This window comes from Ixodes scapularis, unplaced genomic scaffold (genome assembly GCF_016920785.2).
Source record: "Ixodes scapularis isolate PalLabHiFi unplaced genomic scaffold, ASM1692078v2 PGA_scaffold3__209_contigs__length_174095766, whole genome shotgun sequence".
NCBI lineage: Eukaryota > Metazoa > Arthropoda > Arachnida > Ixodida > Ixodidae > Ixodes > Ixodes scapularis.
Genome location: NW_024609868.1, coordinates 35,324,925 through 35,382,299, shown reverse-complemented (window position 1 = coordinate 35,382,299; position 57,375 = coordinate 35,324,925). Strand labels below are relative to the sequence as shown.

Sequence of the window (57,375 nt, the reverse complement as noted above, 5' to 3'; positions counted from 1 at the left end):
CTGCCTTGCGGCACGTGGTTCTTAGCCGCTCAAACTTCTCTTTTCGGAGTACACAGAGGCTTGACTTAGGGCGAGCACGAAAAAAATACTGACGAGAACAAAGATTTTCTAAAGAATGTGAGAATTCTCTATAGCTTTCAGTAAAGAAAAGAAAACTTGTTTTCTAAACACTCGAGTGCAAATTTTTCTTTTAAAAAAAGTTGAAAGAAGACACATCACTGAATTTTTAAATTACGTCACACTCGGAAAGCTTTCATGGAGGATTGACGCATGAGCCGGCAGAAACCTACACTGCTCAATAATAAAGAAGAAAAAAAAAAAAAAACCGCTTTTTTTAAATGCGCATTAGCAGCCTTTTTTCCTTTCCCACAAAGAGGAAATTTGAAACGCTCTGCGAGGAACGGAACTTCTTTCTTTTTTTCTTTGTATTTTTTTTTTTTTTTTAAATACGATTCTTGAGTATAGCGTGGAAATGACCGGTAACACCAACCTAAGCGATAAATGCCTTTTGAATAGTGAGCCAAAAAGTAGCGATGTCGTGATGGCACTATGTCGCGCAATAGACCCTTTCCGAAATGGAGTCTGGCCACTTTGATCGCTATCATCATCCGTGGAAAGGCATCTGTGCCATACCAATGGCGGCCTTCTAGCGACTCATAAAGGAAGACATTGAAGATGCTTCTAAGCGGATGATGCGAGGCCTGTACATTCAGGGGGTCAGTACGACGCGACGTAGGAATGAAACACTAGAGCTACGTAAGCATTTATTTCTAATAACTCAGATTCAGTCAATGTGCGGGCGGCACACAGTAGGCTTAAAAGCATTTTGGTGTATACAATTTTCCCGAGGCACCTGAGTGATTTGGAGCTTTGCTCTGAATCCAAGTTCTTGGTCACCATCGAACTGAAAGTGATCGAGAAAGAACTCACGTTGAACAATTCCTCGCGTGCCGTTGACTTGCAAAAGTGACGGTGCCGATACAATTACATTTCTGCCATTGATATGGCAAAACCTAAACTGCTTTACGAACCACCACCGTTCGGACTTAAGTTTGTCTATGATCGAGTTCTTGTGATTTTTTATACGAGAGAACGCACTGGTACGCTGTCAACATCTTTGTAGTGACTCTGAAACTGCCTTTTCATAGAGCGAAGGTTTCGCGGTATTTGAGAGATCAAATGTATCCGTGCTATCAATGAGAAATTGTATAGTTTAAAAATTATAACATTGCCAAAAGTATTTCCAGAAAAAGGAAATATACAGAAATGACGTGTTCCATGGCCATCCAATAGTGGCGCCTCTGGGTTCTCTCGTCGTCAGAAAATTTAAGAGGTTTTAAGCCTTCAGGCGGCGTCACATGACCCCTCGAGGCTTGTCCCCTCTGGGGCGCATACCAGGAGCCCTAGAACTTGTGTAAACGTGTCAGGCAGCGTCACGTAACTCCTTGAGACTTGTCCCCATCTTGAGCGGATACCAGGAGGCTGGAGCCCTAGGACTTGTGTACACGCGTCGCATGAAGCGAGGTCACGTGACCCCTTGAATTATGTCTTCCTCCGGAGCAGATATCAGGAACCCCTGGCCCTTGACTACCTGCTGGTGCTCCTGGTGTTCGTCATCCCCTGGCAGCTCTTGCTCGACGGCAAGCTACTCGACTTCCGCAAGGTAGCAAAGCAACTGCCCTGGGGGGCCCTGATCGTCGTATTCTCCAGCCACATCATGGGCATCATCGCCAAGGTGCGGCCGGTCCCGCTCAAAACGAAAAGGGGATGAAATGCAGATCGTACGCTGTAAAACGAGTCGGAAAAATCGGCGCTTGCACATATATAAAGTTCAAACTTTCACCGAATGTGCATTTCGGTGGTCAGTTTTACCTTGCGAAATTTTAAGGTGTAGTTTTCTTGCTGCAAGAAAATGAAACCAACAAACTTGCCGAAATCAACCTTGGACGTGGTCGTAGACGGCCGAGTTAGCGATGAATATACTTCTGGCGCCATCTCCCGACAGGCTCCGCGAGCGGCGACGCGCATGCGTTGACGCGCATGCAGCGTGTTGCAAAGTGCGTTTGCCGCTCGGGGAGGGTCGGGATCTACTAAAGCCGACGTAATGCGTGGGTTGTCCACTTTTCAGGAGTGCGGGCTCGCTGTGTGGATCTCCAACCGAATCGGTAGCGGCCACCTGAACAGCGTGCCGCTCTCTCAGGTGATTCTGGCCGTCTGCTCGGCCCTGATGACGGAGCTGATGACTGACGTGGCCACGGCATCCATCCTCTTGCCGGTCGCGCTTGATGTGGTGAGCTGCCGGTCATGGCCTGCGCGAGACGTCATTACATCTAGAGCCACTGAAGAGCGATGCATCGAATCTGCCGAAACTCGCATTCGGCAAAGTTCGGCCTATGCCATACTTTTGAAGGAAGGTTCGGTAATGTTTCGGCAAAATACTCGGCAAACGTCTGCGCACGCGCGAGAAAGCGACGGGGCTATGGGTTCCAAATGTACGCCGTGTGGTCGTGCCGTTACCATCGTACAGTGCCGGCGGTTGCGGCGAGGTGCGGAGTATAGGCGATATGGTAACTCTGCGTTTGTCGGCCTTTGTGAGTGTGGTTCTCTTCATTATTTTCTGCGTCAAGAACAACAAATCGACCAGAAATTGTTGCAGTCCATTGCGCAAGTGACAAATGATGCGGTACATTCTGGATGACGGGATTTTCATTTGATCTTTCCAGTGACGCAACGATATCGTTGCAACATTGACTTACAAGTACTTTAAAGCACTCCTTGCCGATAGAGAGTCAATCGTGCGACTTTAATTGCCCTTAAAATTAAAATATGCCAGGAACTATTTTTTGTCGCGGACGGCGCTGGTGCTGTGGTGGTCACGAGGCCTCCGGGTCCTCGACCATGGAGTGCTGTCACGTGCCTTGCTTTGCCGCCCTCATTGGGTCGCGGGGGTCGCAGCCTCCACAGTTCGCCAATTTATCGTGAAACGGAACATACACGTTTGCAAGTGCGGTCTCAGGACGCCACCATCTTGCCCAATGGGGTGTCCTTGATTGCGGCCATAACCCGATTATGACGCCTTAGCAAAGCTTCGTAATCGGATTAGGACGCGTCCATGCGCACCCCAGCGAGCATACTTGAGTAGTAATTCAATTACAGTAATTTAATTACTGTAATTTAATTACTTTTTTGGTAATCTGTAATTGTAATTATTTACTTCCGGCTAAAAGGAATTGCAATTTAATTGCTTTCTAGCGTCAGTAATTGCAAAAATTTCAGGAACAATTACAATTACCGACGGAACCTCTCGGAAAGCCTCAGTGCTCGCACAAGCGGGGTGGCTCTCGGTGAAACACTCGCACCTAGACACGCACTCACATACACGCACAACAAAAGTAGTGTCGCGTCGTTTGTTTTTTTCTTGCTGACACTGCGGGCTGAGAGAGAATCCTTTTTGGGGCCTACCTCAACGGCGCCATGTAGCGCCGTCTACGGTGCGAACAGAAAACAATATCGTACTCATGCCAAAATATTGAAAAGAAAAAAAAAAAAAAAAAAATTGAGATTCAGCTTTCAGCCGAGGTTGGGAATTTTAATTGTGTATGAAGTTATTTGTCTTTTTTTTTTTTTGTCAGTTTTCGCGTCCCTCTTTCGATATTATTTGCATAAGCATTTTGGAGACTGACCACACCTGTGAATATTGACACCAATGATTCGGTTTCTATATATTTCTGAGCCATTAAAATTTCAACTCCGTGTATATAATTTACAATACCATGATGTTTGCATGTGAATGGGATCGTATTAGTGCGTGTGTATTTTAGTTTTATATTAACCTTAATAAAATATTCATATACGACTAGTTGCCACATTTTTTCTTTGTTTGTCAACCCAATGTTTTCTTTAGTGATTTGGTGTCTTCCAGCATTTGAACTAATTTCTTATTTATTAAAAATATAAGAACGTAGTACTTCATTGCCCCAAACTCTCAATTTCTATCATGAATTTAAAAAGCTTAATAAAAGGAAAGTACAATACGTGACATTTATGCAGCGATGCTTAAGCCTCCTCAAACATTGGGGCAGGGCATGAACAAAGTTATATGGCCCAAGTCGGGTCGCTCTCAAAAATAAGTAATTGTAAAGTAATTGCATTACTTTTTAAAAGTAATTTGTAACTGTATTCAATTACTTTTCACGTAGTAGTAATTGTAATTGTGGTGAAACTACTTTTGAAGCCAAGTAATTGTAGTTGTAATTAAATTACATTTTGGAAGTCATTTATCCATGTATGGTATAAACAGAACAGAGCCTCGGTTCGTGGTGTGCGTGTTAATAATAAAAAAAAAAAAACGGGGAATTTGGCCAGCTAAATTTAGCGGGTAAAATTTTCCGCTAAATTTAGCGGGGAAATTTACCGCTAAATTTAGCGGGGAAATTTATCGCTAAATTTAGCGGGGAATTTTTGCTGATAAATTTAGCGGGGAAATGTTTTTGCTAAATTTTGCGGAAACTATTTTTTCGCCAAATTTAGCGGGGAAAATTTCCAGCTATATATATCGGGGAATTTTTTCCGCTAAGTTTAGCGGGAAACATTTTTTGAGAAGTTTAGCGGGGAAATGTTTCTGCTAAATTTAGCGGGAAAATTTACCCATAATGCACCGCGCGGTGACGTCACGAGTGACGTCACTGGTGACCCTCGTAACGTCACACGTGATGTCACGTGTGACGTCATAATGGGAAACGTCCCATAATGCAACGCACGGTTACGCCGACGGCGACACCGCTCAAGCCGGAAAAGGGCGCCTAAAAGCTGCGCTCTAAAAAAAAAAAAAAATCAACGGTAAAATAACTCAGCTGGTTCATACTTCATATAAAACGTATAGTACTTCCCAAATTTAACTCTGCAACTCGGTTGCTCAAATTTTGATCTACTAGTTTTCAAAAATAATCCGCCACCGCAACGAAGAAAGTAAATTTTAGGGCTGTACGTGTCAAACCAAGGAAGGGCATCTGTAGAAGAGTGTGAAGTTGCGCTAGTTGGTGAAGCATAGCGAAAGGTAAACAGCGCAAGGAAGTCGAGGGACAATTGTCGCCGTTTTTATATCGAAGGACATCTGGCACTCTACAGCGGAAGACTATAGACATTTTCCACTGGGGCGCCGCCATCTTGAATTGTCGTCACTTCCAGTATGGGCGATGACAAAATATTAAAACGTTTCAAAACGTAACTAGCAAAAAAATAGAAGGGAGCCAAAACGAAAATGTGTGACGGTTAGGCTTATGTCCTAAATGCCTTCTATTGGCATGGCGACGGCAAAACAATGTTTTCGCCCATACTGGAAGTGACGACATTTCAAGATGGCGGCGCCCTTGTGGAAAAGGTCTATATGGTGGCCCCAGCGTCTGCTTTACGCATTTATTTTTGTGTATTCTGAGCTCTAACGATAAGGAAGAACGAATTGTGCCGCAACCAGGATATACGAAGCGTTCAAGCCGGCACGAGCGTACATCCGAGCACCGCACAATTCCCGCGTTGCAAGGTCTCCTGGGATTTTCCGGAAAGGTCTATTTGGAGCGTCTCGGGACCTTTCGGCGTGCAACCGAAATCTCGCGACGCCTGCTCCGCGATATACCCACGTCCAGCTGTTAAAGGGGTCATGAAACGCTTTTCCAACTTTTTCCTGTTTAGCTTTCCTCCTCAACTCATAAATCGCGAGCAAGAGGGGGAGTCCCCTCTTGCTCGCACTCTCGTTTGTGTAATCCGGACACATCCATTCTCCCCCTAGAAGATTAGCCCGTCGCTCAAAATTCAGACAAAAGTTGCTTTCCCCACCCCGTTCATTCCGAAGCTGACAGTGCTGTTGAAGCTACGTGCTCGTTGGGTCAGCCACACTTGCCACGTGAGCGTGGCAAATGTGGCTGCAGAGAATGAAGTCAGGTGATGAAAGGGAGGCGGCTGATTGGTCCGGCAAGCGCGTAGCTTCCACCACAATCTCAGCTTAGGGGTTCCGGTTGCGTGTGACGTCAGTTTGGACCCGATGACGCGCTTTTGGGACCGCGGATGTATCACAGTGAAAAGGCAGAGAGGTTGCGAAGGGGAGGAGGTACGAAATAGTCCGCTCTGTTTTCAAATTTTCGCACTGAAAGTCAGGCTTTTGACTTCCTACCTTTTTTCTTTTGGTCCACTGAACGATGTGCTATTAGTAAAATCCCAATCTAAAATTATTTATCCCAACCCAAAAATCGTTTCATGGGCCCTTTAAGTTTGGGGAACACATGCAAAAGAAGTTGCCAGAGACAGAAAGCAGGTCAAACGCTGTTGTAAAGAGTCTTGCACGTTGGGTACAGCGACCAGAGGGCTTCCAGAAAAGCAGTCTCCCCCCATGTGCGCGCAGGCCATCAGCATCCAGTGCCACCCACTGCTTCTGGTGCTACCGATGTCCGTGGCAGCGTCCACGTCGCTCATCTTCCCTACGGGCAGCCTGGCGCTGGCGCTGCTCCATAGCGTCACGGGCTTGGCGCCCCTAGAAATGGTAACGTTGGACATCATCTTGGTAACGTATAGCGCTACGATTTACTACGGAAGAGCCGAAAAAAATAAAAGCAGATAGCATCAACATTAAAAAAAAAAAAATATATATATATGAATTATTTTTTTTTCCGTGTTTCATTTATTATTCGCGAACTCTGACTGACTCAATACCCGACAGATGGCGGCAGCGGCCCCGGCGGCTTCCGGCAGCTGAGCAATCCCCCGGTCACGCCAAGAGCAGATATGCAGCTGAAATTAATAGACAAACAATCGTGTTTTTTTTTGTGTGTGTCCATTTAGACTGTTTAATTGAAAAAAAAAAAAAAAACGCAACCATTATAGCACCGAAAAAGCGCGTGCCGTTTATGAATCGAAAAGGTTGTCTGCTTTTGGCCTGACCGGGCGGCTACTGAGCAGCCGTAAAAGCCCTTCCAAACAGGTTATTTCAAAAATCGTGAGGCGGCACGACTCCGACATAAGTCGCGCGGCGGTCGGTCAAATTTCTCTCCGTCAAATTTCGCCCGTGTCCTCCACAGTGACGCTGGACGCGGGTAGGTTTTCGAACGCAAAGGCACAAAAACCTTACCCTGGAGTAAGATCGAGTATATTTGGAACACGGTCCAGGGTACGAGGGCCCGGCAGAACAGATGGACAGCATTCGCAGGTGGCATGTGACGTCGAGTCTGACGAGCACCGAGGTCTCCGAAATGCGAAGGAAGCGAGCGAGCAGGAAAATCGTCATGTTTGTTTGGTAGTGTTCAAACAGACATCGGACTGCCGGACGTTTCAAATTCCATCATTTTGGACGGAGTAATATCGCCTCACGATTTCTGAAGTGTCCTGTTTGGGTAGGCCTTAAAGGGATACTTCAACGAAATTTGAAATATTCCCGTCGTGTTCAAAAATAGGTTGAATATGATCCACAATACCCGTAAATGACAATCGCACGTTTGTATTTTGATCGTGGTGGCTGTATTTTTCGTTATAAACGGCTCACTCTGGCAAGCGCTCGGAGAAGGCCCAGCTTAAAGCACGTGACATCCAACGCAATCGTGACGTAGGTCGTCTCAAGACGAGCAAAGCCACGGCGAGGCTGACGTCGAGAGGATGGCCTTGTCGTTCCAGCCACCGAAGCGGCTGCTTTTGTACGAATTTTGAGTGACGGGTTAATCTTCTATAATCTTCTAGCGACTTCTGCGACAAACAAAAGGAATTCTCGGGAAGAAGGGAGTTCCTCCTTCCCCCCTTCTCTCGTCGTGGCCGGAGACGAGACAACCTCCGTCACTAGCTGTCAAGGTTCCTAGACGAGCATTACAAACGAGGCGTTAGCGACATCCACCAGGTGCTCTTTGTTAATCGTTTAATTCGTTTTAAAATTCCTTTTCGAGACTTTTTTAACAAGATATTGGTATGTTCCATGTGATACTGCTCTTTTGAACACATATAAACCACAAAATGAGCGCCGAAATTTCGTTGTAGTATCCCTTTAAAGGGGCACTGACACCCCAAAGGTCGTATTTTTTTTAGAGCGCAGCTCTTAGGGGCCCGTTTCCAGCCTGAGTGGCGTCGGCGTCGCCGTCGGCGTAACCGGGGGGGGGGTCACGTGACCCCCCCCCCGAGGTCACCTGACCCCTCCCAGGTCACGTGACCCCCCGAGGTCACCTGACCCCCAAGGTCACGTGACCCCCTCCCCCGAGATCACGTGACCCCGCCGGGGTCACGTGACTACCCGCAGGTGACGTGACCCCCCTCAGTACCCTTCCCTACTCCTCCTCAAGAGCTGCGCTCCATTTCGGCGTTACAGGGATTCATAAGAGCGCAGCTCTTAGGCGCCCGTTCCCGGCTTGAGCGGCGTCGGCGTCGCCGTCGGCGTCGGCGTAACCGCAACCCTCGTAACCCTCGTGAGGGTTACGAGGGTTACGAGGGTTAATCTCATGAGGGTTACCCTCACGAGGATCACGAGGGCCACGAGGGTTACTTACCCTCGTAACCCTCACGAGGGTTACGAGGGTTAGTTACTTTCAAAAGGGTTACCTTCACGAGGGTTGCCCTCACGAGGGTTACTTACCTTCGTAACCCTCACGAGGGTTACGAGGGTTAGTTACCCTCAAAAGGGTTACCTTCACGAGGGTTACCCTCACGAGGGTTATGAGAGTTACCCTCACAAGGGTCACGAGAGTTACCCTCACGAGGGTCACGAGAGTTACCCTCACGAGGGTCACGAGAGTTACCCTCACGAGGGTCACGAGAGTTGCCCCCACAAGGGTAACTAGGGCTACCCTCACGAGGGTCACGATGGTTACCCAGGTCACGTGACCCCCCCGGCGTCACGTGACCTGGGGATACCCCCCGAGGTCACGTGACCCCGTTGACGTCACCGGCATCCGCATCGTCATCATCACTGATGACGTCATCAGTGACGTCACTGATGACGTCACCGGCGTCCGCATCGTCATCATCATCATCACTGATGGCGTCATCAGTGACGTCACTGATGGCGTCATCGGCATCGTCACGTGGCCCCAGGTCACGTGACCCCCCGACGTCACGTGACTCCCACAAGGTCACGTGACCCCCCCCCCGCCCCCCGAGGTCACTTGACCCACATCCCCAGTACCCTTCCCTCCTCCTCCTCAAGAGCTGCGCTCTAATTCGGCGTTACAGTGAGTTGTAAACGGCTTTCATTTTTTTATTGTCTAAGACGATGCAAGTTGTAGTCATACCCAGACAACAAAACACCGCAACGCAAAAAAAAAAAAAAAATTACGCGTTTGCGCGTTTATTTTTTGGCGTTTTTCTCTCCCGCTCCTCACCTCCTCGCTTTTTTTTATTTGCGACGTCAAATATCATGAAATTTAGAAGCTTTAAAGGCGACATTTCTCTACCATTTAATATTGACATTCGTAAAACATGTTTTTTTAGCGGAATGGCGAACACACTTCGGCCCTTCTTTTTGAAATACCGAAAATCTCAGTCCGGTGTGATGTCGCCTCCTGAATTTTTTATTCTCCATCGGAAAACATGGCGGCGCTCGACGCATGTAGCACTAAGGATAATCGGTGAGTCGGGGAATCGGACGAAGCGGTCTTTTTTATGTGTCCGAAGACCTCTTATGGCGCATTCACACTGGAAGCGGATCCGCGTTCGCGAAGCGGTCGCGGATGCGGTTGGCGAGCGACCCCGTTCAGACCCACCGAGAGGCGGTTGGCGGTTTCTCGGCGATCACGCGTGATCTTTTGAGGCTTGCGTTTGGCAACCCTGTTTTACAATCCAAAATCCACTTTAATTCAAGATCCAAAGCCAAAGTTTTGCTATTTTGGCACTCGGAATATTTTTCTCCGGGATGTTCGCGCGCATCACAAGTTCAGGCAGCGAAAAAAGAAGCATGGACCCGCCAAACTCGCCTGTGATTCCCTCGACTTCGCCCACAAGCAAAGCCCAGCTAGGCGCGCCTTGCTGACTCAGAACAGGACGCCCCCGACTTTTTCTTCGAAGTGGACCCTTCCCGCATGAATAGCTGACCTTGTTTTCAGGACAGAGGGCCAGTTTTCCCCCCGCGTTGTTCGCTTTTATCATTTTCGAAGTTGTCAGCGGTGGGGTGGACCGTGGTGCGGGATTGTGTTCAGAATCAGAATCAGAATCAGTTTATTTTTGTCACAGCGCTTTTACACACTAGCCGGTCGTGACTTCGTTGGTGGCGGACTCTCCTCTCGTCACTCGCTCGTCGATCGAGTCTACTCTTTGTTTGACATTAAGCTCAAATAAACGCCGTATGGATTACATCTGAATTGTCTGGTACGTACACTTTATGCCTTGAGTAGGTTCCCTTTATTAATTTTATTAGTAGTAAACGTTACAGATCGAGCTAGCGCAGGTACCCAGGTACGGTAGTGCGTTGGCTACGCAATCAAGCTCACGACGTCCCTATCGGCCTTCCTGGTTGTCATGCACGGTGTCGAAAGCTTTCAATAGTTCACGCGACTATCCTAGTGGGTAAAAAAGCTGACATTTCGGTCGATCAGGGGCGGGTTCCGACGTTCTACAGGCAGAGATTAACAAGGCAGCGATTTTCGGCTGTGGCACCCGCAATAATAAACAAACTCTTATCCGAACCAAATTACCGGTGCGAAGCCCGTTAAAATTACGAGTCAATTCTTTGCGCGGCGGATTCAAGTGACGGACGTGAACATCAAGTTTCTCCGTTGATTTGTCGAAAGCTAAGACTACAGCGCTAGGACTACAGCGCCTTGGACGCCTCACCAGCGACGGGTGCCATCTTGTTTCGAAAGTCACTGACGTCACGTCAGCGTCGCGTTGTGATTGGTTGCCGCTTTGCGGTTCGTGAAAGCGGTTGGAAGAAATCGGTCCCGAAGCGGTTGGCAAAAACGCGCTCCAACCGCTCGATCCTAGCCGCTTTGCGGTTGAGAACGCGCGGATCCGCTTCGCGAACGCGGATCCGCTTCCAGTGTGAACGCGCCATTAGACTTCAAAAAGGAAATCGTCAGACGGTCAGAACAACTGGGTTTGGTGTCTGTGCACCGTAGTTTGGGTTGTGAGTCCGCCGGGGCAGCCTTAAGGCTCTGTTATACTCCGACGTAACGCGTTCGCGCGTGCGAGCGCGTCACAGCGGCGTCACGTCGGGGAAAACCCGACGCTCTATAGACCTTTGTCCGGAAGTGCTCTTTTTAGCCTCGACCGCAAGGAGCAAAAGCGAACAATAATCTCGAACCCAGACGCTCACGGGGAGGGGGGGCTGCGTCGGCCTGCACCGCCGCTTCCCGTTGAAGGCTTCTTCGCTGGTGTGCCGACTGCAGTTTCGCCGGCATCGGTCCTGTTTACCGCGGTATGTGAGTATAGTGCTCGTAATGTGAGAGCCGTGTGTCCATACGCCACTTTGCCGCTGTTGGTTTCCATCTAGCCGAGCCAGAAAACATCTCGCGACGAGTTGACCGCGCCGCGAGTGACGAAGAAGCAAACATGGCGACGGTTTGTGCGATTGCTTTGGTGGCTCCGGTGTTGAGTGTCTTCAACGTCCTCGTGAAAAGATTCCCCTGCCCTTCGAAGTTATCGCAGGCACCACGAGTGGCACGAAAGATGTGGAATCATCGTCTCAACTACAAATAAGCAGGCCTGCACGAGCAACAACGACGCCGAGCAGGCGCTCGGCACAGTTATGTCGTCAGATGTTCTACAACGCCGAGATATTTTCATTTATCATTTGGAATGGCTTCAAGAGTCGGAAATTAATCTATTTCGCAGATTGTTAACGCCGAGGTGAGTGCCCTCCGTTGCAGTGCCGTTGTCGCGCAAAGTGCAGAGAAAACCCGGTGGCGATGGCGGTGGTGCTCTTTGATCGCTTTGATCTTGCGCCGTCGGGTTCATGGAGTCCGGAGTAAACGTACGTACGTGCGTCTGCTGGATCGGTGTTTTGGACTGCCACAAATCTCTTTCTCGCGGGCATTTACCTTGTGAAGCTTAGTAGCTCATTACATTTCGTCGTCGACTGCGCTCATTTGACTACGACGGACGAGCCTGCGTGATGTGAATTTCACTGCCTAAGATCCTTGGTGTGCAATAACGAGGGCTAATAAAATATCACCGCGAACTTCTGAACAAACGAGTCGAAGTTTCGTCTGTTATCATAACTGATCGCCTGTCACAATATTAATCAGTAGCGTTCCTAGACTCCGTCCCCACAGGCACCCTGCTTCGTTGCCCGATAGTTAGTGTCTCCTGGTACCTCGTAAAATTCCAGCTCCCACTTCAAGTAAGTACCATCCTTTAGAACTGGCAATTAATAATTTCGAACCCAGACGCTCGCAGCGTGTGTGTGTGTGTGTGTGTGTGTGTGTGTGTGTGGGGGGGGGGGGACGCGTGCTAACACACTCGGAGCCCTCGTTTTCGCCGCTTCGCGGCGGCAGACAAGGCGGCACATTACAAAAGAAAGCTAATCCGAGCTGTCTATGGAACTAGACCCATTCGCTAGTCCTTCGATGAAACGTCGTGGTCTCGTTTTCATTCGCTAAAACGGCGTTCGATGAAGTGATCGCCTCCCACTTATTTCGGCTCGGCAGAGCCGCGCTGCCGCAGAAAGGCAAGCAGATCGCGAAAATCGGTCTCAAACGTGCCACGAATGTAATGTCGTATACAAGAAGCCGACAATCAAGCATTTGAAAGCTACAAGAAAGTGGCAGCGAAATATTTACTACGCAATGAACCCGGACTGAAACGGGGATGTCAAGGGTCAGCAGACACCGAGAACATTTAAGACAAGAAAGGTTTTCTCTTGTTTTCTCGATCGAGATGGGTTCTCGAATGTTCACGACATCTTATCTGTTGAAGAACGGGCCGCGGAGGCTTCTGGTGAAGACATCTTTCACGATGTGCCGGTGCATTCGGACAGCCTGCCGCATCCAGCTCCCCAAAGCAACGCCGCCAACGCAGCCCCCCCCTCCTGCCTGCCAGTTCTCTCCGCGTGGTGGCGCGAGCGTAGATAAACATGGCGGCGCCCTGGAATTGGCGCGGACACTGGTCTATACTCCGGCGTCGTGGCGTAACCGACGCGACCGGCGGCGTTCGACGCAGCCTGACCGCCTCGACGCCAAAATGGAGCATGCCGTATTCCGCGCCGGCCGCGCCAGCGACGCCGGACCAGCATGCATCACGCGCTGGCGCCCGGTAGCCCTCGCGGCGAATACGAGCAATAGCAGACGACGGGAGCACCACTCCGCACCACTCCGTGTGGCGTCATGTTTGAAGAATCGGACGTCTCGGTCGTCGAGAAGCTGATCGAGGGAATTCGTCCTCACCCGTGTGTCTAAGACACAAGGAAGCTTGAGTACCGTAGACCGTGTGCTTGTCAAAGATGTACCGCATGTACATTGACCGCCTACGCTTGTGGCGCAGGCGCTGCACCCACAGTGCAAGCGCGAGTTTTCGTCGTGCAAGGTACGTCCACGCCATCGCTCGAACTTGGCGCTGAAGAAGCGCGAGAATTCTCGTCTGCTATTCGAAACGATAAGGAACCGGAAATGGCACACTCTCGCAGGAAACGCGTCCTCGTAGCAAGATTCTGCGCATGCGCCGCGCTGGCGGCCCACCGACGCGCGCCGCGGAAGTCGCCAGGGCCGCAGAGTAGGGGTGTCGCGAACTTTTGTCGAACCAGATTTTTTGGTCGAACTTTCGGGGTTCGACGAACCTTCGAACTTTTCGCCAGATTCGACCGGTTCGACTTTGTGGACAGTGTGGCCAGCCCTTGATACAAGCATGTCTAGGTTTGGAGAATTTTTTTTTATGCAAAGGGTTATTTTATTTTGTGAACAGCTGCAATTAAAAGAAACTAAATCTAATCACTGAAGAAGTTAATAACTTAATTTTTAGTACTGTATTAACTGAAATAGCCAATCAGCGCTGCACTTAATTCGTCTCTTAGCCATTACCATCCAATCCGAAGCCAACGAGCCAGCCTGACGCGCATGCGCACACTAGTCGAACCTCGATACAAGGTTCGTCGAACTTTCCACTAAAAGTCGAAAAAGTCGAACCTGATCGAACTCGAACCGCGGCCGGTTCGCGGCACCCCTAATAGAGAGGGCGAATTTTGGACGCGCGTGGTGTGACTGGCGTGACGTAGCCGACTTCGGCCAGCGTTCGCTTGCGCGCGCGTTACGTCGGAGTATAACAGAGCCTTTACACGCAGAACCGGCGAGACGTGGCCCCTCGCGTCGCTCACAAAGGTTCACCACGCGTTCTCTTCGACCTCACACCGTTTCAAAGAATTTGAAATCGCTGAAAGGGACCTTCAAACTCGGAAGCCAAGCGTCGTCCGCTCGCAGCGATAGCGGCAGGGCACGCATGGAGGAAACCTGTTGTTCACTCGACGCTGGTGAACACGAACACACTTCGGGTCGCGGCGGCAACGGCGGTTCGGAGCGGAGGCGTGAAAGAAACTCGACTCGCAGGACGGCTCAAAATTCGACGTCACTGCACTGGCGCGGATCGCGCGGGAACTTCAAAATCAACATTTGGAAAAAAAAAAAAAAAAAAAGTTTTATTTGACAACTACTGAATTTTCAATTTTCGAATTTTCAGGGTAATGTCCAGGCATCGTTTTCAATCGTTTCGGGTAATAATAATTAAAATTATTTTGACGTGTCAGTGCCTTTCTAAGCCGCCGCTGCCGTCATCTGGGTTGTTTCGCCAGTCAGAGGGTGCGCGGCTAGCAGACGGGCGCCGTAGATAATAAAAAAAAACAATTGCCGTTTTCTTTTTATTTACAGCGAAGTTGTTATGTGCTATGATGTGGGAAAAAAAATATGCGTCCACGGATGTTAACAAAAAAACTCCCGTTTAAACGGCGCTCCTGTATTCTGATCGGTTGAGGCAAGTATAAATAAAAGGGGGGGGGGGGGGGGGGCAACCGCGTGAGTCAGCCTTCCTTGGCATTATTAGATGGTGAGGTCCTGATCTCTTGTTATTATCTACATCTACAATCACCAACTTATGTCACCTAAGAGTGGGCTGTGACGGAGGTGATGGCAGAACGCGCCGATCTGTCCTTATTTTCTTTCGCTTCCGCGATGCTAATAAAGAGACTTGGGCTCAATTGAAAAAAAACTGTCCTCGATGTGTGCCTCGAAAAATTGGGTTTAGAACTTGCCCATAAGTGACCATAAGGCAATGATCACTTTAGTCATTAAGAATTAAATAAAGACATTTAAACAACGACATCGTGTACGTGTGTTCATTGCAATCATATGTAAATCGTATAGATATCGTGTAGTTGTCGTAACGTTGTCGTAAAGATAACTGGTCCTCCAGGTTCACGTAAAGTGGAGGGGTTGTACAATTTTTTTTTGTGCGTTAGCATTGATATTTTTGGTACTTGCAGCTGTTTTTTGCTTGGACGGTCGTGATTTGAACTGGACTGGACTGGTTTCGTAAGGCCGATGCGCGGTTCCCGACGTGTTTTTTTGCTCCGTTCGTTCGGTCGTCAAGTCCCCTTTCGCTCTTACAAGAGGGAAAGAGTCTTCTGGCACGCTACCAATGACGCGGGAGCAGGAGAGCAAGGGATCGAGCGGCCGTGGCGGTGGCACAACGTACGCGACAACGTAAAACCGAGGCCCAGCGTCAACCCCGTCTGCGCGAAACCGACGACTCCCGGGAGGAAAGATTGGCTCTTCGAAGTCAACAGTGAGCGTACCGTAGGCAGCGATCGAGGGTGGCTGTGGTGGCTTCATCCGAAGCCGCCGACGCCCGGGCGAACAGTCTGACTCTCCGAAGACAACAGTACGCGGACCGTTGCGAGGATGGAATTCTCAGGCCTTCGCTGAGTCGGAACCCCTGCGCTAAACGCTGAAGCATTTTGTCGGAAATCAGCGCAGCAACAGCAACGAGTTCAACGCACGCACGCACGCACGCACGCGCGCACGCGCACGCGCACAAACACACACAAACACCACTCACAAACACACACACACACATATTATTTGGGTAAGTTTGCTGTTTTGAAATTGTAATGCGATGCTTCCGCCATATTCAGGCACCTTCATGGTAAATCGTAGCGCGATACGTCACCAAGCCATTTTATGCGATGACCTTAAAGGCTTCACTAAGATTCCGGATTTAGCAGTATTGGGTGAGGTATTAGCGGTGCTATAACGCTGTAATCTGGCCAATCACAATGGTGAAATTACCACTTTCGCATAAAAAAGTAGTTATGAGATCCAAACAAAAATGGGGTGCAATGAGATGTGCTATTTTATTAATGGCATGCCAATAATTTTCATTACACATCCTAGCGATTGCTAGTGCTTCAAATACTCAATATAGGTAAACAACGTGACATCAGGTTCGAACGACTCAGTTATGTTCTAGTGCCGCGTCTCCGACTGGTGCGTTTACCGTCGTATCCGCCCACGTATTGGAAATGGTCTCTAAGTGGCAACAGACTCCGTTGCAGGAGCCGGCGTGCCGTTCTGTCAAATGATCACTTGGCGAACTGTGGAGACTGCGTCCCCCGCGACCCAATAAGGGCGTCGGAGCAAGGCACGTGACGACACTCCATGTTCGAGGCCACGAAGGCTTCGTTACCGCCACAGCTGCAGTGCCGTCCGTGACAAAAAGTAGCTCTAGGCTCTTTTACTTTTAACGGCGAATGAACTGGCGCAATTGCATCTCTATCGACATATACGACGCCCGGCACGGAAAAAAACAAATGTGACTTTTGAACGATACTTCGTAACTATTTTTCGAGCACAACGCGGCTTTTGACCGATGATTGAACGACCGCAGCCCTGTAATCGACCGTTTCCGCTCAATACGTCGCACTCGCCACAGGTTCGCGGGTAAGTTGAGCGTATGGTAGACGGCAGTGTTGCGGCTATGGACGTTCATCTTAAAGGGCCCATGAAACGATTTTTGGGTTGGGATAAATCATTTTAGATTGGGATTTTACTAATAGCACATCGTTCAGGGACCAAAAGAAAAAAGGTAGAAAGTCAAAAGCCTGACTTTCAGTGCGAAAATTTGAAAACAGAACGGACTATTTCGTACCTCCTCCCCTTCGCAACCTCTCTGCCTTTTCACTGTGATACATCCGCGGTCCCAAAAGCGCGTTATCGGGTCCAAACTGACGTCACACGCAACCGGAACCCCTAAGCTGAGATTGTGGTGGAAGCTACGCGCTTGCCGGACCAATCAGCCGCCTCCCTTTCATCACCTGACTTCATTCTCTGCAGCCACATTTGCCACGCTCACGTGGCAAGTGTGGCTGACCCAACGAGCACGTAGCTTCAACAGCACTGTCAGCTTCGGAATGAACGGGGTGGGGAAAGCAACTTTTGTCTGAATTTTGAGCGACGGGCTAATCTTCTAGGGGGAGAATGGATGTGTCCGGGATTACACAAGCGAGAGTGCGAGCAAGAGGGGACTCCCCCTTTTCGTCTTCTTTAACTGTTTGGTGGAATGCGCGATTTATGAGTTGAGGAGGAAAGCGAAACAGGAAAAAGTTGGAAAAGCGTTTCATGACCCCTTTAAAGGGCAACTCCGCTTCATTTTCGATGCTGAAAAAACAACGCAGTTCTCTTTAGTATCACCTAGAAAGACTACACATCAAGTTTTACGACGTAAATAAGCCTAAAAGTTTGTTAAACTGGTAAACAAAGTTTGAGATGCCTCAAGTCTCCGAAATCTGCTAATTCTAGCGGCCGATGTGCGGCGCAGAGAACAGCGCAGTCAATACCGCGTGTGGGCACAGCCAACACTGCGCCGCACGTCATAGTCTGGGACCGCTTTTTTTCTTGTTTTTTACTTTATTGAGGCGCAGCCTACAGGCGGCGCCAGCAGCGTGCATACCGATGTCCACGCGATCCAAAACGCGCATGCGCTGATGAGCGTCTGAGCGAGCGCTCCGCGCTCGTTGTCGGGAAGACCGAACCTGCTGCGTCTCGGAGCAACGTTTTGTGCTGCGATGCCTGGCATATTACGAGTGGTTTACTTAACTTCAACTACTAATGGTTCCAAAACATAACTTTAAAACAACTTGCCTTTTTCTGCGTCAAAACACTCTGCTGCCGCGATAGTGCACACGTCGTTGGATAGCAGAGACCGTGGAGCAGACGACACGGCGCGACGACGCTTGCTCCGCCGATCCGTCCGTCCGCGCGGTCGGCGAGGTCGTGCGGTGACGTTCGTACCACGTGGGTTGTCCTAGAGCACTATATAGCTCCTACGGAGCAGAGTAGCGCAATCCTTTGAACTCCGTGTTTTGCCGACAACATGGCCGACAGAGCGGCTCGGCGCGAGTCACGTGGTACTCAGGGTTCCAGGAGGCGGCCCGCCCTATGGGAGAATACATGGAGATCGATACAACACGGCTGATTAAAAAAATGAACGGCGAGTTCACACTTTTGAAAACTAGCCTGTCGTGAAGTTAGTAAAGCACTAAACACTTTATCAAAGTTTTAATAATATCGGATGCATGTGCAAATTTTGAGAAGGCAATTTCCAAGGCAATGGCGTTTGAAGCAGACGATTTTTGCTCGCAGCGGAGATGGGCTTTTCGGGTTGGCCAGAGCGGGTCACGTGAATGGTGTGACGTCGCCGTGTCGTCTGCTGCATGATGCCGCTCAAGCAATTTTTTAAAAAAAGTCAGGTCCTTTCGGGGCACAAAACTTAGCGCAAATTATTCTAAAATGTTCCATTATTATGTCAAAAACGATTGCCATTCCCTACATTCCCACATTACTGAAGAAACAACGATTTTCTCACGTTCTCCATGCATTTCTGACCGCAGTTGGAACCTCCGGGCGTTCGCCGCTAGTCGCCGAGAGGCGGCGTTCTAGATTGCGCTGCAGACGACGGTACGGAGTCTGCTTTTGATGCGAGCTGCGCTGCTTTCCGCCGGTGCTGCGCTTTCGTAGAACTTTTTCCGGGTCCTCAAAGATGAGGCTACCGTTCACGCCGGGTTTCAAGAATCTGCTTCGTCGAACAACTTCAATCAAGCACGAAATGTCACCCACGGTACAGATCTACGGCTATTTTTATGGCAGCCTGCCGCCATCGCGCTGTCCGCCATATTACTATGATGGCTAGAGATGATATAACTCTACCTAAAGATGGCCGCCAATGACCGCATTCCGGTCCATAGGAGGAGCTGGTCAAACGCGATCCAGCAAATAGACATAGAGATCAGTGATTGCGCTACTCTGCTCCGAAGGAGCTATATAGTGCTCTAGGTTGTCCCAGACTATGACGACGCGGGACCAATGTTGCCAGGCGCGGGCGCAGTTTCGGTTTCGGTTCGTGATCAGGAGTAAAGAAGGATTACGAGAATTATATTTCCTTTTTTGAGAAACAAACGACGTCGAGCCGTTTATTAGTATACCTTAATGTATAATCACCAAAAACCCCGAAATTCCTGGAATTGAGCGGAGTTGTCCTTTAAGAGGGCGCGGTACCTCTATTTATTCGTCCGTTTCAGGCACCAGATGGCGCGCGGCTCGAAACGTGGTTGAACGCGCAACTTCTAGATGGCGCCAGTATCGAGGTGTGAAAAAGCCCGCGTTACCCGCTGCGTGAAATAGATCCCGAAATGTGCCGTGTTCTCCCGGCGGAGGAAGTTTCTCCCTCCCTCGCGCGCTTGGTATGTACGCGCGGTGGCCGAGTCCGGCCTCTGCGCTGTGTGATGCAGTGGGTGGCGCTCGTTTCTGTTCGGAGGTAGGAATAAAAATGCCGGTCCCCTTTTTTACGACGCTCGTTTCTATAGCTTGTTCTTCTTTTTCTTTTTTTTATCTCAAGTGACCTACAGTACCGCCTGTTCGAAATCGTCCTTTGCGGTGAGCGATTGAGAGTCAGGTTAGCATTTTATTTGGGTCAGCACTACACGTTCAATGGAGACCTCGGGCGGCGATGTAAATATGCATTGCTCCCCAAAGTCTGTCCAAGGTGCGCAATGACAATTGGAAAGGGTATTGAAGGCGCGCGACCGTCGGTTGGTAAAATACGTGCGTTAGATTCACTTATTCAGTCTAATTATTTTTGCCAACGTCTTTTATCTATTTCGACAAATGACATGGTCGAGTCTATTGATAATCTTAGCTATATTGGACGTACGGAGTGTCCGGGCTTTAAATAAATTTGCTTCGTTTATGTGAATGAATAACTGTTTTCTCTTTTCCGTGCTCGGTGCTATGCAAAAATCGCTGAGATGTTATGGTAGCTCAGTGTGGCGGCGTTTTGCACTCTGACTCGCTATAGCCAACCGGCAATGGCCAGGCGGCGCCAGCAGCGTGTGAGCGCACGGTTATACCCTGTCTCGTTGTAACTTGGCAAACGGTGAGCGATAAGCCCCACATTGCGTGCCGAAGGCTTCGAAATGCGCGACGTATACGAGCGCAACGCACACATATTGGAGCGTGACGCAGCGAAAAGCCTGATACTTCTCCGGAGTTGAGGCGCGCTCCGGTGATACGCAGTCACGTTCCGATTGGCCCGCCAGGGCCGCAGATTCCGCTCTACTGGCACGTTACGCGACCACGGCTGCCTGGGATACCCAGTATTTCTTGCTTCAGACACTAGGCTAAGCGGCGCCACCAGAGTAATAGCTCACGTTTGATCAATGCAGCCGCCACTCCCAGGGGTACCCAATATTTCTTGTTTCAGTTGCTAGATGGCGCCAAACCAAACAGCATTGCAGGTTGCCTATTGCATTCGCTGTGCACAATATGTGTTCAGATGGAATGTGCCAAATCGTATTTCCGATCGATATGATAGATTTACTTTGCTACAGTGTTAATTATATTTTCCTGATTTAAACTGGTTCGTCCCTGATCTGAGCCTAAGTTCAAATTCGAAGGGCAGACAGTCTTAGCGTCGTAACAGCCGTAATGCGCAGAAAGAAATTAGTACCATGAAAGAAAAACAAAAGGATACGAGGTGGCTCAGTGTTAAAGCAAATGAAACCTGGGAAGAATCTGAGGCCAAAGTGATCACCTTTTGCTCTGATAAGCTCGGCGTAAAGCTTGAGCCCACTAACATAGAACGTGCGCACAGGCTAGGCCGTTTTTCCGAAGAGAGAGGACGCCCCCTTATCTCAAAGTTTCTGTCATTTAAAGATAAACAAAAAATACTGTCAGTCGCCTATAAACTAAAGGGGAGTGGCTTTTCCATTGGTGAGGATTTCTCACCTGCTATACAACTCTCACGACGCAAACTTTTAGAGTACGCCAGGGAACAAAACGCCCAATTCAAACTACGATACAACAAGTTAGTTATTCGTGGTAAAACATACCAGTACAATCCTGACACCGACGTCGTGTTTGAAACCTCTGTATAGCCACGACAAAAAAGCGATATCAGAGGGCCCGACGTACAGGAACTTGTCTTTGTTACAGTGAACTGTAGGAGTATCAGAAATAAAAAGGATGACCTTGCTTTTCTTCTTGCTACAACGGATGCTGACATTGTTTGTGGTACCGAATCTTGGCTTGACCCTTCCATGACCAACTCCGAAATATTTCCACCCAACTACGAAGTCTACCGCAAAGACAGAAATTCGAGGGGAGGGGGTGTGTTTTTACTCGTCTCGAAAAACCTACAAAGCACAGCTCTTGAATTTCAAGACTGTGTGTGCGAATCTGTTTGGTGCAAGATAAAACAGCAAGGTTATAAATTTTTAACTGTAGGCGTATTTTATAGACCCCCAAGTAACAATTCACTGAATCCCCTTTTGTGTCTTTCCAATGTGCTATCTGCGATAACGCCTGATGACGTTATTCTTAGTGGCGACTTCAATCTTCCGGACGTTGATTGGGTCGACAATCTGCCCCTTTTGCGAAATTCTTCGTCACTGTATAAAACTTTCAAGGAACTCGTAGACACCCATGAGTTGCAACAGTTTGTATTGCTTCCAACAAGGTACGGCGCAACAAGTAAATCTATACTAGATCTTTTCCTTACAAATCACCCGTCCGCCATCCGTTTGGTAACGACGGCTCCGGGTATCAGTGACCACGAAGCTATCATTACGAATATAACATGTAAGCACACTGTGACTGATAAGCCATGCCCCAAAAAAGTTTATCTGTTTGACCGAGGGGATTACGACAGCTTGTTTTTCGACCTCCTGGCTTATCTTCCCGAGTTTGAATGTGCGTGCACATTGCTTGACATTGAAGAATTATGGAATCTGTTTAAGAATAAACTTTCTTCCCTTATCACTGAATATATTCCTTCTAGGATGTTGTCGGGAAGGCGCAGGAATGACAAACCGTGGATGACAAAGGAGTTGCGACGTCTTCTAAATAAAAAGCGAAGATTTTTTCTAAAATATAAGAAAACGAGGGACCCAGCCAACAAAATTGAACTTCGTTTGCTGGATAATATCTTTAAGACTAAAGTTAAGGAAGCGAAGGAACACTACTTTTTGGCACTGGGACCAAAATTACTTAACAACCCAAAGGAACTATGGAAAACGGTTAGAAAATCGGGCAAGAGTGAATCTGTGGGCATTCCAGCAATTCTGAACAATGATGAACTGACCTCCGATAACTTTCTCAAGGCTGTTTGCTTCAATAACTTCTTTCAATCTGTCTTTTCGACAACCGAGCTAGTTGTACGAGAATCTTCCGAGACAACTTTTGATAGAATGCCTGAGTTTGTGGTAGAAGATTATGGCGTACTGAAATTACTGCGTAATCTGAAATCTCATTCAGCTATGGGGCCTGATGGCATTCCTAACCACGTTCTGAAAGTTTGTGCTGCAGCAATCTCACCTTTTCTAGTTATTCTTTTCAACAAATCGCTCTTTACTAGCAGGCTACCTTTGGAATGGAAAACGGCAAATGTTGTGCCCATCCATAAGTCAGGCCAAAAAAGCCTGGTTTCTAATTACAGGCCCATCTCCTTAACCTGTGTTTGTTCCAAGTTACTTGAACATATCATATATTCAAATATGGTTAATCACCTTGAGAGCCATACCTTTTTTTCCAAGTCTCAGCACGGTTTTCGGGCTGGTTTGTCGTGCACTACGCAACTCACTGAGTTTTTACATGACCTCTCACTTTCACTAGATAAAAATGTTCAGGTTGACTGCCTGCTTTTAGATTTTCAAAAAGCATTCGACAAAGTACCACATTCACTTCTTATGCACAAGTTGTCGTTCTTGGCCCTTCCTGACTATCTTTTTGGTTGGATAAATGATTATTTGTTAAATCGTAAACAATGCGTAGTTGTTGGTGGTCAAAATTCTCCGTATGCGGATGTAACCTCGGGTGTCCCACAGGGGTCTGTACTTGGCCCACTTCTCTTTTTGATATATGTCAATGACATAGCACAAAACCTAACATGCAGTGTTCGATTATATGCAGATGATTGTGTAATCTATAGAGAGGTTAAATGTGAGGATGATTCTCTTCTACTTCAGTCAGACCTTGAAAAGGTGATGACCTGGTGTGACAAATGGCAAATGTTTCTTAATATCAATAAATGCAATTATATTAGATTCACCAAAAAAAAGCAGCCTTATCTATCAAAATATCAGTTAAACGGTGTTCCTCTTCAGGAGGTAGCTGATGTCAAATATCTAGGGGTTTATCTTAGCGCAGATCTTTCCTGGACTAAGCACGTCGACGCAATAACAGCAAAGGCAAACCGCGTTTTAAATTTTATCAAACGGAATTTCAAAATGGCCCCAACAAATATTAAGGAGCTGTTATACGTAACTAATGTCAGGCCAATCTTAGAGTATGCTTGTCCAGCGTGGGACCCGTATTACGTAAATTTAATATCGAAACTAGAGCGTGTGCAAAACAGAGCAGCCCGTTTTGTTGCAAATAATTATGAATTTTGCTCAAGTATAACAGATTTAAAGAAACAACTGAAGTGGAAATCTCTGGTTTCGCGGAGAAAATATCTTAGAATAAAACTTTTGAGAAGTATTTACTTAGGGCAAACAGGTATTGTGAAGGACCACTACTTACATAATCCTGATTACCTGTCCTCAAGGGTGGACCACCGGCTAAAAATAAAGAACATTAGGTGTAAAACTGAAATGTTTAAGAACTCATACTTCCCTAAATCAATTAGTGATTGGAACAGTCTTCCGCAGCACGTGGTCGCTGAAACTTCGGATGCTATGTTTTCCACCTCATTATTAGACATCCTTGAATAGTTGTGTGCTGTGTTTTTGTTTTGTACTGTTATGTTTCTGATTTTGTGTAACAGTTTTTGTAACAGTCTTTTTGCACTTCTTTCAATCAATAGTCTTACTTTTTATTAACATGTTCGATAAAATGTGACGTATAATCATTTTACTTTCCTGTACCATGTACCCCCTACAATAATGCCCCTGTGGCGATGTAGGTACTGTGTAAATAAATAAATAAATAAATAGAAGTAATGAGTGTGCAAAGGATGCCATCGTACGTGTTTTTTTTTTGTTTTTGTTTTTGTTTTTGCTTTTTTTTTTTTTTAACTCTCCGCATCCCTGGGAAGCGCTCAAGGTACCAGCAAAGACAGTGAGCTGGCGTGAAATTTCCATCGAGCGGAAAACGAGTGTCATTTTTATTTCATCATGCGCTTTCATTTTGATATGGCTCAAAATGAGCGCGAAATAGTAACAGGTAAGGCAACAAAATTTAGATGTTAGGTCTGGAGCACCGCCATACTCAACCGTGTTGGGGGCATCTCTCGCGAGTCAATACGGCAAAGGTATTGCGCGTCGAACTGTACGTGAGGAGGAAGGCAATCAGCGCCTACACCACTCCCCTCCCCTCCCCCTCCCCCCCCCCCCCCCCCCCCCCACCACCACCCCTAAAAAGAAAAAGAAAGGTTTCTTGGGCGCGCGCGCGGTCGCCCAAGCGATGACCTTGGAAGGGTATGTGATTGTAGCACGTTTGTCCCCCGGTTGTGCCCCTGTCTCAAATGCCATGGTCCGTTTCTCCCAAGTGCCCGTCTTATCTTCCCGAGTATCAACTCCGCAGTGATTCTGAATCATTCCGATGCTTTCCAACGTTGCAAAACTGTTAGACGAATATTTGCACAGAAGTATACACTGTTCGCAGAACTATCTACGGCGCTAAAATTCAAAAGCGCCGTGTTGGATTCAGGAACTCGTGTAGGTTTAGCTCATTGTTGGAACATTCTTATTCGCTCGATGAACTCCACAAAACGTGTAAATATTAGAATGAACTTTCCAGAGAACGATAGTTGTTGTCGGGGTTCCAGGCGACCGGACAGGTCGCAATTATTGGCTGATTAAAAATTTTATTTCATAATCACAATCGTATCATCAAGGGCACGCCATTTCCTCATCACTTCTTCTACGAAAAGAGTTGCTGTATTCGTAGCATACACAGACGGAAACGGTTGAGACTGTGCCCAAATAATATCTTCTTTTGGCAGGTACTGCGCAGCGATTACACACAATGCCTCTAACATGAATCCCGGACAAAAGCTCACCGGACAAAAGCTCACCGGACAGAAGCTCACCGGACAAAAGCTCACCGGACAAAAGCTCACCCATTTTTTCACAGACCCGGACAAAAGCTCACCCATATTTTCACAGACCCGGACAAAAGCTCACCACGAGAAAATTTCATGTTGGTCTTAACACGAGTGCGGACAACTTAGGTGCATGCGTGCGACACAAAAAGGCAACGATAAATTAAATCTGACAGGCGCATGATTTGTTGATTTTTTGTAGAAACAAGTTTATTTATCGATTGGTTAGAAGCAAATGCAGTCCCCCACTAGCTCCAGCAGTCTTGGTAGATCTCGATGTACATGCAAGCCCTCGCAAATATTTCTAAGACGATTCTGCAGGCGCCGAGTAATTTTTCGCACCCGCTTTACGGTGGGCTCACCTCTCCGGGCTTTTGTCAACGCCGTGGCAACGAGCGCCTGATTTTGCTGTAGGCATTCAATCAGCCTCAAGAAGCTTGGATGGGCGTGGCCGACGAGCTTCTGGAACCCGGTACTCTATCTTTCGCAGGTGTTGCTCATCCGGTCTTTATCTTGAAGAAAAGTGTCGTATATATTCCACCGTACCGGGGGAAACTCCGGTCGCCGTCGGCGGAGAGTCAGGCGAAGGGAAGAAATCGCTCTGGGTGCCGCCGCAGATGGAACAGAAGCAAAACGGAAGCGGCCGTTGAAATACGTGCAATCAAAATAGTCCAGCAGGTAGCCGATGTCACCGGTAGACTTTTCCCTGGTAGTTTGTTCTTGTGGAACAAGCTGTGGTGGAAGGAACCCGAGCCTATCTAAAATCCCGCACAATTTTTTTTTTTTAATTTGTCATCTTCTTGTACTTTTCCAGAAGGCCGAACTCCCGCTTTTTCAAAGTATTTTTAAAAAATTCGCAACTCAATGGTGGATGAGGTACAAGTTCTCCTAATAATGGTCCAATGTCCGTTGCGTCCGCACTTTATTTGAGCCCGTGTTTCGCCCGGGTAGGAAAAAAAAAAGAAATCGAGGTGAGCTTTTGCCCGGGTCTGTCAAAAAAAGGGGTGAGCTTTTGTCCGGGTCTGTCAAAAATTGGGTGAGCTTTTGTCCGGTGAGCTTCTGTCCGGTGAGCTTTTGTCCGGTGAGCTTTTGTCCGGTTACCCTCTAACATAAACATGCTGCTCCACATGTCTATTCACAAGATGCAATACATCGTTCTCCCAACTTTGTTGAAATGGGCATGAAAGCGCGTAACCGTCACTTTTTTGAAGTTCTACTTAGAGGTGAAGTGTTTACCGTAAAAAGTCGTTAATTATTTATTTTTTTCCGTTCCACTACAAAGCTCGATTCACTTAAATTTTTGTTTTTATATCGTCTCTACAGCGCTTTTACGTCGGTACTTTCGTGTTAGAAGACATCACATAATGTGCGAAAAAAAACAACAAAAAAACGGTAGGATCGATGCTGCATAGCCTTTTTTTTTTTTGTGGACATCAAGAAAAAAAAACATAGTAGTTGTCTTCACTTCGCACTGCATGTTTTAGCACGGAAGTTCCTATTTGGTTATGATGTCTTTATTTTCTTAAAAATTGTATACAGTAATTTAAATTACCGAATTACAAAAACGTCGAAATTGTATGCGACAGCGACACTCGTGTTCCCTCGTGGTTTTCGCCAGCATTTCTACGATGAATTGCCAGGATCGTGAGATGCAACAGCGTGACACTCCGTCTTCTGTGACGTCATTTGTTGCACTTCGGGACCACTTTTGATGTATGGCCAGCATAAGACGCTAAACACACCAGTCGGAGATGCGCTGCAGGCGCCATAGTACTGCTCCTAAAAGTAGCTGTCACGTGCTTTGCTCCGCGACTGTGATTCCCTCACAGCAGCTCTAACTGAGGGTTGCCAAATTACGGTGAAACGGAGTATAGACAAAACAGACCGGAAACGAGCTGCCAGTACACGTTAGTCAAACTTCCAACAAAAAGGATTAGTTTCTTCCCAAGCTGGATGACATTTACGGGCATCTTTAGAGCTGCGAAGCTCAAAATCACGCGTACTCATAAGATTTTTTTTTCTCGCGTGTTTGTGATTTTTATGATGTCCTGCAAGCAAGAAAAAAAAATATATGGTGAAGTCACTCCGAGGGGGTACCGATAACTGCGAGCCACGAACATGAAAGATTCGCTAACATCCGTCAGGAGTGTGAACGGTAAATCGTCACGCAAACATATTCTCACAAGCTGCAAATATTTATTTGGCTTAGCAAGTAGAATACTACTATACTAACGACATGTGATTATTGTACACAAGATACCATTTCTCGGTTCTTCAAAACCGTTTCTCTAGTCTGAACGGTCGCGCTACGGGCCGCGGCTAGCCGTGCCCTCGATAGACTACGGAGCTGCGTTGTGTCGTCTGCTACTGTACCGCCAACAGGAGAGCGATAGCTCTGTGTGCTCCACAGATGCGTGTTGCGGTATAACGCTGTACGTCTGTCCTAGAGGAAGACAAAAATATAGGCTCTGTGACCCCCCCTAAGCTAACAAAAACAAACAGAAGTATACTCGTTTGGACTGAAAGGTTTACAAAATAGTGACCAGACATTGGAAAAGCATATGTCACAGAACTTGGTTTATGAAATGGCATCATTGTTTCGAGCAAGAAATCACCTGCTCACCACTGGGACGATTCGTCACTATTTAATGCGTCAGGTATATTTGCGCTCATGAAGAAAAATCTGAACACATCCTTCTCCCAAAGTCCTATGTCGAATAATAAACACTTTTTTAAACATCTACGCACAAATAACTCATTTTTTTCTACACTTGTATATACACGTTAATTAAACGACGTCAAACCGCATTTTTGATTAGATCTTAATGTCTACACCAACTACATTCATATTTTTTAGGGCTTTATTGAACGATAACTTCAACTATAGTTAATGGAACACGATGGCTCGATCTCAACAAAAACCTCAACGTGCGAAGCTTCCACAGACGGTCGCTCGCGAGTATTCTCAATGTGAGACTTCAGAAGCTTTCGCTTGCCATAGGGAGCTTGCTTTCGACTACAGCACTGCACGGGCGCCGGAAAGCGCGGAGCGCGCTGCTGTGGGGAGAGGTTGACTTACAAGATGACGTGTTACGTGGTCACGTAAGATGGCGTCATTTCGTGCAGCGTGATCACGTAAGATGACGTCATTTCGTGTAACGAGATCATGTAAGATTACGTGTTTGTGTCACGTGATCACGTAAGATGACGTCAGTTCGTATGAACTGACGTCATCTTACGACAACGCCAACAACATTAGTGCCGTCCGGAACCATTGACCTTTGAAACGCGCCTCTTCGCTTGAAGAGCTGATATGCGTTGATTGTTATTTGCTTCTTTTGCCTACTACAGACCATTCAAAAACTCGCCTTCTGGGTGCCACCAACTTCGTCTACTGGGCTGTGAAGCGCGTTCGAGCGTGTGCAATACCTCTCCAGGCCGAAAGATTGTACACTGAGTATGCGTTCACAGCTCAATGACTTAGGCATTTTTCGTCAGGATAGATGCTCCCACGAGAAGAGCGTAATCGATATGTGAATAGAATTGGAAATTTGAAATGTTCTTGTCCAATCGCATTTTTCTTTGGTTATCAACGCTTTTTAGCGTCATCACAAGACTTTCAACCCATAATACACTGGTGATTAAAAAATAAGCACCGAAAAACATGCACCGATTTTCGCTCAAAAATAAACACCGGAAAAAACATACCGTAATCATTACCCATGTCACCTTTTTGGGTGATATGTGAATTTCCAGAAGAACAGCGAGTTATCACCCTCCCCTAGGAATACCCTGACTACAGAGCAGGCGACCCGTTTTTCCCCGCGTTAGATTGCGGTGACCACGAACCGTACGGAGGTCACAGGACGTCCGTGAAAAATAAAAAGGAGGAAAACCACGATCTACTCTGTGCACGCTTCATCCCCGATTTCCATGACCCCAAGGCCGAAGGACGTTTGTGTGAAGGATAACAATAAAATAAAACTTTGCGTAAAAAAAAGGCCCGTTTTTAAAAGAAAAAAAAAGTAGAAACAAGCACAACGCGTTGACGGACCGCGAGGTTGTGGAACACCTCGCGGTCCGCTTGCCACAGGACGGTTGTCTTCGACCCATAGCTCCAAGGTGAATTTGCCACTTGCGAAAACACGGAGACCTACCCAGCGAGAACCAGGAAAGCAAGACACGCACACTGACGCCTCGGCGTGCAGAATGAAACAGGATACGGGCGCGGAATACGGCCGCGGAAGAACACCTCGCACAGTGCCGATCCGGCCGATCTCCGAACGGACGATTTCGCATTTCGTGGACAGCGAGCGCCACCGCACGGGAGAGAGAGGTACCTTAAAAACGACGAAAACAAGTACCGACACCTTGGTTTTTTATATTTGCTGTAGTAACGGAACAAATCGACTTGCATGAATAATTTGAATATTATTCGATTCCGTAATAAATTTAGAAGACATTAAGCGCAATACTTCTTATGTTTGAATTTAGATAATTTTGTAAATTCGCTCCGAACGCAAGAGTGCCGAATTAGCCGATTTTGACCATTTTCATGATTTTTTAAAGAATATAATTAAATTTATGATGAAACATTTGTTGCGCTTAGTGTCTCGATAATGACTCAATGTCTTTAAAGCCGAAATTTTCAAGAAGTTCCGCGCAGCCGTTATTATGTGAGAATTTTTTTAATTTGGTGAAAAACCTCATGTATTCTCTACGGGGCTCTGAGGTGCGCCCCCTCTTAAGTTAGTTGGTTTTGGAGCAGACGACTCTTGGCCGACAGACGACAGCTTGTTCCTCCGAACCTGGATGGATGAATGGATGTTAATGGCGACACCCTTTGTGCGGGCGGTAGCTTGCGCCACCTAGCCTAAGTCTAAAAAGTGAAAGCCGTTTACAACTCCTTGTAACGCCGAATTAGAGCGCAGCTCTTGAGGAGGAGGATGGAAGAGTACTGAGGGGAGGCTATACCCCTCCTCCCTCTTCCTTACCTCGTCATCCTACCTGCTACTCCGCCACGGGGACCACGTGACCCCCCCCCCCTGAGGTCACGTGATTTCACGGAAGTCAGGTGACCTCACGGTTACGCCGACGCCGACGGCGACACCGCTCAAGGCGGTGTCGACGGCGACACTTTAATGTGACACATACGCTCCCGTGACGTGTTCTCACGTGCCTCGCTCCGACGTTCTTATTGGGTCGCGGTGGCCGTAGCGTCCACAGTTCGCGAAGTATAGCAGTTAGTCGCCAGCATGACACTTATTTGATGTCATCAAGAGGAAATCGAGGCACCACTTTTGAGGACGCGCTAAAAGCACCAGTCGGAAACGCAATCCAGACTCCATACTTATTTGGACCCTCAGATGATCTTTACGGCGTTACGAGCTGTTGGGACCAATCAAACAGCGTCAGAAGCGCACCAACGTGGTGTTCTTCGCGTTTCTGCACGTGCTCTATCATCGCTGATTCAGTAATCTACATGAAAAGCCCAGTGACTTGCGCTTTTGGCACTGTTTGATTGATCCCATCAGCTAACGTCGGCTGCGTTGTGATTTAAGGTGACACGAAGTATAGACCTCGCAATCTCTTACGCAGATGATGGCCGGTCTGAGCACCAAAGTAGCCTCGATCACAGCTATTTTGATCGGCGTCAACACCGTGGGCTACTACCTATTCGACTGGAGAAGTCCCCCGCCATGGTTGCCCAGCCACAACGAGTCCAGCACCCGCGCCCCACTGCCCCTGTGAGAGGCTCGTTCCCGTCCACGGTCACCCCCAGTGTCATCGCCATGCCTCGTTTCAGCCACCTTGGGTGTTCGTCGTCTGCTAACCACAGCGACTGCGACCTGACGCGTTCGTTTAAGAATTTCACATAACACAATCCTACCACAAGGCACAATTTAGGCGCATTATCATACTCTGAAGTCACATCATATAAATATGTACAATAGATATATGGTTCCTTTTCAACTCTTATGCTTTGTTTCCCATTATTAAGTCTGTGCGCAGCCTACTCAAGAGCTAACATTGTTTTCGTCATGTTTCTGTACACGTTGTATTATCGCTTAACCAATCACATACAGGGAATGCCCAGTGACTTACACATTTTGACACTTTGATTAAACATATCAGCGTGGCAATCACGTTCCCTAGTTCTGGGGTGATAGACTTTAACATAAGGATTGCCGCAAACATTTCTCTTTGACGAAATAATACTGCTAAGGTTTAATGACGCTCATATCTGACAAAATTTGGATCCCTTGGGCATCCCCAACCTGGCCACGTTCTGCTGTTCCACGTTCATCACCCACATGACAGCCATTTTGATAGGCGCCGCGGCGCAACCCCCTTTGGGCGGCGGAGAAAAGCTCACAGGAGAAAAGCTCACCGTAAAACCGGCAGGTGCGGAGGAAAGCTTTTCTCCGTGATTCACCCCCTTTAGGCCGTGAAACTTGCGGATAGGAGACATTCCGAAGAACACATAAAACCGATAAACAACGGAAACAAGTAATTTGTGGATACACAGATATCATAAAGCCTGGCAATATATATGTCGTGGCGACAAATTGAACGTATATTTGCACCCTGTGACCATGCACACGTGCGTACACTTCCGTCTTTCTGCCCAGGCGATTTATTCGGAGCAAATAAACTGGTTTGGCACAATACTTGACCTCAGCGTGTGCCACTTGACTGATGTTCGCAATCTTCAGCAGCGTCTTGGCTTTGACGACCGCCTGTCTGGACCGATAGCAACAAGAAAACATCCCCCGAGATAATCCACACAAAAAGGTTCTTTAACACGCGCACTTTATGTAGCGGTTACAATCGCCTCTTGATGGTTCATCCTCAGCTTTATCTATTTGAGATAGTGGAAACCGTTCAACTGCCACCTAAGGGGGCACAAGGAAGGTTATTTCGGGATCTCCGAGTCTCGCTTTTGCCGACGATAGCCCTCTAGGAGAGTAGCGCAGGCCAACTGAACTTTGACGTCACACCACTTCAGTGGCGATGCTCTCGGCACTGCGCAGAAGCTAAGTCTTATGCAAATCTTAATTTCTACGCACGGGTCATTCCATGCCAAAGGAGACGCGGCAATCTTTTTTTTAGCTGGGCTACGTGCGAAAAAAATAATTTAGATAAAGAAGCCTCTGAACCCCTAAAAAATATTTTTGTCTCTAAAAAAAAAAAAAAAAAAAAAAAAAAAAACACTTATTTTTGCTTATAGCATGCTCTAAATTTCTGGAATTTGCGTAAAATCTGTGCGGTAAAAAAAAAAAAAAAAAAAAAAAAAAAGAAGTGAAAAAACGGTTGCATATGTGTGAACAAAGATTGAAAGACGCTATTTTGAGTCTAAACAGGAGCTCCAAAAAAAAAAAAAAAAATTTATGAATTTGATAACTTGGAATTGGGTGTTAGCTACAATACCGTTTTTGTTTGTTCTCATAGAACAAATAATTGAATTGCACGTGCTAAATTTTCAAAGCCTCGTTTTGTTGCGTTTTAGTTAAATGACAGCGTTTTAATTAAATGCGAAAACTGATCAATGAATATCTAAGAAACTAGTACCTTTTCGGAAATTCTGTAAATTGGTCAAGCCTCTGATAGGAGTTGGCGTGAATACTGGAATTGCAACATCAGCCACGACACCATTATTTAAGAAACACGAAACCATTATTTAAGAAATTAATCGACAAAGTTGTTTAATACACCGACTTACCATGACTGTAATGACCTCATCCGATTTCCGCCGGGCCTGACACTCAGATGGCGAAGACGAAAGCCGTGTAGCTCCCTCCTCTTATCAAGCACACTTCCTCTAAAAATACTAGTGAGTTCAGTATTCGAGACACGTTCTGATCCGCTCCAGTGTATTCCGGAGCCTAAAATACTGCACATCTCAGGGGTGTGAGGCGTTCGCCGTAAAGCGTGAAACGCATTTTTCCAGTATTACACTACTTTGGTAGCACTACATGTTCTATCAAAATGCATTTAAGTTCAATGGAGAAGCGACATCACCGTTACCGTTTGGCATCAATGAAGAGCGATCCGGTCTGAATTGTTTTAGAGCGCATCTCTTAGGCGCCCGTTTCCGCGTATAGCGGCGTCGCCGTCGTCGTCGGCGTAACCGCGAAGCTGAAATTAGGGGGGAAATGAAATGGTGTTAAGGTCACAAGACGTCAATTTTCCCGCTAAATCTAGCGGAGTAACTGAATTGTTCTTGAATGACGTGACATTCAGTCATGTGACCAGTGATTTCCATACGCATTCCCTAGAAGGTGTACAGCCCCCTTTGTTTTTCTGAGGGCACCCCCTTAGTTCGCAACGACTTCTCTATTTTTAATGCCCCCCCCCCCCTAAAAATTTACACCCCCCCTAATTTGGATTACTGGGAAACCCCTGCACGTGACGTCATTTTCCCCGCTAAATTTATCGGAAAAACTGAATTGCTGTTGAGGCCAAGTGGCGTCAATTTTCCAGCTAAATTTAGCGGGGAAATTGTGGAAGGAGGAGGAGGAGGATGTGAGGGAACGCAGGAGGAGGAGGAGGAGGGGGGAGGAGAGGAGGTAGAGCAGAAGAGGAGGGGAGGAGGATGGAGAGGAGTAGACAAGGAGGGGAGGGTACGGAGGAGGAGGAGCGGCATCCCCTCCCCTCTGTGAACTTCCCTCCTCCTCCTCGAAAGCTGCGCCCTAATTTCGCATTACAGAGATTTGTAAACGTCTCATTTTTTATATCTGGACAGACGACAGACGAGGCCGACGCGCCGTATGCATTCCCAAACTCGAGACCATGCAGGCCTGCTTTCGTCGGCAGTTACCTGGTCAAAAGAAGAGTAAAATTAAGACGTTAGTATCATTACGTAATGTAAAGAGGACACGAACGCATGAAAGTTAGAATAACGTCCACTTCAACTCAATAAGACGTGTTTTCAGGAGAGCGTTGCAGACCCAGGTGGCGGCGTCTCACCCCGTTGACGCCTCGTTGTCGAACGCCAGCGTGCGTCGCCTACAAAGCAGGCGCCTAAAAACAATTTAAAAGCTAATTAAAATTATTGGCAACGAAGTATTTTTTTAATTTTTCGATATGTTGAAGAGACGAGGTGGATTTAACTTTTGGCTATTTTGATAGTTCCGAGCACCGCTGCCTCAGTTTGCTTTTTTCGGCTCTCAATATGGCCGTTTCTGCATAAACTGGGGCTTTTTGTGAATTGAGTAGAACAACAATACGAGGCTTCTAAACTTTAATACAGGCAAATCAACAATTTGTATTTTGAAAACACACGCACACACACACAAAAAAAATAATAATAAGTATTGTTATTTTGTTGACACCAAGTTGACTAAAAAATATTGAAATCTCATGAAGTCCTTTACATTTTGAGCTTCTAGTTGGGTTCAAAATGGTGTCTTTCAATGTTTGTATTTTAGTGTAAGATAGGGCATATTAATAAGTTATTGGGCGGCCGCCTAAATTTGTGTGGCACTGGACTGTATTTTTTTCAATGTTTTTTTTTTTAACTACAGGGGTTTTATAAAAATTCCAGAAATTTACAACATAATACCAGCAAAAATTAATAGAAACAAAACCAAAAAAAATTTGCATAAATATACTCTGCTCGGAGATCAAAAGCTTTTTTATCCAAATTATTATTATTATTATTTTTTTTTAATATTTTGCAGACATGAAAAAATTGCCGCGTCTCTTTTGGCATGGCATATTGCCCACACCCGATGTGGGAAAACAGGGGTTTGTTTGTAACCTCTCTTCGAGGGGCCCTGCAAAACGTTTGTGGTCATTTCTTTTTTTAATTTGCATCGCGTTCGCTCGAACTAGTGTGTGGGACTCTGGCAACACACAACACACAACAACAGGAAGCAGTCGGATGTATTATGCACATAATGAGTGAAAGAAGGTCAGACTTTTGAGTGCCTTAGTTGTTGATGACTTCATTGGTCTGAACCAGTAGAGAACCGATCGAAACAACAAGAGCGTGCAACAACCATGCTAACATCCAGTTAGGAAGATGTGAACGCCCCACCGATTTACGGGTGTTCCAAGCAAAACTATGAGTGAATCACGCGCTTGAAAGGATTAAAAGGGGTCACTTGCACCCATGCAGCTAGTCCTAACTCTAGAATTTTATATCGTCATTACTTGACGCCCTAGACCAAGGGTGCACGACCATTTCCTCTTCTATTCTCACAAAGCCTAATAGTTCGATGACGGAGTCATATAAAGTTCTGGTCGCAGATTTGGAGCGCGAGGACCTGGTAGCGCAGAGCATTTCTGGGGGACCTGAACGTCAGCGCACAGCTTTTGCAGCGGCAAAGACCCGAAATATGGCTTTTAAACCCGACGAGAGAAGAAGCGGTAGCGCGAGGAACGCGAGGAGCACGAGCGGACATTCCATCGCTTGGGAAAAGTCTGTTTCGGCGTCTCGCCGCAGCGGGGCGCCAGTCACGTGACTTTCCTCTCATCCATTGTCTGCCGCTCTACTTTTTCAATTTCAGCGGCCGTTTCTCGTGGCGATCTGCCAGGCTTTGTGAATATAGAGGAGGCTATGGAAGGCCCGCGGGCCGCATGCGGCCCGCACGCCGTTTTTTTAGCGGCCCGCAGCCCGGCTCAGCGCAGTAAGTTGCTTATACTATGCCGTTGAATCCACCGAGCGCCCACTCCGCTTGGCAAGCGGCCGTGAAACCCTCTGAACTACGATTCCTCAGTTCAAATTTTCGCGTCCACTAATTCCGCTGACAGCAATAAACCAGCGTGTACAGTCATCCTTGTCCATGGTGTGGTTCTGTCTCAACGTGTCTGTACACGGGACGCGAACACTTCTTGCTCTCTCTTAACAGATCCCCTTCTCTCTTTCACCATGGAGGCTATCAACCCTCTCCCTTCCCGCTGATATAGTTTCGGGGAGAAAATTGGCTTATGGAAGGAATCATATGTTTGTCTTTCTAGGCTTAGGCTAGGTGGCGCAAGCTACCGCCCGTTACAACACTCTCAAGAAAAAGGGTGTATCGTTACACCCTTTGTCCCATATAATACACCCCAAAACTTTATTTAGACGCACTGAGCCCTATAGTTGAACAGATGGCCCCAAATTTTACGAGGGGGTTGATAACGGTGCGATATAACTTTTTGAATAGCTAAAGTACGTATCAAAGACCAGATAAATAAAACACCGAGTTTTTACAATAAGGCCAAGAAAACTCCGATTATTTTTTTTTTTGTAGATAGTAAAACGTACATTAGCTATTTTATTCAGTTGTACCACACGGCTATCAAGCCCCTCGTAAAATTTCGGGCCGTCTGTTCGACTGTAGGGCGCTGTACGTCTAATTGAAGTTTTGGGGTGTATTATATGGGACAAAGGGTGTACAGATACACCCTTTTACACCCTTTTTTTCTTGAGAGTGAAAGGGTATAGACATTAACATCTATCCATCCATCCACATGAACAATGCCTATTTAATGCAAAAGGGAAAAATACCAGAAGGGTTCCTGCGTTCGTTGAAAGAAGCTTGATGCTCGTGAAACATGAGTGCCCTTCCAAGAGGAAAATCGACCAGGAGGGCCGGAAGTTCAATCACGAGTGAACACACAGCCTGGTACAGGTACTTCTTCATTGAGAATGCACAGAAGTTCACCTGCCTTGAGTGTCGCCACACCCTCGCCGTGCCTAAAGAGTACAACGTCCGTCGCCACTACGGGACCAAACACACCCGCGACTTCAGCGCCCTTTCGGATTCTGAGAGGCTAACGAAATCCGAGAACTTAAAGCGGAAGTTATTTACTGAGCAACAAATCTTCACAAAAGCAAAAAAACGCGTCTGAAGTAGCTACGAGGACTTCGTTTCGGATATCTCAACAAACAGCTCGTTCAGGAGGTCCATCTACTGATGGTGACGGTAACGGCTGGTTGCTTCTGAAGAAATGAGCCCGGACAAGAAATCGGGCTTCCAAAATCTGAGCTTATCAAGAATAGCCGTACAACGACGTGTGTACGATATAGCAGACGACCTTTCAAAACAGCTGGAGAAGAGTTGCGGTCACTTTGTGTACTATACTCTCTTGCTTTGGATGGGATCATAGATATGAAGGATACTGCTGAACTGCTTGCTTTTATCCGTGGTGTCAATAAAACTTCAAGGTAACTCAGGAACTGGCAGTGCTTTGCTCAATGCAAGGACGGACTACTGGAGATACGCAAGGAAAAGTCGTCGAGAAGCTCAAGGTATATATTGTGAGAAAAACGTGCAGGTGTCTGCACAGTGACAGCCTCATCTATGATTGGGAAAAGAAATGGAGCCGTTGCTTTACTACAAACGTAAAGTGGCGTGGAACTGAAGCAATATCACTGCATACTGAACCAAAAAGCGGTTTGTGCCAAGGTGATGAAGTTCGAACATGTGATGAGAATTGTGACGTCGGTCGTCAACTTTATACGTGCTCGGGGATTGAAGCACGAAACGTTCCAAGAGTACCCGAAAGAAATGGAGAACAAACACATTAACATTCTGTACCACATCGAAGTTCGCTGGCTGAGCCGTGGGAATGTTGTGAGTCGTTTTGTCGCTCTCAAGGACGACATCATCGCTTTCTTGGGCGAAGGAGGGAAACAAATACCAGAGCTGGAAGACGAGCAGTGGTTATGGGACTTGGCATTCCTCACAAATATTTCAAGCAACCTAAATGCGCTCAACACAGCTCACCAAGGAAAAGACAATCTAATTTCGGACATGGTGATCACAAAGTTCGCATTCCAAAAAAAGTTGCGCCTGTTCACATCGCAGCTTCAAACTGTAAATTTAGCACAGTTTAAAACGTATCAGAAACTTTTTCTCAACGGTGAAAACCAGAAGTCGGTGTCTGCGACGAACGCACCACGCGCTGAAAACCTTTTCTCCGAGTTCCAGCAACGATTCAAGGCTATTAGCCCCGAGAGCGAACACAAGCGTCGCTGCGGTCGCCGCGCCCTGATTGGGTGAGGTGTACCGTGGCGTCAGGGGGAGGACTCCGCTCCGCGATCTCGCATCGGCTCGCCAGGCTCGCTTCCCAGCACCGGTTTCCTGGTTTGGCGTTGCGTGCCGAAAGCTCTTCGAGGAGCTGGACTTCGTTTACCCGGTGTACAAGACGTTGAGATAGGCCGATATTGACGCGCTTCCGTACGTTTTATAAGCCTGCTTGTCCATTTACCTTTAAAATTGCGTTACAAATCCCGAAAGCTATCGGCGGCACAAGCTCTCGCGTTTTGTGTGTTGTCCTCTTCTTTGTCCATCGTCTCCGGTTTTCAAAAATGTGTAACATCAACCAGCTCGCCGGCCTACTTACTTTATCTTCTATCGGCGGAGGCAATTCCGCCGATGAACATCCCCGTCCGTCCACACGACACAAGGCAATCTTGCAAGGGGTCGGTGAAGCGGTGGCGCGAGTGTTTTAGACGCTGGAATTCTGTTCCTTGCATGTTCATCATTTAGGGCGATATAACATCCCGCTTTCTAGGCATTTAAAGTGGCATTTATATCATGGGCCTTTGGGTGGCCGTCAAATTAGCTCGCGACCCCGACTCTGCGCTGCCACTCTGCATGCGCTGGTTCTCAGATGTTTTAAAGGCACTGCGTCTGATGATCTTGGAAGCGCATGTGAAACAGGGTTCTTTTACATAAATGTAGCTTCTTCGTGAATTAATTATATAGTTTATACACGTATGCAGGCATATTTCTTTGAAGATGTACAATTTCTGGAAATTAGTTTGTATGCAGCAAAAACGGCCGAATTGCCCCCAGTTGCCTATATGATATGTATTAAACTCCCCAAAAGATGCACAGCAATAGTGCCGTAATTTGGAATGTTTATACTTTTTCTTGACATTCTTTATTCCAGCCTTAGGTATTCGGAGTCTGAATTGTCATTCCCAATTAAAAGAGACACTGCTGCAGGTCCCCAAAAGCTTCCTCAGCCTCCAAACTCCCTACAGCTGGACTCTCTGACAACAGAGGAAAACAGGAGTAAAAGTAAGCATTCAAACGTCTGTCCAGTGGTAGATGCAGCACTACTAGCAGAAAATGTGGAACCTGTGAAGCGCGACAGTCTGCGTGAGAAAAGCTTCGGGTATTTTAGCTTCAGGACAATTCGATTTAAGTAAAATCTCAATTTTAGGGCTTAAGGGACTAATAACGAGCCACCTTCGCTTACGTTTGTTATATGTTACTTGAGGGTTTATATAAACAAGTCCACAGATACCACCCGTGTAGTCCATTGAAACACTATCCGAATCCAGCAAAGGTCAAATGTGAGCAATGCATATAATAAATGTTCCTTGTTTGTTTAATTTGCCCCTGTATTTGGGCTATCTTACTTGTGATTCTCTCCTCATGGCCCAGACTGTATTTAACGTGTTGCTCGAGCAGCTTGCAACTTTTCTGCTTCGGTGATCTTTTTAAAAAATAGAGATACAAAAAAAAAAATAGTATACATAACCTGCCAATTCATTCAGACCATCAGCAGCCTTTATTCTGCGAGATGTAAATCTATAGTGATGCTCCTGCAATTGTGGCCATATTTCTTCATTTTCATATACCAGCTGTGATTCATGCGTTGCCTGCCCTGTCAACCATGCTTAAAATGTTGGTTGAAGTTTCGCCTGTAGCTACAGGCCATACCTCAATAAAGGCACATATAAAAATTTACACTTCCTACGAAAAACACGCCAAAAAAATATTAAATAGAAACGAGCACGCCGTCAGCTAGCGTCGTCACAGCCTCCACGGGGCGAGCGGGGCGAGTCGGGGAAACATTCTCTCCTCGCCGTGACGTCACCCCGGTTCGCCGTAAGGGGGCGCCACGCGAACTTCTCGGGGCTAATACGCGATCCTTTTCTGCGTCCTCGGAGGACTCCCACACTCCCAGAAAAGGGTGTATTCGTACACCCTTTTTCCCGTATTTAAGATACCCCAAAACTTCAGTTCGACATTCAGCACACTGATGTCGATCTGACGGTACTAACTTTCACGAGAGGTTTGATAGCCGCGTGGTTCAACTTATTAAAACAGCTAATGTACGTGTTACTGACTAAAACAAAAATAATAATGATCGGGGTTTTCTTGACTGCAAAATCTCAGTGTTTTTTTTTTTTTTTTTTTTTTTTTGTGGTCTTTGATACGTACTTCAGCTATCTAATAAGTTACATCGCACCGTTTTCAAGCCCCTCGTAAAATTTGGGGCCGTCTGTTCGATTACAGTGCGCTGTGCGTCGAACTGAAGCTTTGGGGTGCATTATATGAAACAAAAAGGGTGTGAAAAAACACCTTTTTTTAATTTTTTTTGACGATGCCACTGCAGCTCATCGACCTCCAATGTTCACCAGCGCTAAAGACTACGCATCGCGATTCTCAGTTGCTCGAGTATAAAAATCTGGTCAAGAACATGTACGGAAACCTGGCATAGACCACGCCTTGAAACTGACGTCACTTTTCGGGAGCACATATCTGTATGACCAGACCTTCTCACTGATGATTCAGCAAGAACCGCCTTCGATCTGCCATGACGGACATGACAATGCGAAATGTGCTAAAGGCGGCAACGAGTGCGATAACACCTCATTCCCCCCAGTCTCAGCTGAGACGCTGTTTCTAGCAAGCCGGCCCTAATATTGGAAGCCTGACAGCAGCCAAAGTGTGCACAAATGCGATTCGCGCAGTTTTCAATAAGCTTAATTTTGGCCCGCCCAATGCTTTAGTTGTGCACCCCCCCCCCCCCCCCCCCCCCCCCCACCAATGTCGTTACTGAACGCTCGTGTTTGGCACTGATATGCACGCCCTTCGAAGCAGCATTTGGTTTTCTTCCGTCCCTTTCTAATTGAAACATTACTCTCGTAGCGTGGAGAGTTTTACCCTTCCGAATTTATCTCTTGTCCTTGCTCATAAAGATCAGGGAATTCCAGGCGCAAAGAAGCCTGTAAAGGGTTTTGAATGGAAACAGCTCTGAAAATATATTGATAAAAGGTATTTAAGGCTGGCTGGTTGATGAGCGTCTTGGTTTAAAACAGCGCAACAAGACAAGGACAATGTAATCACGAGACAGACGACGGCACTGACATCAACTGAAAGTTTATTTCCACTACTCCCAATATGCCTGTATAAACACATAGGCAACCGCCAAATAAGCGTTTACCTTAGGACTTTGGTTTGAGCTAGTTGGTTCATGATGATTTAAAAGGTTGAAAGCGCTGGCTGTTGCCCATGTGTATACATATATTGGGAGCGGTGTATATTTGGCTGTTGCCGAGGTGTATATATACTAAGAGCGGTGGAAATTAACTTGCAGTCCGTCTCGTCTTTACTTCGTCCTTGTTTTGTCGCGCTGTTTTATACCGAGACGCTGAAAGTAGAGTTATTTTAACACCTAAATGAACTCTTTGCAGTTCAAAGCATATACTAAAAAAAAAAAAAGAGACGGAAATCGACAAATTATTGCAATTTTTTCCCAAAGAAAAATTTTCGGGAAACGATTGCCGCACGAGGAAAGTTAGCGCAAAAGAAATCGCAGATTTCCCAGGCACGGCGTTCACCGTATCAATGAAAACTCTGGGCATTCAAAGAAAAAGCACTCCCGAAAAACACGTCAAATGTACTCAGTTCTTTCCGCGGTAAATATAGGGAGTTCTCGTAGATCGTTTCCGCTGTCCCGCAACGCTCCCCCGCAACCGGCTATACGAGATCCGGGACTTTGCAGGCAAGGCTAGTGCTTCTCGTGCGCAGTAGTGGCGTCCTCGGTCCGAAGAGCGTTACGGAGGTGGGAAAACAGACTGAAAACTCCCTAATAGGGAGTTTCAGTAGACCGTTTCCGCAGCCCGCTAAGCACGCGCATAGCGCTCCGCAATTTACCACAAGACCTTGAACTATGCAGACAAGGCTGGCGGCGCGCATGCGCAGCTGCGGCGTTTCATTTACGAATACCGTAGCGGAGGAGAAAAACGATCAACTGAAACTCCCTAATATATGAAACATACCTTAGCCGTTCCGTACGTTTAAAAAAATGAGAAGAAATCTGCTTTGCGTTAAAAAAGCAAAAAAAAAAAAAAAAAGAAACGAGACTTTACATTGCAAGTTATTTTGCTTCAGGAGCCTCAAGACCGCAACGTTACCGAATTAGCGGCGATGAGGCCAAGAATGGACCCTTTTCAAAGGTCCGCCAAGCAACATTGGCGGTCGCCATTTTTTCGAAACGAAGCGCGTGATTGGGTCCGAGTACTCGCCGATTGCTGACGCAGCGCTCGTTTCCGATGCGGGCTGATCCGAGTTCACGCAGAACGCTGACGCACTCCTAGAGTTTCCGTGCTCCGAGTATGAGCAAGCAATGGCGGACAGGCGTTGGCGCGGACTTTTGGAAAGGGTCTGTTGCGGTGTATGGAGTCAAACCACCATACTCAATCAATTGCTAGTAGTTCGCCGATAACTACTAAGCAGTTTGTTTTTTAATGCGAAGCATTCTTTAGCTACCTCTATCGCGATCTATCTAGTCTCGTAATAAAAGTTCGAAGAAATACTTTAGAGCATTAGGAAAAGCCTCGACACTTCAACACAGGAAGTTCATACGCCGTCCACCCAAGTGGCACCTGATCTGAAGAATAGCTCAAGCTGCGGGCGGCGGGAAAGGAGGGCACAAGGAAGATTGGCTCGAACTGAATAAGGCGAAGATCGAACTTTGCACAACAGGCAAAGCTTTTTCTCCTCTGTAAACGCCACGCCCTGTCTCCTGGTGACGTCGCAAATCTTCATACGCGATGCTTCGCATATCGTAGACAACAAGCGTTATGGTTTCTAAAATATTTTTTTTTCATTGTTCGAATGACTTTTTTTTTACCTAGTATTGACCTCTATTATACCTTCTGCGAGCGATTCACGCGCCCTGTCCAGTTGCAGAGTTCAAGCCGTGGAAGTGCACCTTACCAGTACCAATGCAACCTACAATTTTCAAGTCACAGCGATCAACTATGGTTGCGATGCTGAGGAATTCGTAGCTTAGTCGATTATCTGAACGTCAGCTGCGCTCCGAGATTCTGTCATAGGTTCCTCCAACCAACTTCGACTAAGCATTGACCGTCTTCGTGATTTTTGCGGCAGAGGCCAGTCAGACGTACTGGAAATACGACCGATAGTTGACCCACTCTAACCAGCACCGAATCGCTGTCGGTCCATGAAAAAGGTTGCAGATCACTGAAACACACAAATGCAGATTCACAAATACAATACTTTATTGGTTCTTCTAAAAAAGAACAATATTTTAGGAGAGCTGCGGATAATGTATACATGCGAAAAATGGTCAAAGAGAAAAGGCCATGCGTGAAAGACAATTGAGTTACCCCTCCAACAAATGCCAAAGTGAACATTTCTAAACTGACGAAAAAAAAAAAAAAGACAGCATAATTTGTTTTTTCGTTCTTCATTTTAACAATTCTAAACTGGCACCGTTCACGTGTTAGCTCTACTATAACATTCATTAATCAAACCACTACATATTGACAGCGTACTAACGTACTAAAGAACTCAGTGCCAACCATGTGAACTAAATTACAGCATAACTTGTACCCCAGTATATTCAGAGATCGGATAACAATCACTTTAATAGTACGAGGTGTGAGAAAAAAGATATGGCTTTGTTCTTCACCTGGCATAGATTAATGGCATAACACAAAAAGCTGAAACTTCACTTGACAGTTAGCTGAAAGCTGAAACTTCACCTGAGGATAAAGTTTTGAGCACTAATGTTCATGGGATAAAAACGTTGGAAGCGATGGTTGAAACCATTTAGACGTAAATTTGACGTCCCACGAAGATAACGAGCGACTACTCCCGACGGAAATATCATTAAACAAAGCGCTTTCACTTTTTGATAGGAGCAGCGCAAAGTAAAAAGTTTTGCATCAAAAAATATACAGTATCCAGAGATAGGAAGAATAACCCTCAGGCAAAGTTCGACTTACTGCTGCGATGTGTAGTCTAACTGCACTCCTAGTTTAACTCTACCCTCGGGAACAAAAGTTTGTGCGAGAAGGCAGCGAATTTCTCACGTGATTAAAAGTGAATCATGTGTGCTCAGGGAATGAAACTTCGGTGTGAACACAGCCCGGGTAAAGGTCGAAAGATGGCGCAGGCAGTCTCACAAAAGGGGCTTGGCGGAGGAAACTGCGTAGACGTCATCACCCACACTGACGTGGCCATCCTTCAGCAAGAACTGGCGCACGCCGAACAGCGGGTGCAGCTTGTACTTTTTCTTCCCAATGTCGGACCTGTCTAACCGGTAACTAAAAAAAAAAGAAAAAAAAAAGAAGAAAACGTTGGTCATTGTTATGAAATACTTGCATCCTCTGAAGTGCTGAGGGCACGAGCTCGACTCTGAAGCTCTTTCCTTCCATGAGCGCTCCCCTTAAGCGTATCTTAAAGCCCCTCAGCCACGCTTCGACCAGCATAGCCAACGTTAGGCGTAGTATGATATGGCAAGTTGCGAGCATACAAAGCACTTTTTGATTAACGAAAAAGACCAGAGTTTACAAAATCACAATCCAGCGTGCGAAATTTACAGTCCAGCTCCAGCATGCACATGTTCGCTGCTCCAGAAAGTGAACGAAGCACGCTCCACAAGCACCAACGCTGAAAATGGCATGGACAGAAGCCCATTTCTGGAATGGTCCATTTTTTTGTTGCAACACAAGATCTGCATTAGGCGCTCTACAGCGCGAGCTTTCTGCCATGCGACAACACTTCGGCGCACGCTCAAGCAAAGCACGACGGAAGGCTCAAAAGAGTGCGTGCTAGCGGCGGTAGGTAGTCCTCGAGGTCTTATGCTACGAGAGTATAAAGCTACCAAAATGATTATAACAAAGTTTCTTTCTCTCTGCCTGAGACATAACCTTTGTTATTATCAATAATGTTATGATAAGCAAAAATGTTTTCTCCTTACGTTCTGAGTGTTTTCAGCGGCTCTCGGAGCTGGATGCCGGTGTCCGGGTTGACTGTTGTCAGGATGCATCTGTGTCAACACAATTGTCATGTTAGCGCCTAAGCTAAAATTGCTCTAAGCTTTGGGATCACGTGCTGCCAGTCGAGTAACAACAGCTCGTAAAACTAGACTTCTTTCTTGATGCGAATAATACAAAGCGGCAAGTTCTATTATCGTATACTTGCCTAGTGCAACGTTCGAGGAATGATATTTCAGCATCTCCAAGCTTGATGCGGGTCCAGTGGTCCTGCAAAAAATTAAACCAAAAACAGTCGTAAGAAAACAACTCACAAATAAGCTGACATAACATGTCAACAGTGCCACAGATTGATTGCGTCGACAGGATATCTCGGACAAGAGTATAATACCCTGCTTTCTGAGCGTGTACCCTAGCTGGTTCATCTTAAAACAATTCAAATCACCCTTTCACCTAACTACCTTCTTAAAATTTCACAGCGATTCCAGTTTTCCAGGGTGTGAACGCCAATTGAATGAAAAAGCCCTTCTCAGGGATTATTTTTGTAAAGTTAAGGTAACTCTTATATAAAATGTTCTGCGCACCCAAATCTCCGGCATCCGCGTCTAAAAAAAAGAAGAACGATTGCTAAAAGAAAAATAAAAGAGCACGAGATTAATACTCCAGCCCCAAGGCAAAATTTAAGGTCATTTCCATCAAAAGTGATCGCCCAATCAGCTTGCGATCCTCACTACAAGCGTCGCACGTGCACCGCACTGAATTAAAAGTGGCGCGTTCAGATTGGCCGATCACTTAATGTCACTCGATGGAAATGAGAAAAAAACTTACCATGTGGTGCCGCCCTAATATATTTCGCCCATAGATTTTTCGCTATTCACTCGTGAACGGGCTCCTGGCATATATCTTCGTTTTAAGCACCTGTTATCTTAAAGCTGGAGTAATCTTATTTTGAGTCGTATATATTGTTAATTTTTTGGGCCCTTTTGCTAGTTCCCCATCCCCCCCCCCCCCTTCCCCCCTCCTCCCAGTGGTGTGGGTATTCTCAACAAATAAATGACTGAAAATAAAAAAAATAAAAAAAATAAAGTTAAAAATACCGACAGATGACTACAGAAGCTGAAGGGGAAAAAAATTGAGTACCGTAAAATTCTAACATAACGAACCTCGGCAAAAGCGTCGCAGCCTTCGACGAGAAAATTGGGTCGAAAGTTGCGCTCCGTGATTTCCACACCGTCGCCTTCCGGTTTCCTGGAGTTGAGGTCCTTCAGGGACTCGACCGAGCACACGTGGAAACTCGCCGAGTCTTGAAAGGCCACCTAGAAAGGAACATGCAGAACATTCCTATAATCGCCTTCTCCCAGCCGCCGCCCTGTCTACTGGGCTGTGGGATATGCGCTCTGAACATGCGCAGTTTAGCGCTCTTCGGCGACACCGCCACGGGCATGCGTCCACCACCCAGTGACTCGGCGGCCATTTTTTCAGCCGGACGTGACAAGAGCTATATATTCTGTTTCACTCTTAGTCCGACCGCAGCCCAAACTACGATCCGATTGAGCCAATCGAAGCAGCGCATCGCCCAAAAGTGCATGCATCTTCACACGGCGCCCGTCGTCTTTATGCGGTTGCTATTCCCGGCGAACCCAATCACACACGGTGAATGCCGAATGGATGGATTCTAACGGCTTGTACTCTTTATAACAGGCGGTAGCTTGCGCCACCTTGCCTAGCTTAATTGCCCCATAATCCTTTTTTGTTTCTCTTTTGTGAGCGTGTTTGTTTTAACCGTCGATAGCAAACAGACAAAGACGACGAGCGCCATGACAATACACTTTGGCGCTGCTTGAATGGCTCCAACGGTAGATAGTGATCAATGGATTCGGAATGAACTTTTAGGATGTATACACTGTATCGTGGCAAGTTTCGTCAGTTTGCCTGGTCGCGGTCCTTGGTTGTGACATACTTGATTCCCCTAAATGACCGAACAATGACTAAACTATAAAGATTGGGGCAATCTGCCCCAATGTTTATAGTTTTAACTTCCAATATGCCATGCGAAAAATCCCCCGAAAGATAAAAAAAAGGAAAAGAAAGAAGACATTTCGGTTATTGTGCAAAAAGCGCAGAAATCCGCACAAAACCAGTTAAAACTTTTCATGTACATTTTAGTAGTTCGTTTAGGTAGATAGATGTTGAAATTTTGCAAGTTCAGTACCAGCTACCAATCTGCACTTTTGGTGAAAATTGTTAGCCTTTTACATGCGTGCACCGCTTTTTCCGGCTCATTTTGCCCGGTATCCGTAAGTTTATGCTACCCTGTATTCTGCATCACACGATAGACGTAGCGAACACGTACATTCGAAAGAAGGGGCAAAAAAATGCGAAAGAAACGTAGTCGCTTACTGGCATTGCGCCGCGCGCTCCACGTGCAATGTTTTCGTCGTCCTGCAAAATGCGGACCAGGCGAATGTCGTCTTGCTTCAGGAACTGTCGAAACCACTTCGTCCCCTCTGGCGAAACTTGGACAGCCTTGTACTCGTTGCCCCTGACCCTGATGGAAGATTCGTGAAAAAAACGACTTGGTCTCTTTGCCACGCAGTTTACTTTCGTAAACTGCGATGGCAGATTACGAAAGTACACAACTGGAGAAAGTACACAATTGGAAGTCAAGATATGTGCCGTCCGGGTAGTTGCTTGAGTTGCGTCATTGTATTTCATATGTTTTTCAGATATTTCTATAACGACTTTCTATTTGTTTTTATGACAATGGCTGTCTTGTTATTTATTCTCCCCGTGACTTGTTTGTAATGTTACTTCCGCTGTATGAACTGCAGGGGGCAGAGGCGCTGTCAGGCATCATGCCTTTATCTCTGCCCCCTCTGCGGATAAATGAAATTCCCAAAACGAATAAATAAAAAAAGATCATGTAAGGCCATCTTGGAAATAGAAACATGTTTTTATCTTTTTTTTTTTATAAATGCGTACGTAATACATATTTTAGCACGTACGTCATTGGGGCACAATGAAAGTTTCGGATGAACAACATGAGCATAGAAGGAGCGTGAGTATTGCTGGTAGAAAAAAAAAAAAAAAAAACTTAGGAAGGTGTAATGCAATTTGCATTTTTCGTCAACGCATCGTGGGGAAACCTGAACCGAGTGAAGAAAATACGGTGAACTGAGAGTTTTCACAAATGTCCAATTATGTGAGTTTACTAGATTACGTTTACTACAACGGTCGACATTCCCCACAGCATTTTACCCCTTTCCAAAAAAAAAAAAAAAAAAAAAAAAACTATTAGGGAGAAACAACAAAAAAATCACTGGATATCTAAGCAGTTTTTTGCGACTTTGGGCATGAACACCCACGGGAGACGTAATATATTGCGTGGATTACTCATTACAGTTATCTCAACTTGCTAGCCTAGTCCACTACGGTTTCTCACAATTCTCACGAGTGTTGCTTTTTGGTTTTGCCTCCGTTTCTGCAGAGCAGTGTAACCAGAGGCTAGAACCTTGTTATAAGACCAGAACTTTTGCATCAGTTCCCCATACTTCTTTTTTTCAGAAATAGATACTAGATAAATAAACTACATAACCGCGTGATTCCGAATTTAACGCTATGTTACTTATCAAAGGAATGTGGCATAAAATAGTAAAAAAAATCTTCTTTAAGGCAAGAAATAACTTTGCTTACTTCACCATAAACGATGGTTTTGAAGACGCGTCCGGATCAACGGCGTCGACAACCAAGGGCTCCATCGCATCCGCTGTCAAAGTCAGCTTGCCATCCTTGTACGTCATCTGAACCAGGGCGAGCGAAGGCTCTTCTCGCTGAGACACAAAATAGTCCCCCTTCACGAGCATCATGGTCCTGCGGAATACAAAAGACAAGACACAGCAAATCTATTTAATTATTCCTACATTTATTCAGCACACCCCCCCATGCTTCAAGGCATTACGCGGGGATAAAACCAACGCAGAATCATCATCCGAACAAATGAAGACCGAAAGTACCGTGCACTAAAGATATTAATTTGCGACCGAACATAAACTCTGGAGGAACACTAAACCATTGATCTTTTTTTGTGATATCACATGTCTAGGTTTATCCATATAACACAGCGCGCTCTGTCTCACCTTTAGGTCCCACAGGCCTCGAGCGCTGTCGTGAGTTTTCTTAGCGTGCATCGGGTGACTATGTGCTTTCGGTTAGTCGATGGTTTATTTAATATCCAACAACATCGTACGTGTCAAAATCGCACATCGATATCGAAGGTTCTCTCTCAATATCAGACAGCATGCAGCAACTGACTCGCCAGAACCGGAAGAAACTGCGTCAAGACAAGTGCATCCGTGGAGTGTCTGCCTTCGCGTCACTTCCGCCGCTTAAGGTCGAATCAGACGGACAACGGCAACAAAATAAGAGGCCGACAACTTCGGTATGGTTGTCTCGTTTCTTGTCCCTCCACACGCCAGTTTCAGTTCATCGAGCGTAGCTCCAGGTGTATACAAACATCCTGATTTGCAACCAGGGCCGACTTGCTAGAATTTTAGCTAGAATCAGCGTCTTTAGCTTCGAATGCGTGAAAGAAAGCCCGCGAAACCTGGGGCGCCTGAGCGCTTGAGGTTCGACTCCACGTGCCACTCAGGTCGTGCGTTAACTTTGACCCTGCTTTCTTTCACACAGTCTCAGCTCAGACGCTGATTCCAGCAGGCTGGCCCTGGCGTCAAGCGTCGGATCCTAGCACACTTAGTAAAAACAGAAACAACAGACATCCAAGCATCGGAAGACATCCGGCGTACTTACCTGTCCTTGAGAAGATCGTAGACGGGACCCTCGACAGTGCAGTGTGCTGTCGTAATTTCCAGGCCCATGATGGACTTGATTGGATAGATGAAGATCCTCTTGACCTTGGCCACCTTGAGGTACTTGGCGGACCTGTTCTTCAGCCACCACAGCGTCGCCCCGACGGTGCCCACAACCAGGGTTGCTGTCAGGGCCAGCACACCGATCTGAGGGCTCGCCGCGGTCATGTTAAGACGCCGGTCTGTTTCTGCCTAAGCTGCAAGCGAGGTATACAAGACAATAAACACGCCGAAGACACTTCAGACTACATACGTGCAGGAACGCGAAAGCATTGTAGTCCCGCGGGTGAAATGATTTCGAGCAATGTTTTTACACGTATTAAAGTTGTTTCTGCAGGTATTGTATTCTGTGCATGTGTATTCAGTGCACACGGCGCTCCGGCGGTGACATCACGCTCCCTCCCTGCGCAGGCGCGGCGCCCCCGCAGTCTTCACGGCTCCCGTGACGAAGCATCTGCGTTGCTGTGCTTTTCTTTGTGATTTATTTCTGAGGCGCGTCCGCTTTTACCTTGAGCGCAGCGTTACCACTCTCGACTTTTTTCAGAATTATACCGATTTTTCTTTCTTTCTTTCTTGCCTACACGTATGGGCATATAAGGCTTGAGTCTTAAAACAAATAAATAAATAATCACAATATATTTATTTCTAGAGAGTTCTTCAGGTCGGGGCACGGGTCTGTCAACACCAGCTAAGGCTTGTGGGACAGCGCCTTACAATGTCATCACAGTGGCCCCACACAAACGTTTGAATCTCATCATGCATTATCCGCACTGCGCTGCGATAAATGATTAACACACAACACACCCACAGTTACGATGTTTAATTAAGACCTTGCATCATTTTTTTTAAGTCCAAATAATAAAAACACTACTACCTGTAATACAAATATTACCACTACTATTGCTACTACTACTAATAATGATAAAACGAATAAAAATATTATTAGCTTTTTTTGTCCTTCAAAAAAGGAGGATGGCAGGACTAAAAGGTGCTTCGCAGTTTGACGAGGTCCTGACGCCCGACATATGCTTTGGTGGAACGGCAGCATCATACATTAAAGAGAAAAAAAAAAAACGCTAAAGCAAAAACACCACCACTCACGTGTATGTAGTCTTGATACTATACATACATGTCGGTAAACGGTTGGTACGAAAAAAAAAACCGTCTAATACATTTGAGAGAAACGTTGAAAAATTAGGTATAATGGGTGCTAAATAAATTAATGTTCCTTTTATGTTCCCGGCCCACATGCGTGAGTCGCAGTATCCTTTAAATGAAATAATTACATATATAACGTTCGGTCCATTTTCCCAAAGGATATTCACACGCTTACCTTCCAATTCATAAATTAAAGATTGCAAATACTATTTTAGTGTTGATACCCCACGTTTCGCCGTGACGAGTGCCATACTTTCGATACAACTTTGTCAAGCGTGACAATTACGCACATGTGCGGAAGCGGGGGTTGGTTTCACATTTTACTGTAGGGATGTGCGAAAATCGAATAGCGTAGTGGCATCTCCAGCTTCAACAATGTGAACACAATCGACATGTCGTGGCTTTCTCTCGCATCTGTGGAGGCTACCGACGACGCAGCCTTATTCGACTCGAGCCACCCTCCGCACACCCCTACATCTTAGCAAGGACGCTCTGCGCTTCTTGAGAAACGAGGACGAGCAAGTGCGCATTTGGAGATTAAACTTGTTGCGAGTCTGGGCGCTTCGTAAACACGGAATAAAATATGACAAACCAGGCGGGGGAAAAAAAAAGAAGAAAAAGAAACGTTGAAAATGTCTTCGTTTAGCTTACTAGGCTCGTTCGATAAACCTGCACTTCCTGCACCGGTGCAGAAAAGTGTAGGGCGGCGTACTTCCAGTCGTATCTCAATACACATACCGGAAGTACAGTGCCCTACACTTTTCTGCACCGGTGGAGGAGGTGCATGAAAATCGAACGAGCCTACTGTAGTGCTTCTGCGTTTCCTCCTCTTTGCACGCCATTTGACCGTTCACTGGTAAACGCGTCGAATGTCATGCACCCCCGACACGCGGTTAAAAGATACCCCTGGATCTGGGGCGGTAACGTATCAAAACTAGTGTCGCGTACGCCACCTACTGCAAAAGTCAATAACACACACACGCGTACACACACACACACACACGCACACGCACACGCACACACACGCGCGCGCACGCACGCACACGCACACGCACGCACACGCACGCACGCACGCACGCACGCACGCACGCACACGCACACGCACACGCACACGCGCACGCGCACACACACACACACACTTACTTGTTTAAACAAAAAACGGGCACCTAACGAATAAGTTGCGAGTATCGGAAGACTCACCCGTTCAAGTTGGAGCAGATGGTATCCGTACTACAACGTCCGTGACTAAACGCGCCGAGCGAACGAAGTCGGCTACCCGCTAGAGCGGAAAACAGACGACTGGACGCGAAAGAAAAAAAAAATTGCGGCGGCGATAGCAGTACCGGCGTCTCTGAAAGAGGCGGTGCTAAGAGATCGTTAAAGTGCCAACGTAAAAAAAAAAAAAGAAGAAGAAAAAAAATATCGAATACGCGTCTCGTTGCTTAGGCAAGGAGGTCGCGAGTTGGCAGAAGGTAACGGTAGCGCGTGGGTACGCGACAAAGCGACGTGCGTGTGGCGAGACTACTGTGCCAACTGTGCTATCGTTTCACCGTAAATCAAAGCGCAGCCGACGCTGGGAGTGATGGGGCCAATCAAACGCCGCCGAAAGCGGAATGTCACTGCGCTCTCCGTCCGTATGTTATCAATAACAGGATGAACCAAACATGCGCCGTGACTTTTAACTTTTCATGTGTGCGTCTGTGCGCGTTCTAACTTTTGACTGTGCTCTGACTTTTACGGTGAAACGTAGATAGTATCGTAGCGAGACCCTCTTTCAGGTTCCAGGGGCCGAAGGACTCGTCAAATACAAAGTCGGGGCCGAACTTCACGACGCGCGCCCCTGATTGGACTCTCGCGACGATGACTCCGATCGGCGCGCTCTGCGAACTTGCGGCTCCAGCTTAGTGCCTGACCCCTAATTTTCCTCGTAAACTACGGGACACTGTATGCGGGGACAAGACGGTTACCGCCTAAGCTGTTGTTCTAGATGAGCACATTCCGCCGCACTGGCAATTATGGTGGCAGATCATCAGATAGGAGAAACAGGAAAAACCGGCGATCGCTTGTTCGCAGCAATTATGTCGAACGCTCTGAGCCTGCAAACCCGCTTACCTCGCCGCGGGGAAAAAAAAAAAAAAAAAAAAAAAAAAAAAATAAACCGTGAACTATAAAATAAAAAGAGGAAAACGCCGTTTTTTTTAGTGATCAGCTGTTTTTGCATCACGTATTGGCGACGTGCGCGAACAAAAGCGCGGCTGTGGTTGGCCCTCCGCACTGACAAAACGGTCACTAAATTTTTTTTTGTAAATTATTTTTTTATTGTGACACCTCCCTTCAGCTTTGATCGACGGAGCTAAAAGTAAAGTGAGACTGTCAACATTGATGGTATTGGTTTAAAAACGCGATCACGCCAAGCCGTTCTTTTTACATACACCATCGAGCACGTTGTTGGCAACTGGAGTTGTGACGTCACGGGTAGGAACCACCAGAGTGCGCCACCGAAACATCTCATCGCTAATGCGCACCGTACTGTGGCTCGAAGTCGTTAGACGTGTAGGTGGGTCAGTTGGCATACGGTGGGAACAAGGTGGACAGGGGGAACGATTTGGGAGAAGTAAAGCCCCCTGGATCCTAGGAAAGTAGACCCAACGCCTTCTCTGCCTGCTTAGCCGGACACAAGCAGTTACTAACACACGGATGAGCGAAACATCGCAAGGCGATTGGCTGATCGGTTTGTTTCCATGGAAATATCGCCGTTTCGGTCCATTCAAACCTTCGAAAGGGTCGTTCTGAACCAGTCGCGCCAAGATCGTTATGGAGCATGATCGTACTGAATGCGTTCCTCGCCAATTTAAGCGTATCTGGCACTGTGAATCCGATCCGCTCATTAATCACGGTTATATTCACAGATTTCTTACAATGGTATCGTTGTTCTCGCCTATTTCGAGACATGAATTATTATCGTTCAATGGCCGTCAAGCACCGACGCCGCATGTGGTGGCAGTGCGAAGACGTTATAGTTCGTTTTGCCGGTCGGCGGATAACGAAATCACGGTATTCGAGAAATGTCGTTAGAAAGTGTTCGAGGCGGGGTTTAGGCCGCACGTCCGGAAGATTCCTGGCTCGAGACGACGTCCATTCCCCGAAGTGAGGAACCCAGCGGTTCAGTGGAGGTGGGAGACTTGGTAACGTAACGAACGGTTTAATTACATGGTACCGATACAGTCGTCAAATCCGAGAGAACAACGGAGCAGCCTTGCGCTCCGCCTTATATAGGGTCCGTTTCTCCCTCACTCCCCGCCAGGGCAGCCAGTGCGATGCAGCAACCCGCCGTCAAGTGCGATGCAGCAAAGTCGGCCGTCCAGTGCGACGTAGCCAATGTTCTCCGCAGTTAGGCCATGTCGGGAGGCACTCACTTGATCGAATGACGTTTTAGCGAACGCCCACGTTTCATCGAACGACACTTTAGCGAATAGTCGGACGCCGCGAAGCGGCGTTTTGGGGTGGGCCAAGTGAGTTCATATTTTTGTAATGAGTTGCCGCAGACTGTCGCCGCGAAGCGGCGTAAAGCGCAGCTCGACGGATGGGTTAACGCGCGCCCCCGTTATTCGCTAAAACGACCATTCGCTCAAATGTCGCCGTTCGCTAAAATGTCATTCGCTCTTGTGATATGGACCCGGCCATGCCTCTCTCCCTTTCCCGAGCGCACCAACCACCACACACACACACACACGTCCCGCTAACGTCACGGGCGCGTTGAGACTTGTTGCCGCAGGCCCCGTCACGCAGGCGACGGTCCCGGACTCGTCGGGACTCGTTTCGCGCAGGCCCCGACAAGCGGGCGACGGTCCCGGACTCGTCTTGACTCGTTTCCGCAGCGTTGAAACTCGGAAGAAGGTCGCCGAAGGTTCCATTCTTAACAAAAGCAAGGATGGAGATGTCAAAGAGAAACTGCTGATTCTATGAACAAAAATGGCAACAATACGGGGGCTTGGCGCTGCTTTCCATGGATCCAATGACTTTAGGAGGGGGGGTGGGGCGGACGATCGCCCCTCCAGATTTTTCAGACATTTCTATACTCCGTTTCGCATAACTTAGCCGAACTTAGCAAACAGCAACAAAGCACGAAACAGCTCTTCACATGAGAGATGCACTCCGATGGTGACTTGCGTTGATGCTTTGATCCGACGCGCTGCTTCACTGGGGCCGTAGCTTTTCTGCTGTTTGCCATCGAAAATAGAAAAATAATAACTTGGAAACAGCGCAAAATAAACGAAGAACGAGAGGTGTATGTGTTCTCCGGCTTTCTGGCTCGTCACCACAACAAAGTGACAAGAGAAATTGACGAGGCGTTTTTTTATTGCCACCTACGGAGCGGACACGTGCGTCAGTGTCCCGTCCGTGGCTTTGGCGAATGACCAAGTGTCTTTTATAAAGAAATTCGGCAAATTTGTTTAAGTTCTTAGAGGCGTGCCTCAAGGGGGTTGATTATGTTTAATCTATCTCGCTTCTTTTCTGTTCCTTTGGGAATAAACTCCAGTTGCCAGTTAGCGTTGTGTTCGTTCACTTCTCGTTCTTGTCCTTCGTTAATTGTGCGCTGTTTCCAAGCTTTCATAATGCACCTACTAGCCCAATTTCATGCCTTGTTGTAGAAAGGAAAAGGTGGACCCCCCCCCCCCCCCTCCCTTTTTTTTTTTTTTTTTTTCGACCTCTTCCGGTGTTATTTCCAGTGTTCGCTTTTCGTGTGTTTGGCGACAAACATCCGCGTGCTGGGCTGAGGACTTGGTAAATACTGGAGCTGTTACCGTTCGTGCAGGATGTGGCCGTAAGGACTAACACATTTGGAAATGGCACGCCTTGCAAATGTTTTATTCCAAACATACATACCTAAAAAAGGCCACGCGAACGTAGTGTCGCAAGAAGTTTTATGCCTATTTTTACCAGAGCTCGAGTCAAAGCTGGTAAACTGTAAAAAAATAAAGAGCAAGAACGGCAGCCGTGCACAGCGACCTCGAGCTCTCGTGCTCGTAATTAGCCGCAGTCTCTGCTGAAAAGGATGCTGAGCCGAAAATTGAATTTCGCAAAATAAGGCCGCAGAAGCGTTGAACGGGAGGCTACGAACTCCAAAACATCACTTTTACATCGACACCTCAAACGCATGACCGTATTTTTGGAAAAGGGCGCGATCAAGCGAGGAATGTGACGTCACAATTCTTCTGGAAGAGTTGAGAATGAGGGGAAGCTGGTTTCCGGCTTCGGTACATCTGCTCGAGGGGACGAAGCGGAGGGAATGAGAATCGTGACTGCGACATGCTTCGTCGGCCGTGTTCAATGGCGCACATCTTTTCGAACAAAATACGGCCATCCGTAAGATATCGCTGTACGAGTGAGCTTTTTGGGGTTTTGCAGCGTCCCGCCTATCGCTCCAGCATTCTTTTCTGAGCTCCAAATTTAGGTTCAGCATCTCTTTAAGGGTGATCAAAGTATAGCTTGTGCCTTTAGGTTTGGCTGCGGTCTCAGCTTAAAGGGACTATGCAATAAATTTATGACTGGGATAAATGATTTTAGATTGGGATTTTACTAATCGCATATCATTTAGTGAGCCAAAAGAGGGTTGAAAGTCGAAAGCCTGCTTTCCGGCAAGAAAGTTTAAAAATACAGCGGACTATTTCTTAGCTCCTTTCCTTCGTAAGCTATGTGAAAATAAGGGGAGGCACTCACTTGATCGAATGACGTTTTAGCGAATGCCCACGTTTCATCGAATGACACTTTAGCGAATAGTCGGACGCCGCGAAGCGGCGTTTTCGGGTGGGCCAAATGGGTTCACATTTTTGT

At 46.8% G+C, this 57,375-nt stretch overlaps 2 protein-coding genes across 2 annotated transcripts; one reads left to right on the top strand and one right to left on the bottom strand.

The window, feature by feature from the left end:
* The first annotated feature begins 1,358 nt into the window (after window positions 1-1,358).
* LOC121837170 (solute carrier family 13 member 2-like) lies at window positions 1,359-31,349 on the top strand. Its single transcript, XM_042292700.1, has 5 exons — window positions 1,359-1,414; window positions 1,564-1,735; window positions 2,129-2,290; window positions 6,395-6,532; window positions 31,132-31,349. The coding sequence occupies exons 1-5, from the start codon at window positions 1,359-1,361 to the stop codon at window positions 31,282-31,284; spliced, it is 681 nt and encodes a 226-aa protein (XP_042148634.1). The 3' UTR covers window positions 31,285-31,349.
* A 12,422-nt stretch (window positions 31,350-43,771) lies between these two features.
* Window positions 43,772-52,893, bottom strand: LOC115308251 (mitochondrial amidoxime reducing component 2). Its single transcript, XM_040216180.2, has 8 exons — window positions 52,741-52,893; window positions 50,324-50,579; window positions 49,211-49,387; window positions 47,918-48,065; window positions 46,681-46,833; window positions 45,726-45,787; window positions 45,502-45,570; window positions 43,772-44,845 (listed from the first exon to the last, which is right to left on the bottom strand). Exons 2-8 carry the CDS (start codon window positions 50,548-50,550, stop codon window positions 44,701-44,703), a joined length of 981 nt encoding a protein of 326 aa, XP_040072114.1. The 5' UTR covers window positions 50,551-50,579; window positions 52,741-52,893; the 3' UTR covers window positions 43,772-44,700.
* Window positions 52,894-57,375: the final 4,482 nt, after the last annotated feature.

Excerpts from the sequence above, each read along its gene's own strand:
- LOC115308251 (XM_040216180.2), bottom strand. The coding sequence starts at position 50,550 with ATGACCGCGGCGAGCCCTCAGATCGGTGTGCTGGCCCTGACAGCAACC. Across the intron at positions 46,834-47,917 it reads GAGCGCGCGGCGCAATGCCA|GTGGCCTTTCAAGACTCGGC; the intron begins GTAAGCGACTAC and ends GTTCCTTTCTAG. Across the intron at positions 44,846-45,501 it reads CCGCTGAAAACACTCAGAAC|TTACCGGTTAGACAGGTCCG; the intron begins GTAAGGAGAAAA and ends TTTTTTTTTTAG.
- LOC121837170 (XM_042292700.1), top strand. The coding sequence starts at position 1,359 with ATGACCCCTCGAGGCTTGTCCCCTCTGGGGCGCATACCAGGAGCCCTA. Across the intron at positions 1,415-1,563 it reads CCAGGAGCCCTAGAACTTGT|ATATCAGGAACCCCTGGCCC; the intron begins GTAAACGTGTCA and ends CCTCCGGAGCAG. Across the intron at positions 1,736-2,128 it reads TCATGGGCATCATCGCCAAG|GAGTGCGGGCTCGCTGTGTG; the intron begins GTGCGGCCGGTC and ends TCCACTTTTCAG.